At 35.9% G+C, this 61,911-nt stretch overlaps 1 protein-coding gene across 2 annotated transcripts; it reads left to right on the top strand.

Moving 5' to 3' along the window:
• The first annotated feature begins 43,728 nt into the window (after nt 1-43,728).
• LOC111985824 (protein RAE1) lies at nt 43,729-55,418 on the top strand. Of its 2 annotated transcripts, none has more exons than XM_024017482.2 (12): nt 43,729-43,837; nt 44,430-44,495; nt 45,038-45,124; nt 45,222-45,299; nt 45,389-45,579; nt 46,381-46,522; nt 48,392-48,472; nt 52,336-52,464; nt 52,659-52,736; nt 53,071-53,142; nt 54,879-54,959; nt 55,080-55,418. In XM_024017482.2, exons 2-12 carry the CDS (start codon nt 44,439-44,441, stop codon nt 55,125-55,127), a joined length of 1,044 nt encoding a protein of 347 aa, XP_023873250.1. In that variant the 5' UTR covers nt 43,729-43,837; nt 44,430-44,438; the 3' UTR covers nt 55,128-55,418. The 2 variants fall into 2 exon arrangements, with proteins under 2 accessions (XP_023873250.1, XP_023873249.1); XM_024017481.2 differs by lacking the exon at nt 43,729-43,837 and adding an exon at nt 44,219-44,341.
• The last annotated feature ends 6,493 nt before the right edge of the window (nt 55,419-61,911 follow it).

Consider the following 61,911-nt stretch of genomic DNA (forward strand, 5'->3'; position numbering starts at 1 on the left):
GTTACATTCCTGGCCAGCAGATTCTTTTTGGTGGGGAGTGAATCACGACAAGCTCTCCATAGGAAGTGCTTGATTTTATTTGGAACATTCAAGGCCCAAATTCTTCTCCAACCGCTTGTTTGAGCTGAAGTATCAGATGGACTAGGAGTGGACAAGACCGGCTTAGACATCAGCATTTTGTACGCACTCTTGGTCGTGTCATTGATACCCTTTCGGGTGAGTGGTTTAATAGCAACTTGAACCATACCAATATGCAAATAACTTTGTTTTTTAGCAATGAAATCATTAATATTTCTTTTAGAAAACAAGCAACATTTTTCATGAATTTTTGAAATAGAAAATATTTGTTCAACAGTTCTCACTTTGTAAATGGGATGAAAGGTGGTTTCAGCCCAACTAGTTTTGTAAATAGTTTTAGTATCAACTTTGGGAATGTTCCATTTTCGAAAATCTGGAAGCTCATTATCTTCAACAATGTGATCTTCTTCATTTACAATATCAGGAGGACAACCAGTCCTGGAGCTGATAGAGGAGTTGGATCTCCACAACTTATCCATACTATCCTAGTTTTAACACTCAGTTATCATGTTTTTCTCACAACCGTTGTATTTCGTAACACATACCCTAAGCAACCCTATACCACACACATGCCCTACACGCCCTTTCTTGGCTCAAATGGGCCTTACAGTCAGGTTCTGGGAATTCACTTTACACCTAGGGTGGTGCCAACGATGATAAGAAGGGAACACAACAACGGAGCACCAAAATTTCAGGTAAGCACAAACAAGAAGCAAAGACATAACAACACTATCACCGGCCAGAAAAGAATGGCTCTGATACCATAAAGGGGGAGCCATAATAATAAGGCGGTAGAACCAGCCAAGCAGTATATAACAAAATAATTCAAAGTAAATGAAAGCAATTTAGAACCATCTGGTATGGCGGTAATCTGTCCAAGGTGGCGGTAGCAACAAGTAGAATAATGAACATAAAACTAATTGAAAATACTTGTTTATTGAAAGTAGAGTTAAACACTTACAGTAGTAGTGAATACAAGATCTCAACAGTGGTGGTTAATAGTTACAAACAAGGTAGTAGTGAATAAGGTGAACAAGGAAGTAGTAGAAACAAGGAACTCTCTCAAAGAAGGCTTCTAAGGAGGAAAACTCTCACTAGAAGTGAAGTTCTAAGAAAAGTTCTTATTTTAACTTAAGGGACAACCCCCCTTAAATAGGCAAAATTTGGAGTGAACAGTGTCATGAATAGTAACAGGTGAACAGTGTCGGATGAACAGTAACAGGTGAATAGTGACAGGTGAATAGTGAAAAAGTAAGTCTTTCATTCTTTTTTACTCCAATTTTTAGGGAAGTATGAAGGAATGCGTAGAGGCTTTCCATTCAAGGGTCTAGGCCTAGGCCACATCATCATTGTCCTTAAAGGAAACCAAATATGCACCATAATGAGGATCTTCAGAAGCATGCATTTGAACAGTGGCGTAGAAGCTTTTGGCATGGGCCAAAACTCTGACATAGATTCTTTTGTAACATTTTTGGGCCGTTGTGCAGGCTAGACAAATAGAGAAATCATCATTTGAATATTGCAACATTTTTAGCCATTGTGCAAGCTAGACAAATAGAGAAATCAATCATCTTGTGAAGAATCTTCAACATATTCATGCTCATGGTAGATAGCATACTGGTTACAAAATCCATAGTATAGAAGTGGCTCGAAAACAGGAATTTTTCTTGGAGTAAGGAACCTTCTTGGATCAACATGACCAGCTCTTTCTAAATGACGGACAGCAGAGATATAAGGTTTAATACCAAAAACATGAATTCTATTTGTTTTCCCTATGAAATGGTAATCTTTCCATAATTCAAGAATTTGATTACTGAAATAATTTCTCCCTCATGTTGCAAGAGCAATAGGATTTTCGAATGAAAGGAAAGAATTTCCTTCATACCATTGCCCTTGATGAGTGAAACCATTAATGAGGACAAGATGTTTTGAGGGTTGGACTTCCATCCAATTATCTCGAACCCAGTTTGGTAAAGTACTCCAGTATCTGATGGAAACAAAAGGGCTAGCAAGTTTTTTAACAGCTTCTTGAATTATTTGCGGGAACTGGCTAATTTGATTATGACTTGTTAACTTGATGAACCTGATAAAACCAAATTCAAACATCTGGGATAGCCAATCATGGTCTCTATCATCATCATCATCTCCTGTTCCATCCCCATACTTAACAAGAAGTCCTAGAAATGGATGCATTTGCTCATGCACTCTGAGACTATTCCCAAAGTGTTCTTTCCATTCTAGTTGAATAAGGACATTATCATTTTCATCTTCAGGATCAGGAATAGTGGCAGTAACAAGTTTCTCGAAATATTTCAACCATAGGTCAAAAGACCCAAACATTGCCTTGCTTTCCAGAATACGAGATTGTATATCTGTTGGCAAGTTGGCAATAGTACTTCTTAACTAAGATTGGGTTTTAAGACTCAATCTAGCATAATCAGTGCCTATTAAAGTCATTTTATCCTTTGAATGGATATCCTCTTTGCCAAAGAGTTGACTAATGTAGGCTTCAAGGCGAATCCTATGAGCCTTATTTTTTGAAACAAGAGTATTTTCTGTAATAAGGTCATTTTCTGGAATAGGGTAGGCATGGTATCTCATACAAGCCTCATTTTGGACAGCAAGGTTAACAAGGTGAATTTCGAGGGCTTGGAGGGTTCTTTTAAACAGGTTACGGTGGTTTCCGATAAAAGATGCTTGAAGATTATCAAGAATGAATTTAATAGACTCAGGAAGTCCTGAATAGATTCCATTGTGGAATTGTAATCTTTTAGATAAAACTTCCTATAAAGCAATTATTATATCACCACTGGAATATGTCACCGTTGCCGGGACAAATCCCTGAAGGGATGTTGATCTGCTAGGTTTTATCCCGGAAGATGCGCCTTCATGCATTTTAAAGGTCGTCCCGCTGGGAGCCTTTTATTTTGAGAATAGATATATATATATATATAAGTCATTTATATAATATACCATGGCTATGTACGGTCCATTACTAACTAGGTAATCTATATCTATATATATATAACCGAAACCTTTGAAGCTTCCCATCTGACCGGATGCTTATCTTTAAAAAAAAAACAAAAACAAAAAAAAAAAACGTTAGACACAAACACAAACTCAACTTGGAAACACGATTGGAGTCTGCAAGAGAATATGCAGGAAACCCCAAAACTGGAAACCCTAGACGAAATCTTTCTCCTTGGTCGCCAATCCCATCTGAGTCAATATCTTTTCTGGCAATGGTAAGTGATCAAAACCCTACTCTATAAAAAACAAAAATTCTGATTTTATATACAAAAATTTTGATTTTCTATTTTGTTAGATAAAGAGGTTTTTGTGTGTTTTCGTTGTTGGAATTCTGGATTTTAAGTTTCAGTCTTGGAGTTCAATCTCAAAATAAGCAAAAATAGAAATACGTGTTTGATCTGATTCTCTCTCTTATATACCTACCCCTGTTTTTGTTGTCTATTTGGGTTTGAGTTATAATATACATACATATAAGTTTAGATCTTTCAATTGCATTTTTGTCTGTTAAATGGATCCTAATATGATTTTTATGTCGTTTTGGTTTTCAAAATTTGTAAAATTAGACTCAATTGAGTAAATTTTATATTGGGTTTTTGTTTTTAAATGGTTTATTACATTTTGTTTGCAACTAAACTGTGTATTGTAGTTTTAGCTGTGTTTCTCTTTGTATCTATAATTGAGTTTGTGCACACACTTAGATAAGTCTTTGGGTTTGGAACTCTGTAATTGAGTTTAGTATAATCAATTTGATTTTTTTTTTTTTTTTTTGTGTGGAAACTGAGCTATGGGTTTCAATTTGTTTAGTTGTGTTCTGTTTGTGTGTATATGTGTACATACTATGTATGTATTTAAGCTTCGCTGAAATTAATGCTATGTGTTTCATATTGTTCTGTCAGTTTTGTATTCCGTGACTAGGTTTCTGTGTTTGTGTGGTTGGCTTCAATGTTTAGCTTAATGAAATGATTTGGGACATGAAATTTTCTGAACTCTATTTTTAGTTTTTAACTACCTTGATTTAAAGCTTTAAGAACGTCTGATTTGTTCACTTGATTGTGGTTTACTTTTATGCCAAAACTGATATAACTACACTAAACTTGATTTAAAGCTTTTTTTGAGTTGTGCTTAGAAAATTTGTATTTTCTTTTATGCATGTTGTAGACATTCATTACGTTGAAGTTAGACATTCATTACATTGTTCAGATTGTTGCAACACAATCTAAATTTTATATGTTGAGGATGCTATGCTACCTTAGCGAAATTGGTGTGGGTAGATTTTTTGTAGGCCATGTGACCCAAGTGTAAAAAACTTTTTTCAACACAAACAGAAAATTGTAGAGTGTAGCTTAACATTGTTAAAATTTTAGAAGCAGAAAGTTGTAACTTAGACTTAATGTTGATTGAATTGTAGTTTTAGCTGTGTTTTTCTTTGTATCTATAATTGAGTTTGGAACTCTGTAACTGAGTTTAGTAGTGTGTTTTGACTATAATATTTTTTGAAGTGACTCACATCTTCAATATTTTAAATAGATATTAAAATGGTGATAATCAATTTGATTTTTTTTTTTTTGGTGGAAACTGAGCTATGGGTTTGAATATGTTTAGTGGAAACTGAGTGAAATTGGTGTGGAGTACGTTTTTGGCTCTGGTGGAGTTATCAACTTGCTTTCATCACATAACATTCCTGATAATCTTATCAAAATTGGTGTGGAGTACGTTGATATTAGACATTCATTACATTGTTCAGATTGTGTGTCGCAACACAATCTAAATTTTATATGTTAAGAATGCTATGCTACCTTAGCAAAATTGGTGTGGGTAGATTTTTATTAGCCCATGTGACCCAAGTGTTTAAAACTTTTTTCAACACAAACAGAAAATTGTAGAGTGTAGTTTAACATTGTTAAAATTTTAGAAATACCCGTGAGCACAGTGTTGTTTAGTTTTTTAGATTTGAATATTGTTCAGATTTTTTGTCTTCAAACACATGAACGTATGGACATGCAAGGTATGATGCAGTTGACACATTGATTAGATAAGATACATTCAAATACTTGCAAGGCTGCAAGACTATAATTGAAAGTAACTGCATAAAACAAAATGGAATTCTTAAATCAATTAGAGGATTTAGTTTAGGCTTTTGCTTTTAATTTTTGGGTTCCTTTGCCTCTATAAATTACTGGTCACTATGGAAAACATGAGTTGAAGTTAGCTGATAACAGCAACTATGGTGATGCAGGTGATTGTTTTTAATTGGATAGAAACATTGAAATTTTTATGCTAATCTCTTTAATTCTTGAAGAAAATAACATATATAGGAAGAGTTCTCATTTTTTTTATAAGGGTAAGCTGCCTGCTCTCACAATCAAATTGTTTGATTGATGCCTCAAAAAATTGTGTTTGAAGTGGTGTTGGCGGGAGCAGATTTCTCCTTGATCATCAACTGTTAACTCTACAATTTTATGCGCGTGGCTTTCCTTGCATCATTCCATTCTATTTGATGTAGTTTTGGTTTATTATTTTGTCTTTACAACTATTAATGTTGATTATAATTTCTCTGTAAGTGAACATAAGTGGAAACGCATTTAGAATATATCACTAAATCAGTTACCTATTTAAATAATCTTAATTTTTTGGCGAGTTTTTTAATTCTTGGTAATTCATGTTGACAATGACACTGATTTTGGGTTATTGCTCATTTAATTGGATGTCTAATACCATCCTATCTTAGCAACTCGATTCATGAGAAAGTAAGGAAAATTGTGGGAACTACCTTGCTTGAGATGGTTTGACTCTTTTTTTTTTTTTTTTGTTTGGAAGACTGCACAAATTTTGACAACACTACCAAGCCACAAAACCTTTGTGAACTACACACGGCATGCCTTTAATTTTGGTTTGGCATAAACTTGAAATAAATGCCATAAATATCTAGATTTTTTGGGTTTTGTATTCTTAATGTTTGAATAAAACCATATAGTACAATTTAAACATGTTTCACATAAGCTTTTGAGGTCTTAGGTCATGTTGTATTTATATATGGCAAAAGATAGTACCATTTTCCACCTTAGCACAATTCGTACTGGTATTTTTTTTATAACTTGGATATATTGAAGTTTTTTTGTGTGTGAATAATCTATTTTGTTATTTATTTCTAAATTCATGATGAAAACCAATGGAATACTTATTTTCATGAAGATTATAGAAATGTTGAACTTTTTTAATAATTCAATAGTTTGGGTGGGGTTATTATGAAATTTATTGACATTAAGAGTGTTTGGTTTTACATTGTAGATCTTTGATGAATTGGTATAATTTGGTGTTATACTTGATACTAATTTGGTGAAAAATTAAGTAGCTTGAAGAAGTCGAGAAAAGAGAAGAGCCTAAGAAAGGGAGGAAATACATTCTTGAAAAGCAGTGGATAAAGCTTGAAGATGTAAGCACAATTGTATATTACTTATTAAACCAAATGTAAGAGCACATTATTATTATTGTAATATATTACTTCATAATTTTTGTATTTATCTCATTTTCAATATTACTTCATAATATTATATGTTTCATCTTATATTAGAGCCAATTTAGCTTTCAATAATTGAAATTTGAGAAATGTTTAAACCTGAACATGTTAACATTTGATTTAAAACAATCCCGTGCATCGCATGGGTTAGCGACTAGTATAAATATATATATATATAGAGAGAGAGAGAGAGAGAGAGAGAGAGAGAGAGAGAGAGAGAGAGAGAGAAAAATATATATATATATAGAGAGAGAGAGAGAGAGAGAGAGAGAGAGAGAGAGAGAGAGAGAGAGAGATAATTCAATTAGAATCAAATTTGGATTTTGCTTTTGTTAACTTTCCATATAAATTAAATTATTTATATTTTTGCTGTTATTTTTTTTGAACTAATTAGCATATTTTTTTTATACTATTTTTATTCATATATTTTGTATGCGAAGATATTGAACCTAACAAATTATAATTGAGCTAAACATTCCCGTGCACCTATTCACAATCAATTTAGGAGATACTATTTGTCCAATTTATTATATTATTTTGTGTTATATTTAGTAGAATTTCACAGACAATAATTGTGAATTGACATTGTATATACAGCATCCAATAGTAATTTTCAAAATGATATATGCAATAGCAATGTAATGATAAACTTGGCTAAACCAATATTATGAAAATTGCAAATAAAAACTATTTTAGTACCTCCAAATGTCCTGGTTGAATTATGTCATATATATTTAATAGCCCAAACTAACATCAATAGCACTACTCAATTCATTATTCCCATGCGTAAGCAAGAGTTACATAACATAACTATCAAGCACATGGCTAATTACAAAGATAAGCAAGTCTACACTACACTGCTGCTCTATTTGTTTCAACATTAACATTTTCCAAAAATGGTTCATTTTCTAGAGAGCTTTTTCTGGAAAACTATCTCATTTTCTGGTGTTTGGTAACAACCTTGAAAATGAGCTTGAGAACGTTTTCTAGTGTTTGGTATCCACAATTTTTATAACATTTGTTGTACAATTTAAAACATGTATAATATGTGTATTGTGTAAACCCACCTAATATAATCAATATAAATAAATAATTAAAAAACCAAGAATGAATTTGGTTTTCAAACTAAAATTTTGACAACAAATATAATCAAAATTAGCTGTCCAATTTTCATGATCTCAAATACTCATTTTGTTCATGTATATGAACAGTATTTTTGATAAGTAACATAAGAAATTTTATTAGAAAAAAAAAAAAAACCAACCAAGTACACTGGAAGTGTACTATTGTGGTGCAAATCAGCAGCAATACATATATATATATATATTAACCACACTTCTCATAATTCAAAATAACCATTATACCCATAAGTTCCATTTTAAATAGTTCAAAATGCCACATACGCCAAATAGTTTGATAAATACAAAAAATTTTATAGAACTGTTGACAGGTTTGTGAGGAGGAAAAAAAACCTTATTAATAAACGGTGTTATAGAGGGGAGAATAAATAGGGAGAGAAGAGAGGCAAATAGAGAGAAATTTGTGGGAAGATAAGAAACCAGAAGGGGTGATAGTGAGGGTGTAAGAAGAGAGAAAAAACAAAGGGAAGAAAAGAAATAAGAGAGTTTATTGTGAGAAAGGCTAAATGAGCGAAAGAAAATATTGTTTCTTGAACCAGAAGAAAATAATATTTATAAGAATTATGCGCCACATGAAAGAAAGATTGTTTTCCAATTTTTTTTTTGGAAAACAATCTATAGAAAATAAGCATTGTATTTATGATCTTCTCTCCCTCTAATAATCTTCTTAAGCTCTTCAGCCCTTAGCTCATAAATGCCCTTCATAAGCTTTCATACATCCTCTAGCAAAAGATCCCAGCAGTAAATCCCAGCAACATTGCTAAACACACTATGACACTATTACCCCTCTTATACTCATTCTCTCACTCTCCATATTTAGAAAATACACCTATCTTACTGCTCCTATCTCCAAATACCTAAACACATCTCCATACCCTTCTCTTACAAAATCTTTCATCTTGGAAAGCAATCTCTACAACTTCTCCAGCGGTTATAATCTCATATTTTTACTATCTTTAACCCCCATATCTCTCATACTTCTATATATCATACATATTATGAATATTATATCCTATAAAACATTTATATCTTTTACTATCTCCTTGCCTCTCAAGAGATATCAAACACTCATACTAAAAGCCCTTCTCATGGAATGAATAAAACTTCTAATGCTAAAGCCATTCTCCTAGAAGGCACCAAGATCTCATATCAAAGCCCTTCTCATGGAAGGCACAAATCCATCTTACATAAAACCTTTCTCTTAGAAGGCACAAGTACTCCATAAAAAAACCCTTATCATGGAAGGCAACACTATTCATAACTTCATTATAACTAAAAGAGCATTGTCAAGGAGAAAACTCATTTAAGTGCATGATAAGAGGGGCAAGCTTAACCAGCCCCTACACACAGTTGGGCATACTCTCTCCCCTTCCAGTTGCACCCATTTTTCCCCTTCAATCTTGAATTCATCATGGCAAATTGCCACTTCACCACTAGAGTCATTCTACTAGAATCTTATCAGCTCACTGATGCTATATAGCTGAGGTTACAAATCATACAAAGATAAGTAACTTTGCTTCCATATCTTTAAATTTACATCATTGAGTACATGATTACTTCACATTTAAATACCCATTACTGTATTCCAACTATTATTACAACTATTAACCAAGGCTTAAACTCATTCAAATACATGATAAGAAAGGCAAGCTTAACTAGCCTCTACTGTTGAAGTCATTCGGCTGGAATCCTATCAGCTTACTAACGCTATACAGCTGGGGCTATAAACCATACAAAGATAAGTGACTTTACTTCCATATCTTTAAATTTACATCATTGAGTTCATGATTACTTCACATTTAAATACCCATTACTGTATTCCAACTATTATTACAACTATTAACCAAGGCTTAAACTCATTCAAATGCATGATAAGAAAGGCAAGCTTAACTAGCCTCTACCGCTGGAGTCATTCGGCTAGAATCCTATCAGCTCACTAACGCTATACAGCTGGGGCTATAAACCATACAAAGATAAGTGACTTTACTTCCATATCTTTAAATTTACATCATTGAGTACATGATTACTTCACATTTAAATACCCATTACTTTATTCCAATTGCTATTACAACTATTAACTAAGGCTTAAACTCATTTAAATGCATGATAAGAGGGGCAAGCTTAACTAGCCTCTACCGCTAACATTCTGTTGGAATTCTATCAGCTCACTGATACTACACAGCTGGAGCTATAAACCATACAAAGATAAGTGACTTTGCTTCCATATCTTTAAATTTACATCATTGAGTACACGATTACTTTACCTTTAAATAAATACTACTTTATTTCAACTGTTATTACAACTACTAATCAAAGCTATTATATCAAACGCATATTATATATATATATATATATATTCGACAATTATCATGATTCTTAGACTTCGGCTTTAATGGTTTTGTAAGCTTAAAAATACGCCGGTAGCCATTGGACCACATGACCCAATGTTGAGTTCCGGATGCAGCTCCCTAAACAAAATTCGGGCCGAGTAAGGTCATCCTTCCAACAGACTACACATGGTTGGGCAACCGAAAAAGGCCCTTGAACAAAACTCAAAAAATTTTTTGCTAATAAACAGTCATTCTCCAAACATTATGTGCTACTATTTATTAGCAAAAGAATAAAACAAAATAAAAAAAAATTAGCAAAGAAAGGAGTGGGGATGGGGTATGGTGATACTTGTGTTAAAATATGAATAAATAATGAATGAAAAAATAATATTTAAATGAGATTGAGAAAGGATAGAGAATCTGTTAGAAGATGTATTTGAAAAAGTAGGTAGGTAAAAGGTAAATGTCATTGTTCACTGTTCAAATAGTACAAAAATATAGAGAAGCTGCTAGAGATGCTTTAATATCCTACTTCATACGAATGGCCAACATTCACATCAAGGATGCTAAAAAATATAGCTTTTAGCAACTCAAAACACTACTTTATCTATTTTAACACCTTACTTTATAATACACTCAACATCAAATGATTTATATTAGCATTTCTCATATTAAAATAATATAAACAACACAATAAAATAATATTCTCAACACAATGTTTTAAGATAAAAAGGAGAGAGAATGAAATAAAAAGCATATATATATTATAGGTTTAGAGCTACAGTAGAGTGTCAAAGATGACACTTTACTGTAGTTTGGTTGCTAAATTTTTTAATTTAGCTACCTTGATGTAGCTTGCTTTTTTGTGTTTTGGTTGCTAAAATAAGTTTTAAGTCATTTTAGCATCTTTAACGTGAGTGCTTGGAAAAACATGAGAAGGGAGGCTCTTGGTTAAAATATATGCAAGCTGGTCATTGGAAGAGATAGACTTGACTGACCAATCTTAGCAAATAATGCATTCGCAAATGAAGTTGAAAGTCAACTTTAATGTGCTTGGTGTGAGCATGAATAAAAAAAGGGTTTAAACGAATGGCTAGAGAAAAACCAATATCACACCAAAGTGAGGGAACGTCAAGAAAGATACCAATGTCCTTTAAAATAATTTGAAGCCAATATATTTCTATAACAAAAGAATCCAAAGATCGATACCTAGCCTTTATGGACAAGCAAGATACCATCGGTTGTTTCTTAGCAGACCAAGTAATATGGTTGAGACAAAGAAAAATCACAAAACCAAATGTGGAGAGGCGATTCGATGGATCCCCATGTCAATTTAGGCAAAGAGAGAGGAATAACATTCCACAATCAAGAGTGCCTCACAAATAATGCAATTGTAAGGTGCAAAATTTTATATAACACAATATTATTAAGTCAACCAAAAGTCAAACTGATTCAATTTTATATACGTTGTACATTATAAATAAGATAAGATGTGAATGTGATAGGTTCTATTTGTGATTATTTCAAGATTTAATTATTTTAATTTAAAATATTAATTGTTTTTATGGTGAATTCATATATATAGAATTTTGAAATTTCTCTTTTTAAAATATAGTTACCTCTTAAAATCTTGGATGTTTTAATCTATTCCGTGTATCCTTGGATTAGTTTTTGGCTCAAACCTTATACATTGAAAGTTGTAGACATCTCTTCAAAAAAAAAAAACACTTGTAGACATACATTTATATTTAAACAAATTATACTCTAAATAACTAATATATAAATCAAAGTAACAAATTAGGGGAAAATGCATTTTAAACTAGGGCTGCCACAACTTTTTTTTTTTTTTTTTTTTGTTTGAAACCGGAACCAAATGACTTTCATTAATTCAAAAGACTAGAATCCAAATACAAAGCGTCCACTACAGGGGGAGGATCCTCCTCCATCCATACAATTTCATTATCAGATAACCTAGCAAATTTTGCCAAAGCATGAGCAACACCATTGGCAATACGCCTAACACAGCTAACTGAGATGGATCTAAAACCTGCAGCCAAGCACCAAATATCTTCATAGATTAATCCAAGCCGAGAGAAGTTTGGTTGAGCTTGTGAAACTGTCTTCATCACTAGAGCATTATCCCCTTCTAGTATCACCTCCATAAAACCAGCGTCTATAGCAAATTCCAGAGCTTTGTGACAAGTTATCACCTCCAACTCTTCACTATCCCTTACAGCACCACCCTTGGCAGATATAGTAGCCATAACTTCACCATTCCCATTACGAATAACAGCACCATAGCCCAAAGTCGCACCATTATCAAAACAGGCTCCATCAAAATTCAGTTTGAAGAACTCTCCTTGTGGTGGCTGCCATGCTTGACTTGCAAGGACGTGGACAAATACAGGTACACTTAGTTGGTCTTGAGCATCAACAAACTCTCTCAAATAATCCGATGCACGTTGGTGAGACCGTGATAGATGTTGGAAGACACTCCCATGCAACACCGTGTTCCTCTGCAGCCAAATTTGCCAACAAATCACCCAAAATAAGTCCCATTCCTCCAATGACAGCTTCAGCATGAGACCAGCTACCAACTGTCTAATATCTACTTGCTTAATCCCAAAATTTTGAAATCTGATAGCATTACCCGCCCAAACATCCTGTGCAGCCCCACACTCCCAAAGCACATGCAATACTGTTTCCGTAGCTCTATGACAGAAGCAACAACTCACATCCTCCACCACCCTTCTCCGAACCAAATTATCCCATGTAGGCAATATATTTTGACATGCTCTCCAAGAAAAGAGTTTTACCTTATTGGGGACCCTTGCTTTCCAAACCTGTGACCATAAGGAAGTGCTTGCTCTGTGCACCAAAGCCTCTCCTGAAGAACTCTCTACCATCTTCAATAGTTTAGCTACATGGTACCCGGACTTCACACTATAACTGCCATTCTTTGTAAACAACCATACCAAGGAATCCTACACGACCCTCCTGCTTAAAGGAACCTAAAGAATAGCTTTAGCATCAAACTGATGGATTAAAGCTTGAACTCGTTCTCTATCCCACTGGTGGATCTGCCAATCTATTAAGTCTGAAACCCTCCACTCCCAAATATCCTCCTCAGGTTGGAACAAAATTTTTCTGGTTGGCTGATTAGGTAACCAATAATCCTTCAGAACATGGATGGAAGCACCATTACCCACTCTCCAATAACACCCTCTCCTTAAAACTGGTTGGGCAGCCAGCAAGCTCTTCCAAATGTAGGAGCTATTTTGACAATCCTTCGCCTCAAGGAACTCACACCGCATAAAATATTTTGCCTTAAATCAACTATACAAAAGAGAGTTTTTATCCTGCAACAACCGCCATCCTTGCTTTGCTAGCATAGCTAAATTAAAAGATCTAATATCTCTGAAGCCCATCCCACCCTCTTTCTTTGACTGTGTTAAAAAGCTCCCGCTTTTTCAGTGAACTTTCCTCTCTTCACCAACTTGGCCCCACCAAAATCTGGCACACATAGCATCCAACTCATCACATAATTTCCCAGGCAATTGAAACACCCCCATCGTATAGGTGGGAATAAATTGAGCCACTGCTTTCATCAGAATCTCTTTTCCAGCCCTAGAAAGCAACTTCCCCTTCCAACCTTGCATCTTTTTCCAAACTCATTCCTTAAGGAAAGCAAAAGAATCATATTTCCTGTGTCCAATCAAAGTAGGCAGCCCCCAATAAGAATCAAACCTTTTTATGGCCTTCACCTTCAGTTTATCAATAATTCATACTTTCTGCTCCACAGATACATTGCTGCTAAAATAAGCAGAAGACTTCTCTAGGTTAATGCATTGGCTAGAAGCATCAACATATAGTTGTAAAGTATCTGATACAACCTGCACTTCATCTTTATTAGCCTAACAAAAAATCAAAGAGTCATCAGCAAAAAGCAGATTAGTTATACGAGGAGCATTTCTACAGACTGCCACTCCATGCAACTTCCCATCTAATTCTGCTTTAGTAAGGAGTGAAGTAAAACCTTCAGCACATATCAGAAATAGATAAGGGGACAACAGGTCTCCTTGGCAAAGACCTCAAGAAGGAATGACATTGCCATAGGTTTTTCCATTAATCCGAACAGAGAAGGAGGGTGTAGAAACACACCTCATAACCCTATCCACCCAAACCTCCGAAAAACCCAATTTTATCATCATACCCTTAAGAAAGCTCTATTCCACCCTGTCACAGGCCTTACTCACATCCAACTTAAGAGCTGAAGCCCCATTTTTACCCTTCCTTCGAATATACATGGCATGCAAAGTCTCATAGGCTACAAGCACATTATCAGTAATAAGGCGGCCTGGTACAAATGCACTATGAGTAGGAGAAATTATCTGTGGCAAGATTAGCTTTAGCCTGTTCACCAAAACTTTTGAAATAATTTTATATATCACATTACAAAGGCTAATCGGTTTAAAATCTGCCATTTTTTCCGGTTTCTTTACTTTATGAATCAAAACAATATGAGTATAATTAACATCAGGCTCCATATTACCAGAATGTAAAAAATCTAACATAGCATCAGTCACCTCATTACCCACAATATGCCAAAATTTTTGATAAAAAAGTGTATTCATATCATCAGGTCCAGAAGCCTTTGTTGGTCCCATTTGGAACAAAGTTGCTTTAACTTCTTCACTGCTATATAGCCTGGAAAGCACCTCCCGCATATCATCTGTGAGTTTATTAGGAACTGTAGCAAGGCAATCCTCCATTCTGTCACACGTGCCTGCTGTAAAAATATTCATGAAATAATCTGACGCCACCTCTGCCACTTCCTCAACTTCTTCCACCCAAACCCCATTAGCATTCTTGATTCCCTCAATACAATTTCGTCGCCTTCTTTGGGAGGCTTTGGAATGGAAAATTTTAGTATTCTTATCTCTATATTTTAACCAAGAAACTTGAGACATCTGATGCCAAAATATCTCCTGCTTCAGCAATAGATCATTAAGCTGTTTGCTCACCAGTAGGAACTCACTCCTGCTTTCTTCAGTCAACTCACTTTCGTTCATTAACTCCAATTTCTTTTGCAGCCTCTTAATCTCCTCAGTTTCTGGTTTGGTCTTTGAAGAACCCTATGCTTGCAATTCAGCCCCACAAGTTTGGATACGGTCCCTAACACCCTTCAAACCCGAGCTATCACCACCACCATTTGCCCATGCCTCAGTCACGGCTTCCTCACAATCAACCCACAACAACCAGTTCTCTTTAAACTTGAAGCCACTAGTCCCCCTTCCTCTAACTTGCCGATCCTTCGTAGTTTTCAACAGAATAGGTAAATGATCAGAAGCATGGTTGAACAAATGAGACACCGAACTTGTAGGAAATTTTTCCATCCACACCATATTAGTCGTAGCTCTATCTAGCCTTTGTTTTGTATAGGCTGAACCTAGTCGCCTATTACTCCATGTAAACTTATGCCCGGAAAACCCCAAATTAACCAGCCTACAATCCTCCAAAGCAGCCCGAAAATCCTTCATCTGATTATAATAAGGTGCATGGACACTCTGCTTCTTAGATGCATGAAGAATGGCATTGAAATCACCTATACAACACCAAAGACCCTCAATGAAAGACCGTAGATGAGATAAAAGAGCCCATGACTTCTACTTTTCATTTGCCTTTGGCCATTCATAGAACCCTGTGAGGTGCCATACAAAACCATCGTCTTCCACTACCTTCGCTAAAATATGGTTATCAGTAAAATTAATAACATCTAGGTTCATCTCCTCCTTCCACAGCAATGCCAACCCACCACTAGAATTTGGCTTTTTTAGAATCAATTTTTTTTTAAAAGGTAAGTCACCACAATGCTTCTCAAAACCACTTTTATCTAGCCTTGTTTCCATCAAAAAACATACATCGGGAACTTGTTCCCTCACTAACTTGTGAAGGCTTTGAACTATCCAAAGGTTCCCAAGCCCTTGGCAGTTCTAACTTAAAAGCCTCATTGCTCTCGGCAAGGGTGATCCAACACCCCTGCCGCTTCAATCATGTGTAAATCCTCACCAATCTTCCCCTTCTTGCCTGTACTCATTGTATCTTCTACCTCCCCATCAGCAAACATAGCCAGCATGTTCCTTTTACCCAATATGGACCTAGTTCCTTCTTTAATTATTTCCACAGGCCCAACATCCATACGGACCAGCCTAGCCCATGTGGGTTGCTTTTTAAGTTTTCTCAGCCTAGCCCCTTCAACAATGCTTTCCACGTGCTCTGGTTGACGTGATTGCGCCAAATCAGTCCCCTTATCAACACTTGAATTCTGAACACCTAAAACTAAGGAGCAAGTGTCTCTGTTTTCCTTATCCAAACCTTCAATCCCATGATTCTCGGCCCTAACTTTGTGACATGCCAAATCACCTCCACCCAATCTGGTTGCAACTACCCCAACTTCCGTCCCCGTTTTGCACTAGTTACTCTCCTCACCGCCGCTGCTCTCCTCCACCACTGCCATGCTATGTGAACCCCGGGTACCCTCCCTTGCTTCATGGAAAATATCACAGTTATTATCCTTCCCAAACCTGCTTCCTTGTGGTGATCGTGCCCTTCTTCCCATTGCCTTCAACTAGTCTCCATAGCCACACTCCACATCAGTTCCAGTTTTTCATTTACTAAAATACTTAGCACAATAACGGAGATCATGCCCTAGGAGACCACAGTAATGGCAAAAGACAGGCAACTATTTATACTTGAAAGTTACCCAATGTTTCCCCCCATCCGACCCTGCCAGAAAAGCCCCTTGCCTTATCTCTTTTTCTAACGAAATCACAACCTTAACCCACATAAAGAAATTTTGACTCTCATTGTTGCGCCGCTTCTCCACTTCCGAAACCCTACCCAAACGATTCCCCACCTCCTCTGCTACCCGAGTGTTGGTTAAATCTGGTTTTGTATCTCATACAAAACACATAGCGGAAGCAATAAACAAAGATCTATTTCATTCATGATAGATAACTTGCATTATGTAAATTTCAGAATTTAAGAACAAGATTGCGTACCTTGGTGCGGTGAAATTCAAAACAAAAGATTATAAGTACTTGAGAACACTTTTAAATCTTCACTCCAATTCCACTTTACGCCCAAGAAGTGTGATCTCTCAATCAATTTCCAAGGGAGAATAATTGAGTGGTTTCACTCACACATACACACCACTTTACAATGGTGTCTCACTTTTTCTATAATAAAAATTTTGTATGTCTCTCCCTTTATATATAACTAATTATCTAATTGGGCCGGCCTATTGGGCCTTTCTAATTGGGCTTTAATGTGTGGCTTGGAGTGGAACCAAAAGGAGCAATAAGACACTAGCTCCAATGGGCCTTAGGCTTTTCTGTCAGCTCTTGACAAGTCCAAAGTTACCATTAATTATATTTAATACCACTATATAAATATAATTGCACTCTAGGCCTTATTAATAAATTATATCCCAAAACTTTATTATACATGCAACCCCTTCATAAAATATTCGTAGTAATTCAAAGTCATAAATATAGATTGTCACTTTGAAGATTACTACATCTTAATCCTTGTGTACCCGGTTTAATCCTTTTAAGTTATTCATTATATATTTATGAAATCCAATTTCATAAATATATACTTTAGTAATTTCTTACCAAAGTGGTTAGGCCTAACTCTCTGAATAACTAAACCCATTAAACTTATCTCAAGGGAATATTTTATATCTCTGTTAAGAGACTATGAATTCCATCTTGAGAATATATGTTCCATCAACACGAAATGTTGCTGCCCAACATACTGAGGTTTTGACCGTTACTTTAGATCTCACTCCTGATATATCAAAGCAACCTACAGTTCATGATTAGATCCATTATTCTCTCAGGATTAAGAGTTCATGCAAATATAAGTTGTGAGATTTATTATTCAATTGACAGTCGTTAGGAGAATAATAAATCTCACAGCGGTCCAGTTCAATATGTCTTAACTCTTAAAACATATTAACACATCAACTAGAAGTCTCCACTTCCATGATCAAGACAAATCATCTTAGTTGATATGTTATAGTCTTCGCAGATGAAATGCCCAATTTCATCACCGACTATGAACTAAAATTCTGAGTTTACAAAGAACTTGTGACTTATATCTTCTGTGACTAAATCACATAAATCACATACTATGCATCTCATGGACTATATGATAATGTCCAAATATTCTTGTTACCATTATTTCAGATAATAATAAAACAACTTTATTAATCACAACATTAAGTCATACATAATGTCATACATAGCATCATACAATAGGATTTAAGGGCATTAATCCTAACAATCTCCCACTTGCCCTAAAGACTATTGTGCACTAATCTAACTCCCATTCGCTCCAAATGTGACTCGAAGGTCCTTTGAGGCAAGGCTTTGGTAAAGGGATCTGCTAGATTATTTGCACTTTCAATCTTTGCTACCACCACATCTCCACGAGCAATAATATCTCTAATGATGTGATACTTTCTCTCGATGTGCTTTCCTTTCTTGTGGTTCCTTGGATCTTTTGATTGTGCAACTGCACCACTATTGTCGCAAAACAATGTGATGGGAACTTGTTCCATTCTCATTACACCAAGGTCAGAAAGGAATTTCTTGAGCCATACAGCTTCTTTTGCTGCTTCACAAGCAGCAACATATTCTGCTTCCATGGTGGAGTCCGCAATACAAGATTGTTTGACACTCCTCCATGTTATGGCTCCACCTCCCAAGGTGAATACACATCCTGATGTGGACTTTCTGAAATCTAGATCCGACTGAAAATCTGAATCTGTATAGCCAATGGGTATCAAATCCTCACACCGATAAACAAGCATATAATCTCTCGTTCTCCGTAGATACTTGAGAATATGCTTTACAGCTTGCCAATGTTTTGGTCCTGGATTTGATTGATATCGGCTGACCATGCCTACTGAATAACAAATATCTGGTCTAGTACAAAGCATGGCATACATAAGACTTCCTACTGCAGAAGCATAAGGAACTTGTCTCATCATATCTTTTTCCTCTTGAGTTTTAGGCCTTTGGTCATCAGACAGAGGAACTCCATGTCTGAAAGGAAGTAATCCCTTCTTGGAGTTTTGCATGCTAAACCGTTCTAGAACCTTATCTATATATCCAGCCTGTGATAAGCCTAACATCCTATTCTTGCGATCTCGCCAAAGCTTGATCCCTAGAATAAAGTTAGCCTCACCCAAGTCCTTCATATCAAATTGGTTTGACAACCACACCTTTACCGATGACATTATCCCTACATCATTTCCAATGAGTAGAATGTCATCAACATAAAGCACTAGGAACATTACTACTTTATCTCGATGTCTTTTGTACACACATGGTTCATCAAGATTTTGTTCAAAACCAAATGACTTAATTGCTTGATCAAATCTGATGTTCCATGACCTAGATGCTTGTTTAAGTCCATAAATGGACCTTTTTAACTTGCATACCATATGCTCTTGGTTCTTTGCTATGAAACCTTCCGGTTGCATCATATAGATTTCTTCTTCAAGATTGCCATTAAGAAATGCAGTCTTGACATCCATTTGCCAAATCTCATAATCATAATGAGCAGCAATGGATAAGAGAATTCTGATAGATTTAAGCATGGCTACTGGCGAAAAAGTTTCATCATAGTCAATACCTTCTTTTTGTGTATACCCTTTCGCCACTAGTCTTGCTTTAAAGGTTTCAACCTTTCCATCTACCCCTCTCTTCCTCTTGTAAACCCATTTGCAACCAACAGGTTTAATGCCATTAGGCGCCTTTACAAGATCCCAAACTTGATTGGAATACATGGAATCTAATTCAGATTTCATAGCTTTGATCCAATGATGTGCATCTATATCATTCATTGCCTCTTCATAAGTGTAGGGATCCGATTCAGCCTCTTCTGAGATAGCTTCATAAGTTTCTCCCAAACCTATGAATCTTATGGGAGGCCGAACAATTCTCCCACTACGACGAGGCACCTGTGTACTAGACATCTCATGAGTAGTATCTTGTGGTGTATCCAATACAACCACATCATCCCTAGTTTCATCTATTGGTTGTTCAACTAAAGGTTCATTCATTTCAGCCAAAACAACTTTATTTCTAGGATCAAAATTATTCATATAATCATCTTCCAAAAATTTGGCATGTGTGCTAACAAACACTTTGTTATCTTTATGATTATAGAATAAATAACCCTTTGTTTCTTTTGAATACCCTAAAAACATGCATACTTCGGTTTTAGATTCCAACTTATCAGACTTCCTTTTCAACACATGTGCTGGACATCCCCAAATGTGGAGATATTTCATACTAGGCTTACGCCCACTCCACAATTCCTTAGGTGTGTTGGGAACAGATTTTGATGGAACTAAATTCAAAATATGCATTGCAGTTTTTAGTGCATATCCCCAAAAAGAAACTGGTAAAGTTGAGTAACTCATCATGGACCTAACCATTTCCAAAAGAGTCCTATTCCTTCTTTCTGCTACACCATTCTGTTGGGGAGTTCCAGGTGCAGTCAATTGGGATATAATCCCATTTTGAGTTAAGTAATCCTTGAAATCCCCAAGAAGGTATTCGCCACCACGATCAGATCGAATGGCTTTTATGCGTTTACCTAATTGATTCTCAACTTCAGCCCTAAACTCTTTGAACTTTTCAAAGGCTTCGGACTTTCGTCTCATTAGGTACACATAACCATATCTAGAGTAATCATCGGTAAAAGTGATGAAATACTCGTAACCTCCTTTTGCTTGGGTTGACATAGGACCACATACATCTGTATGAACTAATTCAAGCAACTCTTGGGCTCTTCTACCTTTTGCTTTAAAAGGTCGTTTGGTCATTTTGCCTTCCAAACAAGATTCACAAACTGGAAATTCATCAAAGTCCAATGGCTCTAAAAGTCCATCTTTGATCAGTCTTTGAATTCTATTTGGATTAATATGACCCAAACGCAAGTGCCAAAGATATGCTTCATTAGTAGAAGGAAACTTTCTCTTTAATGATTTTACATGAGAGTTATGATCTAATTCAGAATTATATAATTCATGCTTATCAGGAGTTAAAATATAAAGACCATCCACAATATTGCCAGAACAGATAAACACTTTATCCTTCTTTATTACAACATTGTCTTTTAGGATAACATAATATCCATGTTTACCTAAATAAGTTGCAGAAATTAAATTTCTACGAATATTAGGTACATACAAACAGTCTTCCAATACTAAAACTCTAGATTCAAAACATAAATTAAACACTCCAATAGCTACAACTGGAATCCTGCTCCCATCAGCCAAGGTAAGAAACATTTCCCCTTCATTCAGCTTTCTGATCTCCTGAAACCCCTGCAAGGATTTGCAGATATGATTAGTACAACCTGAATCCACACACCAAGAATCTGTGGGATTCTGTACCAAACATGTTTCAAGAAGGAATGTACTTTTCATACCTCTATTCTTGGCAGCCTTAAATATTGGACAATTCCTCTTCCAATGTCCTTTCTCACCACAATGGAAACACTTTCCTTTGGTTTTCTTTCCTTTGTTGGCAACTCCTAAGGCAACTTGTTTACCATCTTTCTTAGTGAAGTTCTTCTTCTTCTTCTTCTTACCCTTGCCTTTCGACTTAGGTTGAGAAGTAGAAGCTTCACCAACATTGGCTTCAACACTAGAAGTACCAAGGATGCCTTCCGTCGCTACCAACTCATTCATCAATTCAGACAATGTATAAATCTTTTTGTTCATATTATAGTTAAGTCTGAATTCCTTGAATGATTCTGGTAGTGACTGGAGTATCATATCCACTTGGAATTCTCCATCAATATCGGCACCTAAAACTTCCAATGTATTCAGATTAGAGATCATCCTAAGACAAGGCTCCCTCACTGAAGTACCTTCAGCCATTTTGGTATTATAAATCTGCCTCATAGTTTCTTGCCTTGCAGAACGGCCTTGCTCACTAAACATCTCCTTCAAACTGAGCATAATGTCCGAAGCTAGTTCTACATCCTACATTTGATGCTGTAGAACATTTGAAATAGATGCTAGGATATAGCACTTGGCCATCTCATTAGATTTCTGCCAATGATCATATCGCTGTTTTTCCTTAAGAGGAGCATCTAATGATGGAAAGCTAGGACATGGTTGAGTAAGCACATATTTGTGTTCTTCAGCAGTAAGAACAATGTCCAAGTTTCTTTTCTAGTCAACATAGTTGGATCCAATCAGTTTGTTTTGATGTATAGCAACAAGTGGGCTAAATGATGCCATGATTTTAAATCTGAAAATAACAAACATGAATATAATAAGTAAACTAGACATTATCAATTTAGCATATAATCATATAATATGGAACCTTATAAAACCATAAAATAATATATGCAACGACAAACCAATCCATGTCTATAATTCCTTGGTAGCAAGTTTATTATAAACACATTAATTGATTGAGAAGTATTCTCATTATTAGTGCTATCATGATAACTCTTATCGTACACTAATAATATGCCGTATTAGCTTTCGCCTTTAAGTAATAATGACATAGCTCCTTTGGGAGGTTAACATTACACTTAGTCTAATGTACACCATTATCTAGAATCATGTGTAGCCACATTTCATCTCCCTTATAATGTTTAAACTTGTAGTACGATGGAACAAAACACCCTCCTTTGGGATCGCGAGACATATATGCCAAGACGAGGTGCTTATCCATACTACTTTAAACAGGTTAGTTCAATCTTATAGTACTTGAAGTAAACACCCTCCTTTGGGATCACAAGGCATATACGCCAAGACGAGGTGCTTACCTACACTACTATGAATCGATAATGGAGGCCATGAGATCCAACCCTTGTATCTCTCTCCCACTAGATGTTTTAAATTAAAGGTTTTTATGTTCAAGAACCATAATAATGCTAGAAACCCTTAAAAACATAATCCTAATCTCATTAAGAATAAATTTCATTAAATGAATACTTTAATCCTAGCATTAATATATATATAAATATATATAACGTAATATAAACCCATATTACATTATATATAATATAATATATGGATTATTACATGTAATATATGATTATTACATTATACATAATATACGGATTGTTAGAATCTTTTATAAACAATTTGCATGCCATCAAGGATTTGCACTCCAAGCCAATCCAGGAAGTTAGGCTTTGAATCCTAATATCACTTTCCTGAAGATAACTAACACATGTAAAGCAATTGAATGCTTGAATAGCCAAGCGGTGCAAAAGAGAAATCCAAGCAGTGCAATTACTTGGTTCACGCACATGACAGTTATTGCCTTGGAAGTGACATAAGGCCATGAAAGTGTTATCCCGTAACAGTGCCTATGTCCAAACCATTAAGTGTTAAACTTCTATCTTGACGGTTATATAACAACATCATCTAGAAGTCTATAGAAACTTCAATCTATATAACCGAATGGTCTTCAATCATTGTTATATAGCAAGGATTCAAATGAATCCTTTAAGACAACAAAAAACAACCGTGGGCCAACATAAATGCTTTTGAAGATGGAATTCCATTTTAAAAGGAATTCACTTCACATCAACGCAAAGTCAATCTCCAAAAAATAAATTATGAAATCAAAAATCCTATAAACGTGATTATATAGAACAATCACGGCAGATTCAAGAATCCCATAACACAAAGAAAATGATATTCTTTGATTCTAAAATTCAATCACATGCTATACAATCATGATATGAAAACCTGGCTCTGATAGCAATTGTTGGTTAAATCTGGTTTTGTATCTCATACAAAACACATAGCGGAAGCAATAAACAAAGATCTATTTCATTCATGATAGATAACTTGCATTATGTAAATTTCAGAATTTAAGAACAAGATTGCGTACCTTGGTGCGGTGAAATTCAAAACAAAAGATTATAAGTACTTGAGAACACTTTTAATTTTCACTCCAATTCCACTTTACGCCCAAGAAGTGTGGTCTCTCAATCAATTTCCAAGGGAGAATAATTGAGTGGTTTCACTCGCACATACACACCACTTCACAATGGTGTCTCACTTTTTCTCTAATAAAAATTCTGTATGTCTCTCCCTTTATATATAACTGATTATCTAATTGGGCCGCCTATTGGGCCTTTCCAATTGGGCTTTAATGTATGGCTTGGAGTGGGACCAAAAGGAGCAATAAGACACTAGCTCCAATGGGCCTTGGACTTTTCTGTCAACTCTTGACAAGTCCAAAGTTACCATTAATTATATTTAATACCACTATATAAATATAATTGCACTCTAGGCCTTATTAATAAATTATATCCCAAAACTTTATTATACATACAACCCCTTCATAAAATATTCGTAGTAATTCAAAGTCATAAATATAGACTGTCACTTTGAAGATTACTACATCTTAATCCTTGAGTACCTGGTTTAATCCTTTTAAGTTATTCATTATATATTTATGAAATCCAATTTCATAAATATATACTTTAGTAATTTCTTACCAAAGTGGTTAGGCCTAATTCTCTGAATAACTAAACCCATTAAACTTATCTCAAGGGAATATTTTATATCTCTGTTAAGAGACTATAAATTCCATCTTGAGAATATATGTTCCATCAACACGAAATGTTGCTGCCCAACATACTGAGGTTTTGACCGTTACTTTAGATCTCACTCCTGATATATCAAAGTAACCTACACTTCATGATTAAGTCCATTATTCTCTCAGAATTAAGAGTTCATGCAAATATAATTTGTGAGATTTATTATTCAATTGACAGTCGTTAGGAGAATAATAAATCTCACAGCGGTCCAGTTCAATATGTCTTAACTCTTAAAACATATTAACACATCAACTAGAAGTCTCCACTTCCATGATCAAGACAAATCATCTTAGTTGATATGTTATAGTCTTCGCAGATGAAATGCCCAATTTCATCATCGACTATGAACTAAAATTCTGAGTTTACAAAGAACTTGTGACTTATATCTTCTGTGACTAGATCACATAAATCACATACTATGCATCTCATGGACTAAATGATAATGTCCGAATATTCATGTTACCATTATTTTAGGTAATAATAAAACAACTTTATTAATTACAATATTAAGTCATACATCATGTCATACATAATGTCATACTTAATATCATACATAGCATTATACAATAGGATTTAAGGGCACTAATCCCAACACCGAGAAGTTCTCATGTCAAAAGGAGCCCCCCAGATTTGAACCCACATAGATATTGATTCGAACTTGACATTCGTCGCCGTCATCCTCGGCTCCCATCTGGTTAGCAACAGTGCTTGATTATCAAAACACCAAAGACCACCTGTATATACTCTGTCCAACTCAAACTCCAATCTGAACTTGAATTGAAATAGGTTTGACCCCACCTCAGCAACCTACACTCCATCTTCCATCCCCCACGCTTTTTTGATTGTATTCAGTGCTGCTCTTTTATTAAAAGGTTTGCAAGTTAAGAATTTACCAATAAGACTCAAAGCACAACTCTCTAACTCTTCTTTTTGACCTTCATCTAATATGGTAATAGTCTCTTCTTCCTCCAAAGTTAAAGTCATCTTCTCTAAAATCTGTGAGATGTCGTCTGCCATGGCTATAGAATCCACAAAATAAAAAAGACTCAAAGCACAACTCTCCAACTCTTCTTTTTGACCTTCATCTAATATAGTAATAGTCTCTTCTTCCTCCAAAGTTAAGGTCATCTTCTCTAGAATCTATGAGACGTCGTTTGCCATGGCTGTAGAATCCACAAAATAAAAGGAAAAAGGAAGGCAGCCCCGTAGGAAACCCTAAGGGAGAGAACTCTCGTAACTGAGAGAGAGAACTCCTACAAAACAAGGAGAGATTGTATTAAAAACATTTCAAAGACATATTCAATTTTTTTAAAATAGTAAAGGCATATTCAATTTACTATGTTTAATATGACAAATGCTTAAATCATGCACTTTAATGTTTTAAAAATGGTAAATTAAACCTTATAATTTTAAAACTAACAAATTAAACCCTTAGTCTATATTAAACTTTGTGGCTTTGGAGCTGAGACTACTGGACATGTCTTATGGGATTGTAAGAAAGCACAGGAAGTCTGGATATTATCGAGTATTCCTTTTGACCAACCTAACCACCTTTGCTTTGGATTTCATGGACTTCTTATGGTATTTGAAAATTAGGTAGAAGATGGGGAACAAATTGTTGGAACTATAGTGGTGGTGGTGGCAAGGTGCATATGGTTTAATTGCAATGAACTGAGACAAGGTGAGGCTCGGTAATCCCGTTGTTCTATCCTAAGCAAAGTCTATTACCTATTGGTTGAGTTCCAAACTACTAATTTGAAGTTATCCCAAGCTGTGTGTTGAGGCCCATTTTGGCAAAAAAAAAAAAAGAAGAAGAAGAAGATAGAAAAAGGCCAATGGCAAGAAGAAGCCCAATAATATAACAAAGGGTGAAGAAAGAAGAATTAGCAAAGTAAGCAAAACTATTAGGCCCAAATGGCAAGAACAATGGTACACGAGCCCACAATTAGTAAAAAATTTCCCAAAGAAAGCAAATGGGCCCAAGGGAGCCCCAAAGAAGGAAGTAGTAAGCCCATGAGAATCATAAGAAGTAGAAAGCAAGCAAAGATGGGCCGGAGAAGCCCAAAGAAAGGAATTAGTAAAGGGGGTTGGTACAAAGGCCAACAAACCCCAAAAGTAAAGGATATGGTAATTGGGTTGAGGAAGCCCGAAAGATTTACCAAAAACCTACGGGAATGTAAGAGTGGAATGAGCTAAGGACGCCCAAAGGAATGAAGTGGGCTAAGGATACCCAAAGAAATAAAATGGGCCAAGGAAGCCTGAGATGATATGAGAACTAACCTAACAGAAATACTAGGCAACACCAACTAAGTAAAGAAAAATACATGGCAGGCTCAAAGAAGGCCCAGCAAGCATAGTTAAGCAATACATGGCAAAAACAATATAGCAACGTGGTAGAAGTATTAGTCGACCCACAAACCAGAAGTAAAGGGAGACAGGGGCTGAATTGAAGAAGACAATGCCCATACCCAAGCAAGACCTAGCTTAGAGAAGAAAATAAGCAGCAGGACACGCAACAAGACCAGACAAACCCGCAGGCAATGGCAAATACATGAACGGCAAACAAGCTATGGATTCACATGGGAATGGATCACGCACAAGGCTTAGGCACCACCTACTTGTACCCAGTCAATATAGACGTGGTGGATCATGAGTCAGAGGTAAGAGAGGGTATGGTCTGGCAGTGGGGAGAAGGGGGAAGTCTATTTTGGGATTCTCATTTAAGCTCTTTTGGGGGAAATGTCCTGTTGGGATGACATACCACCCAAAAGAGGGAAATATGAGCTGAAATCACTAGGTGCATACCATAAGAGTTAGTTAGAGAGAACACCCAACCCTTATCCAAATAGGGATGCTACAAAAAGCAAGAAAATAAAACAAAATTCCCTTTTTCTAGGAATGGAGTGTGGCACAGCCAGCATAGGGTAGTGATGATGGCTGGGCAGCCAGCAGACCAGTGGGTGGCCAAGGAAAGACACCTACAACAGGCCAAAAGCAGTTGAGGAATAAAATGGTAAATCTTATCACAACAGGTAGTATAAAAAGGCCTTAGCTGTGCGCAGTAAACAACAATGGAAAAACAAGGAAGAACAGAAACATAGAAAGAAATAGAAAGCAAAGAGAAAAACAGAGAGGATAGGCACCAATAGGCTGCTCCCTTCTTCCCCTCTCAAAAGCCTACTCTCTAGCTAGTCAAGAGATTTAAGAATAAGCCACTTAGGTCCATTCTTTCAAAGTGAGCAATTTCTATGACAAGATTACCCTGTGAGGTTACCTACATTGGAGATTGGTTCCCTTCTTGGACTTAAATCTGCCAAGGAGCTAAGTCCAGCAAACTAATCCCCTTTCCGTCTTTTATCATGATTATTTAAGCATTAACATTGTTCTTTTCATTGTTGCAAACTTATTTTTGCCATACTCATATTATCACGTTTTCTTCCTATTGCAAAGTTGTTTAAATATTATTTTTGGTTGATAGCAAGCACTTTAGTTAGAAAATCTTTCTTATCCTATTATATTATGTGTCTCCTGCCATAACGCTTTTTGTGACAACATCCCCTGCTGTGGACATGTGACCAAGATCTATGCCAAGGGATCCTAGCTTGTGCATAAGCTAGCTTGAGGTGAGTTTCAGTTAAGCTAGTCCTGACTCTCCTACCCCAAAACTATTGGGCCACAGTACGGCAGGAAACAGCCCAGTCTAGAATACAAAAAGGCCCACCACATTGTGTCAAAAGATGAAGTTCATTGGACACCTCCGGGTGATTTGCGGTACAAGGCTAATGTTGATGTTGCCATTTTTTCTAGCACGAAATCAATTGGAGTTGGAGCTCTCATCCATGACAAGGGGGAACGTGTTGAAGTTGCTATTAGCAAGTCCCTCCCCTTCCTGTTGGGGTCGTTGGAGGCTGAAGCAAAGGCTTTGGAGGAAAGCATGATCTTTGCATGGGATGTGGTCTTTGAGTGTAACTCCAAGATTGTTTCTGGTGTAGTAAATGGCCCCAGCAAGCCACTAATAGTTATAGGAAATATTATTGATGGAGTCAAGCAAAAGTTTCAGGACTTCTATTGGACCAAGGTTTCTCATATTTGTTGATAGGGTAATCGCTCTGCCCATATTTTAGCCAAATATGCTTCTCATATCGTTGATTATGTAAATTGGATAGAGGAAATACCTTATATGATTGAGTCTGCTGTAACTCAAGATGTATTGTTTTTATCTTCTTCTTAATAAAAGTTACAAATTTCTTATCCAAAAAAAAAAAAAAAGTTTCATCCAATCCCTTTTGAAATCATAAGACTTAAATTGCTAGTTTTAAAAATATAGGGTTTAATTTGTTACTTTTCTAAAATCTCAAGATTTAATATATTACTCCTAATATTATGGGGTTTAATTTATTATTAATCCTATGATCTTTCTCATCTTCAAATTATGTAGTATGCTTAAATTACATTTTAAACCTTATAATTTGCATCCATTATAAATTAGGATTACTACATTTTCCAATCACAAAATACCTAGGGGTATAATGAGTGTTATGCATTTGTACCAACCATTAAAATTAACCTTTCTCCACGCATAACACTCTTCACACCTCTAGGTATTTTTGTGGTTAGAAAATGTAGTAATCCTAATTTATAATAGATGAAAATTATTAACCTTTGCAAAAAAAAAAAAAAAAAAAAAAAAAAAAAAAAAAAGCCTTTGAGCACCAGCATGAGTGCATGCTCAGAGGCTAGTTAAATAATAAGAATTTGAATTTCAAAACATATACATGTGCTGCATTTTTTTAACTTCCTTCAGTTTTTTTAGTAGTAGTTATCTGAAACTCTTGTTAAGGATTTTTTTTTTTTTTCTTTTTAGAAGACTTGTTAAAGATCTATGTGGTTTTTTTTTTAATTGTATTTTACAAGAATATGAATGTGGGTTGGGCTTGGACGTGGTTTTTTTTTTTTTTTTTAAATAAAATTTTGGATGTGGTAGTGGTATTTAAAATTTTATGGATTTGTTTTTAACTTCAGTTTTTTTTAGCAGTAGTTATCCAAAAGTTTTGTTAAAGATTTGAAAGTAGGTTTTTTTTTTTTTTTGGATAAATTTGAAAGTGGTTTTTTTTTTTTTTTTTTTTTTTAGGGAAAAGTTGAACGTGGGTTTGAATGTGGTATTTGAAATTTTTTGGATTTCTTATGGATATGATCGATTTCTACTAAAATAAATATTCAAATTTCTTTATATGCCCTTAGATTTTTTTTTTTTTTTTTTAAGTGCAGTATGTAATATTTTGTAGTGTTGTTATAAGAGGGGTAATTTTAACAGTACAAAAGGCAATAACTAACTCTAAGAACCCTCTTAATATATAGAGATAATTGCTTGGTGGTGAAAAGTTTTTATTTATGTAGAAGTGAGTATTTTAATTTTTAAAATTTAAAGAGGTAAGCTACATTTTAGGATTTGTAGTGGGAAGTTGAGTGTGGAGAGTGGAGGCGCATCAAAGATCAAAGTTGTCTTTTATGAAAATTTTGGCATTATAAATAGTTGTGGGACCTATTTTTGAGGGTGAGGGAGGAGGACATGAATATAAAAAATTAACTTGGATCAGTTTTTTTTATTCATTGAATTACTAATTAAATAACCTGTGATTGTTGGAGAGTGGTAGTTTTACTTTTATCTGAACATTAGTATTTTACTTGAGTTTTTAAACGTGTAGTTATCCACAAATTTGAAAAAAAAAAAAAGAGGGTGGCCGAGGTAGGTTTTTTTTTGGATAGAATCATAGAACGTGGGATATATATATATATATATAGAGAGAGAGAGAGAGAGAGAGAGAGAGATAAAAGAAACTGTTTTTTTAAATTTAGCTAAAATTTAGGAGTTTTTAAATTAGTAATTTTACACGTATAACCATATTTCTTTAGCTTTACAAACTGATAAATTTGATGGTATTTTAGTCATCAAAATTGACTAATCCAAATAGGGGAAGCCTCTTAAATAGTTGTATAGATAACAAATTAAACCATATAGTTTTACAAACAACAAATTAAACCTTAGAGCTTCAAAAAGTAATGATTTTAAGCCCTAAAATTCAAGAAGTAATAAATTAAATTGTAAAATTTTAAAAAATAAAAAATTAAACACTAAATCTATATTTAATGAGTTAAAATTTAATTTTTATTTTTTAAAAACTTAATGGTGCAATTTATTAATTTGTATTTTTTAATCTCTCACTATTTAATTTATTGTTTTTGAGAAAGTATATAGAGACCAAAAAAAAAAATTGAAAAGAATTTAACACCAATTTTGAAAAAAAAGTGATATAAAATTATAAACAATGGGTTTAGATGATAACCATTAAAAACTTGTTGATTTAATAGTGTGGAAGCAAGAAATTAACCCGAACTTAATTACTTGCTCATAATCACAATTAATTTCTATTAAGGGTTCAATACAATCTGCAATGAGAAATTTGAATAAGAACTAGATAACTCTCTACTCTCAAAATAGTGTCAAGGACTTTATTCATATAACTTTATTGTTACATTCCTCAATATGTGTTTCACTCCTTTCTTTCTTTTCTTCTTACTCTAGGAAAGTCGTTCCAAAAACTCCCTTGTTTGTCTGTCTTTTATTTATTTATTTTTATACTTTCCCTCATTCTTTTTCTTTATCCTTATCTTTTGCTTGGCTGTTTTCATTTTCTTCTCTAGCATATGCCATAGCAGGTGATAAGGGTAAAATTGTAACCACAAATTTGAAAAAAAAAAAAAGAGGGTGGCCGAGGTAGGTTTTTTTTTGGATAGAATCATAGAACGTGGGATAGATATATATATATATATAGAGAGAGAGAGAGAGAGAGAGAGAGAGAGATAAAAGAAACTGTTTTTTTAAATTTAGCTAAAATTTAGGAGTTTTTAAATTAGTAATTTTACACGTATAACCATATTTCTTTAGCTTTACAAACTGATAAATTTGATGGTATTTTAGTCATCAAAATTGACTAATCCAAATAGGGGAAGCCTCTTAAATAGTTGTATAGATAACAAATTAAACCATATAGTTTTACAAACAACAAATTAAACCTTAGAGCTTCAAAAAGTAATGATTTTAAGCCCTAAAATTCAAGAAGTAATAAATTAAATTGTAAAATTTTAAAAAATAAAAAATTAAACACTAAATCTATATTTAATGAGTTAAAATTTAATTTTTATTTTTTAAAAACTTAATGGTGCAATTTATTAATTTGTATTTTTTAATCTCTCACTATTTAATTTATTGTTTTTGAGAAAGTATATAGAGACCAAAAAAAAAAATTGAAAAGAATTTAACACCAATTTTGAAAAAAAAGTGATATAAAATTATAAACAATGGGTTTAGATGATAACCATTAAAAACTTGTTGATTTAATAGTGTGGAAGCAAGAAATTAACCCGAACTTAATTACTTGCTCATAATCACAATTAATTTCTATTAAGGGTTCAATACAATCTGCAATGAGAAATTTGAATAAGAACTAGATAACTCTCTACTCTCAAAATAGTGTCAAGGACTTTATTCATATAACTTTATTGTTACATTCCTCAATATGTGTTTCACTCCTTTCTTTCTTTTCTTCTTACTCTAGGAAAGTCGTTCCAAAAACTCCCTTGTTTGTCTGTCTTTTATTTATTTATTTTTATACTTTCCCTCATTCTTTTTCTTTATCCTTATCTTTTGCTTGGCTGTTTTCATTTTCTTCTCTAGCATATGCCATAGCAGGTGATAAGGGTAAAATTGTAGTAGTAATAATTACCCTTACATAAGTATAAAACAACGCTCCAAATAAACTCATCAGGATCCATTGGCAAGTGATGATGTTAGGGAGTCCACAAAGCTCACCTCATTCCCGACAGGAAGACCTTAGGCAACGAAGATGGGTAGCTGACACTAATGAAGCTGAAGGGAGTAGGCGAAGCTGACGACCCTGATGTGGCTTGCCTTGGTCCTCATGTTTGTGTATATAAGGAAATGTTTTGCGCCTCATGTTTTGTGCTAATCAAAAGGACTCCTACAAGGAAAGGATTTGGCTAAATACGCTCATAAAGACTCCTATAAGGAAAAGACTTCTAACTCAAGGAAAGGATGTCGATCCTCTACTACTACAAAAGCCTCAATACCCTCACTAACCAAGGTTCGCATAATTTCCCCCAGCTCTAGCATTCTAGAGTTGCGAGAAATTCTAATTTGACCGTTGGAGGGTATTTGGTCGGCACCATACCGGTGCTCTTTGTAAGGTCTTCTCTTTTTGTTGTGCAGGTGTTGTTATGAGCACGTGAGAACCGTGTGACTCACTAGTGATTTTTCGGCATCATTAGTTGGCATCGTTTTGTGGGAAATCTTTGCAATTCGTAAGCCATATTATCACTTCCTCGATAAAGAGTTGCATGGTACTTACTCGCTCAATGACGACCACCAATAACGTTCAGGGAGATGAACCACAACCCACTGCTCGAGAGAGGCAAGTCCAAACCTTCACAGCAGTAATGAAACGTCTCACTAAACAAAATTATGACCTAGAGGAGCAGTAGCGGCAAAAGAACACAGCGATAGGTACTCAAAAGGAGGACCAAGAAGGTACCAGAGCTGAGAGAAGAGACTAAGAGGGGCCAGAGGGCAGCAACACCCCAAGTAGACCAAAGCGATAGGACATGAGCTGCCCTTCCATCACAGACACGGCTCCCCTTCACGTTGTCGCAGAGATGTAGATGATGAAGAAATGGATGGACTTTATGATGAACGCCCTCAGAGGACAAGTGTCTAGCAACCTCGATGACTTGGTCCATTGAACAGATTCACCGTTCACCGCATCCATCAATTCCTTCCCCCTTCCACCGAAGTTTCACATGCCGCAGATAGAAAGCTATGACGGAGCCAAAGACCCCTAGATCACTTGGAATCCTTCAAGACCCTAATGCACCTTTAAGGAGTAGCAGATGAGATCATGTGCAAGGCATTCCCTACCACGCTGAAGGGTCTCGCAAGAATTTGGTTTAGCAGGTTGACACCTAACTCCATCAGTACTTTTAAGGAGCTAAGCGCCCAGTTTGTTTCACACTTCATCGGGGGACACAGGTATAAAATGTCTACTACATGCTTAATGAGCATCAAGCAACGGGAAGATGAGACGCTGAAGTCTTATATAGCACATTTTAACAAAGAGGTGTTTTCCATCGATGAAGCCGACGACAAGATACTCGTAGCCACTTTCACAAATGAGCTATGAAGGGGTAAGTTCCTATTTTCACTATATAAGAACAACCTAAAGACTATGTCGGATGTGCTTTATAGGGCAATGAAATACATGAATGCCAAAGACGCGTTTTTGGCCCGAGAGGAGAAACCCAAGAAGAGAGAAAGACAGGAAGGTACATAATAGGACGAAGGGCAGAAGATGGCAAGAACTGAAGAACGAAGGGATGACAAGCGCTCTAAGCCCCCTACGGGGAGATTTACGAGCTTCACTCCACTAATTGCCCCAATCGACCAAGTCCTAATGCAAATCAAGGACAAGGGAGCCTTAACCTTCCCTGGAAAGCTGAAGGGAGATCCCAACAAATGGTCTAGAGACAAATATTGCCGTTTTTACTGTGATCATGGTTATGACACAGTCAACTACTATGACTCGAAATAGTAGATCGAAGCCCTCATCAGGTAAGGGAAGTTACAGAAGTTCGTCAGCAGAGATAGAGCAGATCTGCCTCTTCAAGAGCAAGCTCCCCGACAGGATAACGAGCGTCCCAGACCACCCTTAGGAGACATAAGGATGATCGTGGGAGGCACAACGACCACTGGCTCATCCAAAAAGGCTCGAAAGACTTACCTCAGAATGGTTCAAAACATTTAGCTAATAGGCATCGTCTCGAAGATGTCACGGGTCGACAACCCCATTATTGGTTTCTCGGAAGAAGATGCCCGACATCTTCACCACCCACATGATGATGCGTTCGTCATTAGAATCCAGGTAGGAAATATAACACATACCGGGTCTTGGTTGACAACAGGAGCTCCGTAGACATTCTTTACTACCTAGCGTTCCAACAGATGTGGATCAATAGAGAACGTTTAGCTCTAACCAACACTCCACTCGTTGGGTTTGGAGGAACAAAATTATACCCCCTTGCCTGTCACAATTAGAGATTATCCTCGACAAATCACTAAGGATGTTACATTCCTTGTTGTAGATTGCTCCTCCACTTACAATGCCATCATAGGATGACCTACCCTTAACTTATGGAAGGCCATAACTTCAACCTATCACTTGATGATCAAATTCTCCACTAAGCACGGAGTAAGGGAATTGCGAGGGGATCAAATAGCTATGCGTGAATGCTATATTGCGATGCTGGAGATGGACAGCCATCTACAGACCATGAGCATAGAAGAATAGTGGACAGGGGTGGAACTTGTAGAGAGGCTCGAGCCAACGGGAAATGAATGATGTGTGTAGACTTTATAGACTTGAACAAAGCATGCCCCAAGGATAGCTACCCTCTCCCTCGAGTCGATGTACCAGTAGACTCTACTGCTCAGCACTAGCTACTGAGCTTCATGGATGCCTTTTTAGGTTATAATCAGATCCGGATGGACGAAACGAACCAGGAGAAGATTTCATTTGTTACCAGCCAAGGTCTTTTTTGTTACAAAGTGATGCTGTTTGGCCTTAAGAATGTGGGGGCGATGTATCAAAGGTTCATGAACAAGATGTTCACAAACCAAATCAGAAGGAATGTTTAGGTCTACGTTAATGACATGTTGGTAAAAAGCCAAAGAGAGGAGGACCATTTGAAGGATCTCGAGAAAACATTCGGCACCCTTCATTCTTACAACATGAAGCTCAATCCAAGTAAGTGTGCATTTAGAGTGACAGTGGGAAAATTCCTTGGTTTTATGGTGTCTTAAAGAGGTATTGAGGCCAACTTGGACAAGATCAGAGCCATAGTAGAGATGCCCCCCCCCCCAAAACATGAAGGAAGTGTAGAGTTTAAATGGAAAAGTAGCTGCCTTGAACAGGTTCATATCAAGGGCGACGGATAAGTGTTTACCCTTCTTTCGCTCATTAAAGTGGTTTTTCGAGTGGACTGCCGAGTGTCAGCAAGCATTCAAGGATCTAAAGGCTTACCTCTCTTCCCTACCACTGTTAAGTCCTTCGTAACCGAGGGAAGAGCTCTTCCTCTATTTAGTAGTCTCCCCGGTAGCCATTAGGGTAGCCTTGGTCAGAGAAGAGGACAAGGTTCAAAAGCCCGTATACTACACCAGTAGGCATTTGTGGTGTAGAGGAAAGGTATCCACCCATGGAAAAGCTCGCCTTCGCTTTAGTTACGGTAACCCGCAAACTCAAACCATACTTTCAAGCCCACACGGTGATCGTCCTAACCGACAAGCCTTTACGACAAGCGATGAGCAACCCTGAAGCTGTTGGTTGATAAGTGCTATGGGCAATAGAATTGAGTGAGTTTAACATTTAGTACCTCCCGCGTACTGTTATCAAGGGATAGGTCATTGCTGACTTTATAGCAAAATTCACTAATAGGGAAGACAAGGGGGCAGATGAATGCCCTTAATGGAGTATACATACAAACGGGTCGTCCAACAGGCAGGCCGGGGGAGTAGGTGTCGTGCTCCTTTCTCCTGAGGAGACAAGATTGAATGTATGGTCTGCCTCGACTTCCCTACCACCAACAATGAAGCAGAGTACAAAACTTTAGTGGTAGGACTTGATCTCACCAAAGTGGCAGGAGCAGCAAGCGTAGTTCTTTACTACGACTATCAGGTCATCACCAACCAAGTGAACGGAGATTATGAGTGCAAGGGTGAAAGAATGAAGAAATATCTAGAGTAAGTAAGGAGAAGGGTAGACGAGCTGAAGGCCAAGATCATCCAAATCCCCAAAAGAGAGAACAAGCAAGCCGACTGCCTTGCCAAAGCCGTTTCAACAAAACATATGACCGCCCTTGAAAATGTACTCTCTTTTGTTTAGCTTTCTCCACTAATAGATTCTGTTGATGTGCAGGAGATAGGCTCTGAAAGCGACTAGACCACACCGTTAGTCTCTTACTTAAAAAATAGCGTCTTACCAGATAGAAGGGAGGCCATAAGAAAGCTAAAGGTCCGAGCAGCGCGATTCGTCTTGATAAAGGACGTCTTGTACAAAAGAGGTTTCTTTCGCCCATACCTAAGGTGTTTGGGTCTTGAAGAAGCAGACTACATCATAAGAGAAGTGCATGAAGGGATTTATGGAAACCATTTAGGGTCACAGTCGTTGGTACACAAACTAATTCGAGTAGGGTACTACTGGCCCACCATGTAGAAGGATGCCCAGACTTATGTCAAAGCCTACGATAAATGCCAAAGGTTCAGCAATATCATCAGACAGCCATCTGAAAAGTTGACCCTAACGACAGCCCCATGGTCGTTTGCTCAGTAGGGATTAGACATCATAGGGCCATTCCCAATAGCGATGCAACAGCTGAAGTTCCTGATAATGGGTATAGACTACTTCATAAAATGGGTGGAAGTTGAAGCCTTAGCCATCATTACGAAAAAGAACGTGCGAAGCTTCATTTGGAGGTTCATCATATGCAGGTTTGGGATCCCTAGAGTCTTAGTCTCAGACAACAGGAAATAATTCGACAACGACTCCTTCCAGGACTTTTGCTCATAATTAGGGATCATAAATCACTACTCGTTCCCTGCCCACCCTTAAGCTAACGGACAAGTTGAAGTCATGAACTGATTTTTGCTTAAAATTATCAAGACTTGACTCAAGGGGGCAAAGAGTATATAGCCTGAAGAGCTGCTAAGCATACTATGGGCGTACAGGACAACAGCAAGGACTTTTATAGGAGAGACACCATTTTGGCTAACATATGGAAGCGAAGCAGTCATCCCAGCCGAGGTTGGAGTCATAAGCTACAAGAAGGACAATTATGATGAACACAAGAATGATGAGGCCATGCGTCTACAGCTCGATTTAGTTGACGAAGTCAGGGCAACGGCCGAACAAAGACTTGCATGGTACCAGGACCGCATGGCCAAGCACTACAATTCCCAGGTCCAACATAGAGATTTTCAGATTGGAGATCTTATTCTAAGGAAGGTCATGGGCACCGCTAGAAACCCTGCCTAGGGAAAGCTCGGCCCCAACTAGGAAGGACCCTACCGAATCACGTCATGGCAGAGGAAAGGCACCTACGAAAGTACTACCAGTAGAGAGGATGGCATGAAAAGTAGCACCCCTTTATTTCTACTTTACCTTAGTTAATTCTACTTATACTCAGTTTTTCTATTTACTTTAGTTTTGCTACAATAACTCTTTTAGAGCCCAAAGGGCAGGTCTCCTTCTTTTAAAGAATTACTTTTTTCTATAAATGCATGGTTTATCATAATAAGGGGAGTTTATTCTGACATGACTATGGTGTTCGTCTACAAAAAATTGTCCATAAAGTGGACGAGTTTATTGACGAGTTTATTAAAGTCCACAAAGTGGACAACTTCATCCCTAAAGGATGAAATATTATCAAGTCCATGAAATGGACGAGCTTATTATTATTTTCCATAAAGTGGACAAGTTTACGACTTCATCCCAAAAGGATGAAATATTATCAAGTCCACGAAATGGACGAGCTTATTATTATTGTCCATAAAGTGGACAAGTTTATGACTTCATCCCAAAAGGATGAAATATTATTAAGTCCACAAGAAGGACGAGCTTATTATTATTGTCCATAAAGTGGACAAGTTTATTAAAGTCCAAAAAGTGGACGACTTCATCCCAGAAGGATGAAATATTATCAAGTCCAGAAAGTGGACGAGCTTATTAGTATGGTCTATAAAGAGGACAAATTTATTAAAGTCCATAAAGTGGACGACTTCATCCCAAAAGGATGAAATATTATCAAGTCCACCAAGTGGACGAGTTCAATAATAAGTCCACTAAAGGGACAAACTTAAGTCCATAAAGTGGATGGGTTCATTGGTCCACAAAGTGAATGAGTCCATTACTTAATAAAGTGGACAAGGTCATTGAAGTCGACGGCTTCATAAAATTGCCATTACTTAACAAAGTGGACAAGTTTAATAATAAGTCCACAAAAGTGGACAAGTTTGTTAGCCAATCCATAAATTAGACAAGTCCATGAAAGTGGACGAGGCTATAAGGCAAACGGATTTATCGGTCCATAAAATGAGCAAGTTCTTTCAGGAGAACAAATTATGATTACAAAGACCACTAGACGAGGGACGGACCTATAACGAGTAAAGGGACCTACCTTAGCTGATGGGTTTAGTAAAAAGCCAAGAAAAGAAATCAAGTCTACAAAGTAGACGTCCTTAGGTGGACGAGCCTATCGTGTAAGGCAGGCGGGTTCGTCTCTAACTTACAAAAACATATCATACAAGCACAAGAAATGGGCATATAGATAAAGAGCAACGCATACATGCTGAAAGTGAAGGATACCAAATACCATAAATAAAATGGAGTTTTTACAAGCAAAGCCCAAAAAACAAAAAGGGCATTTTCCAGAAATTAGATTACAATTATAATAAAAAGGAAAGAAAAATCCTAAGTTCATGAGGTTGGGAGGTCTTGCGGGGTCCCGTCACCCTTGGTTTGATCTGGGGCATCCTGAGTTGAAGGGTCGTCAGCAACGGGAGGATTGGTTGACGGAGTCAGAGGAATGACGAGAGGATTCATGGCAGGCTAAGTAAGGATGACACTGTCATCTTGAGTTCCTTACTCTGACTCGATAGTGTCGTTAGCCTCTTTAGAAGTAGCATTGCCTACAGGTGTTGTTGGCAAAGGGTCATCCATTGAGACCTTCACCAAATCCAGGTGAGGATAATTGAATTTAACCTATTTAAGGAAATCCTTAAAACCCACACCATAATATTCGGCGCAAGAATCAATGAATGCCTGCGACTCCATAAACTCCTTTACAGAGTCAGCCTTGGTCGTCTCCACCTAGCCCAACAGAGCTGATAACTCATTCTCTACCGTCTCCTTGGCTTCTTGATCTTTTTTCCTCTAACAACCTTCCTCCTCCAATTTCTCTTTTAACTCTTTCACCTCCTTGTTAAGAGTACGAAGGGCGTCCTTATACTAATGTTGCCCGTTGGTCAGGTTCTTGATGCGCTTCTCCTGACGGGTAATCACCATTTTATTGGCAACGCCCTTAACCTGTAGAGCCTTCATACAAACCAGTGCCTACAAGACAGAACAACCATCAACTGGCTAGCATGAAGATGAGTAAATAAAAGAAAGAATGAAAAGTACTTACCCGAGCGAGGTCAAATAAGCCTGAATCCCCCCAGCTCTTCCGTCACCTGGCCAACACAAGGGTCTGTGTCTTTATCTTTAATAATGGACTCAAGCATCTCGACAACATAATCCTTGTGGGTAAGGAGACAATGCTCAGAATCTTGAGTGACAAGGCTGGGTGTCGTCATCAACTCCTTGCCAGCCCTGTGCTTTGGAGGTGACGACTTCTTAGGAAGCTTCTCTCTAGGAGTGACAGATGCCTTTTTCGATGGACAGTCGTTTTTCCCATCAACTTTTCGCTTGGCTGCCCCTTTGCCAACGACCTTAGGGGTTGACGAGGATTCCCCCACCTTAGTTTTCTTTTCTTCCTCCTTTTTATGAGCAGCAGCTGCCCTCACCCTTTATCTGGCTACCTCTATTTCTACAAAAACGAATGACAAATATTCACACAAGTGACGATCAAAAGGAAAACTGGTGTAAAAAACGACGGGAGAAGTTAAGGAATACTTACGTCGACGAGAATAGGCGTTCAGCACGGGCTACCAGCATCGGCTCCGGACCTTCACAGTAAAGGTGCAAAGTTTCAAGTATAATAAGATCTCAACACTTTCGCTCCTCCAATGGGATCTCTGTTACCCGATGGATGAAGTCTTCCTACTCCTTTGTAATGCAAGGACAAATGCTACTTGGAAATAAGGGAAGTAGACAGTGTTAGAAGTTTAAAGTAAATAAACAAAGGAAAAAGAGCAGACGGGATTAACCCAAGTCCTTGACAAAAGCCCAAGTGTTGTCAAAATAACCATGGGGCATTGTTTCCCATTCCTTTTGACGAAATACCCAGTTTGTCCCTTTTACAAAGAAGTACCTGCCCTTCCAATTCCTATTGGAGTCGGGCGTATCATATACCAGCTTTAGCCCCTTCTTTCTCATTGCAAAATGGTATATCCCTTGATACGAGACTATATGTTGAGGTCGATAGTACCAAAAGAACTCGTCAATGGTTAACTGACGGTTCCTGCCACTTAGATGGCCCCACAAAATCTCAGCCCCAATGAATATCCTCCAAGTGTTGGGGGCAATTTGGCTAACGAACAAACCCAAAAAGTTGGCCAGCTGATGGTAAAGCACAGTTAGTGGCAACCTTAATCCTACTGCAAACATGGCATCATACATGCCAACGTCTGCGGTCTTCCCCGAGTAGCATTTCTTGAACTTTCTAGGGAGACGGATTGGGATGTCATCCAGAATCTAGTAACGGTCTTGTAAGGTTTTGAAGACTTTGTCTGACATCGTCGGCAAAAAGTCATTGACAGTCCATATCTTGGGGAGGATGAAAGGACGGTCATCTCTAAGGGCTCCCAAGGTGCTATCTAAAGCCTCCTCATCACCATCATTATTATCCATCACTCCCTCTTCCTTCCCTTTCATCTTCCTCATTTCCGATGTTATTATCCCCATCACTCTCTCTTCCTTCCACTTCATCTTCCTCATCAGTTAACACCCCCTCATCTTCTCCTCTATAACTTTCCACTTTGTTAGAAGATTGGGCTGTCGTTTCCCTATCTAACAACTAGGAGAAGCCTTCCTCGGGCTCGTGACCTAATGGGAAGACCTCGTTGTAGCCCGCTTCATCGCGAATTGACGACTGCTCACTTGTCACCTCTCTAGACATCTGACTACCTACAAGCGACAGAGGCATTTTAAGAACCTAAGTTGATAGCCTTTTCTAAAAATATAAGTTTTCACAGCCAAAAGAAAAGGATAAAAGCAAAAATAGGAGATAATAAGAGCAGGGTAACTTACCAAGTAAAACTGACGGACTCTTGGAAGTGGACGGTCTTGGATAAAGCAAGATGACGTTGGCAAGGTTCACGAAGTGACGAGTTCGCTCTAGCAATCAACAATAGTAAAATAGAAGAAAATGAGGGGAGAAACAAAGTATATATAAGAGAAAATATGCACGGAAGACGAAGCGACACCCTCGTCCAGAAGCGGAGCCAATTAGAACGCGCCATGTGTTCGAGCATTTAATAAAGGCTACTCGAGGATTTGCCCATAAATGATTTTCCCTCTCTCTTGGCCAAAAAAGGAAATTAGCAATGAAAGTTCAACTCCATAACCCGTCAATTTAAGCTGACAAGGATATGGAGTAGGGGGCAACTGATAAGGGTAAAATTGTAGTAGTAATACTTACCCTTACATAAGTATAAAATGACGCTCCAAGTAAACTTGTTGGGATCCATTGGCAAGTGACGATGTTAAGGAGTCCACGAAGCTCACCTCATACCCAACAGGAAGACCATAGGCAATGAAGATGGGTAGCTGACACCAATGAAGCTGAAGGGAGTAGGTGAAGTTAACAACCCTGACGTGGCTTGCCTTGGTCCCCATGTTTGTGTATATAAGGAAATGTTTTGCGCCTCACGTTTAGCGCTAATCAAAAGGACTCCTACAAGGAAAGGGTTCGGCTAAATACGCTCATAAAGACTTCTATAAGGAAAAGACTTCTAACTTAAGGAAAGGATGTCGATTCTTTACTACTATAAAAGCTCCAATACCTTCACTAACCAAGGTACGCATAATTTCCCCCAACTCTGGCACTTTAGAGTTGCGAGAAGTTCTAACTTGACCTTCAGGGGATATTTGGCCGGCACCACACCAGTGCTATTTGTAAGGTCTTCTCTTTCTGTTGTGCAGGTGTTGTTGCGAGTACGTGAGAATCGTGTGACTCACTGGTGATTTTTCGACATCATTAGCAGGTGTTGTCTTGATGTGGTTGGGCAACCTTTCGTCCCATCATGCTCTTCTTTTCTCAAGATTATAATGAACAAAGATTTTTGGGCCTTTTGTCTTATTCTAATAAGTTATCTATTGCATTAAATGCAACTATATCAAGTGGGTTGTTGTGGATTTACCAAGAAGATCCAAAGGGCATACTCGGATATTTCGTGCATACCTCGAAAAGATGCTTTGATAGCTCGAAACATGGACTAGTGTGGGCAATATAGTCAATAGATTTTTACCTCAGACGACTTTTGTGGTTTATTCATACTTGAATTAAGGGTGATGGGTCTTGTTAGATCAGATTCTCGTGGTTTGGGACATTTGGAAAGATCTCCAATGATTTTCTTTTCGCCTTTGGTCCTTACTTCGGGATATGTTCCCCTGTTAGGGGGATTCATATTTTGGTAGGACACGTTCTGGGCTTGTTCTAATTTGAGGCCTAATGCTTGTTTGGGTTCTATGTGTTATCTCCCTACAAATTGATATAAAAAAATATGGCAATTTTTTTTTTTTTTTTCATGTTTACGTAAAGCATTAGCCGTTACTCTTGGAAGATTTAGGAAGAATTTTACTTTTTTATTTTATGAATAATGTTATATGTATAAACTATTTTATAATATTTTTACAAAATGCAGATGTTGCCAATATTTTATTCGTTTATTTAGACTTACCGCTAATATCACTTTTTCATTTACCAATAATCATTCACTATAACAATAGTTTGAAATTTTTTTTTATAAAATAGTTTGTATCTCTAACATTATTTTCCTTTTATATAAAAAAAATAAAAAGGAGAATTCTGACTCACCTTAAACCCTATATCAAATTAGGGTTTAGTTTTTCTAAGGATAATCTCCCTAGAGTTTAGCTTTTTCTGGTTGAATAAAATTGAAGTTTATATATATATATATATATATATACCTATGTCAAATTAAACCCCCGAACAAATTTGTCCACGGTCACTACTGGAAAGAGACAGAAAAGGAGAGAGATCAAGGCCGCCGCCCACCGGTAAGACTTGGGGTTGATTTTTTGCTCAGTTTTAAAAGTAACAACTGTTGGTTTTGGTTTTGCGAAGTCATAGACATATAATATAGTGTTAGTGTTGTGTAAATATTTTTGAAAGAAAGAGACTATTAATCCCGAACTCGATCCCGCAAGAAGTGACTTATCATCGCGCTGAGACTGAGACTGAGACTGATAGGCCCCAACTCCAAGCCCCCAACTCTATTGTTATTGAACTGATTAATTAATAAATATGTCACTTCAGTCCTTTGTTGCACAATTTGAAATTTTAGTGTTTGATTTAAAAAAAAAAAATTTTGAGGGTTTAATTTGTTACCACCCCTAAAGTATAGGGATTAAACTGAAATTTTGCCTAAATATAAATACTCTCTCTCTCTCTCTCTCTCTTTCTCGAAGCCACCAGTCGTTTCAATTTTGTTTCCCTCTAATTTTGAAAGAGTTCTCTCTCTCTCTCTCTCTCTCTCTCTCTCTCTCGCGTAGTCTCTTGAGGTATCTCGCTCTGATACATTTTGATTTTTATCCATATTTTTCAATTTAACTAATAATTCGATTCTAAATTTTGACTTTGATTTTGTAGTAATTTTAAATGGCTGCGTTTGGAGCCGCTGTGACCACGAATACAAATCCGAATAAATCCTTTGAGGTATGTATTTTTGATTATTCCAAGTTTTAGTTTTTTATTTTTGCCTTTTTATTTTTTTTTAATGATTAAAATTTGGAATCTTGTGCTTAATTGCTAGTTTGTTTAATGTTTTTTTTAACTTTAATTGTGTATGAATTTATTTTCATAGACAAATTTGGAAGTTAACATCTTTTTTTCTTTTTTTTTTTTAATGATTCTTGTAGTGAAAAAATCTCTATATATGTATATAATATTAATCTGTGAATTAATTAATGCACTGCTTACTATTACAGCGTTTTATTAAGCGTTCTGAGCCTTAGGTTTTGGATCTTCTTTTGTGAATTTAAAGCCTTTATGTTTATTATGAAGTGAAAAATTTGTAGTGAGATTAGTTTGTTTGTGTTGGCTGAACATATAAAATATATCTGACTGCTTGAATTATACAAATATTTCTCTTGTTGTGCTTTGTAAATTCTTAATTTAAACATATTTGTTTCCAATTCTGTTAGGTTGGTAATATTCTTAACCATTGGGCTTAACTGCTTCTGTATTTTCAAATTTAGGTGGCTCAACCTCCTAGTGATTCAGTTTCAAGCCTTTGTTTTAGTCCCAAGGCCAATTACCTGGTTGCTACGTCCTGGGATAACCAGGTTTGTTCAGTTGGTTAATTTTTTAACATCATTGTCATGTTGCTAATGTTTCGTCTCTTTAATCCTTTATTCGATTCTGATGGTTGTGATTTTTTAGGTAAGATGTTGGGAGATAATGCAAAATGGGGCTGCTTTAGGCAGTACACCCAAGGCCTCAATAGCTCACGACCAACCGGTAAGACTAACATATACTATTAGCTTCTTGTTCTGTTTCGGAATCCTAAATGGCAATAATTATTTGCTTTGAATTTTTTTCTCCTTAAGGTGTTGTGCTCGGCTTGGAAGGATGATGGAACAACCGTCTTTTCTGGGGGCTGTGATAAGCAAGCAAAAATGTGGCCTTTGTCTGGTAATCAACCAGTGACGGTGGCCATGCATGATGAACCCATTAAGGAAATTGCATGGATTCCAGAGATGAACCTCTTAGTCACAGGAAGCTGGGACAAGACCCTGAAGTAAAATATCAAATCCTCTTTGCATTTAAGAGATATCTTTATTAGGCAATTTTGTTTAATTTTGGGTTTAATGCTTACGTTTTGCTTCAATGAGTCTACTTTATTTTATAAGCCATCATACTTTTACACTAAGTGCCCCTTATTTATGTTGCTTTAGATAAAACTGTGCAATAAAAAATCATGGCCATTTACTAGAAGAATGATCATATGGTGGTTATTTAACTAATTTCCATGGTAGGCTCATATTTAAACCTAATGGTCGCTTCTAAGTAGGAACCTTGGAATTGTGCTCCTTTTTTATATACTTTAGTATGAATAATCAATGGCTACTCAAAGGAAAGAGAATTTTTGTGGTTACCTATTTAATTTATGAGAAGATCTTTTGAGAAGTAACAACTAACAACTAAGAATGATTCGATTCAGTATAGCAGGAAGATGGATGTCAGTTTCCTTTTCCCCTTGCTTTATTACATATCGCTGTAGGGTAACATGTAAAAGATCATCTTTTCCTCATCAGTTTTCTGTTACATTGTGGATGAACACATTCCAAAGTACAATGTTTTCTTTTGTTTTGGGTGATATAGGTGTGATTTTTACTGATTTTGTTTGCTAATTGTGCAATATTTTATTCTATATATTTGAACATATTTTGGAACCCACTAGTTATGACATAATTATCCAACATATGGTTTCTTTTTCACTATATATAGTTTTGCATGCTCTTGATCTATTATCTTTGCAACTTGATGCTTTTGTGCCCTTGACTGCTAATTGTTCTGTTGGTTTCCTTCGAATTATTAGGTACTGGGATACAAGGCAGTCAAATCCGGTGCATACTCAACAACTCCCTGACCGCTGTTATTCTTTTACAGTGCGGCATCCCTTGATGGTTGTTGGCACTGCAGATCGCAATCTGATAGTTTTCAACTTGCAGAACCCTCAGGTAACATTCTCATCTAATGAAATGAGCCAATAATGATTTTCTTGCATCTTTCTTTGACAATCAGATGCTTCATTATTACAAAACTACATTTTGTAAGTCTGGCAGTAATGTTTTGCACTTATAGTTTGATCAAGTTTGAGAACCTTTTTTTGTCTACTTTTGATATGTAGATTTAGGCTTCTACAATGTGATCATGTAAGGGTATCTGCACAGTATGAGGGGATATCATTATATCAACTTCTAGCTTTAGCTGATTGGATATCTTATTTTTGGTCTTTTTTGACCCTTAAAATTCAATTTTCTATTGCTTTTAAGTGTTCCAATGAATCATTGATTCTTCTCCACACCCCATTCTCCCAATGAATAATTGATTTCGTGTGCATGTGTTTGGACTTGATAGAAAACATGATAGGGTGGAGGGTCCTGGCTTCAAATTTGTATTTCCAACTTGTTTTTATTAAAAAATTATCAGCTGCTAATTGATTCACTGTATGTGACATTACTTTTTGCTGTAGTTAGCAAAACCTTTTTTGCGATTGACTACTTCATTTATTTATTTTTCTAAATAAATTTAAGGCAATGTTGATAGTCATTATTCAGTACTTTCTTTAGCTTTTACTGCATTCCTTAGACTGCTGTGAAAAAAGAAAATTTTGGGTTGAAAACACAGGAAAAACCCAAGTGGTCTGTAGCTACTAAGAGAGATGCTCACAAGTGCTAGAGCAAGAGAAATGGTTTCTATGTAGTATAGAGACCTTTTTGTATCAACACCCTAAAAGGCTAGAGCATTGTTTTTTTTCATAACCTCCAGAAGTTGGATGTGGAATTTTAATCTTATGACCATGACTCCTTGCATATTATTTGCGGATGCTAGCAGCACGACTCACAAGTGCTTCCTTACTTCTTGTTGCTAAGGATTCTTGTGAGTCCCACAGACAAAATACGATACATTATTTTGGTTGGCATGTTTCTTTGTTTGCTTTTATGGTTCAACAAATGGGTGGATTTATCATCTAATCATTGCACAAGTGTGATTTTGGAAATATGTATATTTTGTTGACATAAACTTATATACCTGGTATTGGTTTACATCTTTGATAAATATTTGGAAGCTTTGTGAACTGGGCATGACCAGTTTTTTTTCTTCTTCTTCTTCTTCCCTTATGCGTGTCCCTTTTAGGAATGAAATAGGTTTCTTTGCCGTTTCTTGTTTCTATTGGTTTACTGCCTCTTTATACCAGAACTAAACTACAAAGTATTTTGTAGTTTGCATCATGGTTATACAAGTTGAGCAACTTCTTTGTTGTTTCAATAAGCTCAAGTAGAACTCTGAGCTTTAGTATAAAAGGAGTTGAATTTTACAATGGCCTTGTAATGCCTCTTCATGGGATTTATAGATATTCTCGTTTTGTACTTGTATTGTTATTAGAAAGTATATATGTACATTGTTAAATTACTGATTATTCTAAGAGTTTAAGTTATTGAGATATGGTAAATTTAATCATTTAACCACACAATTCTAACACTCTTCTTCACGTATGGGCTGAAACTAACTTTTAATAGGTGAGGCCCAACACGTGGGATTTTAAATGGGAGGTAAAGTGGAGGAGATAGGGATCGATCTCAGGACCTCTTGCTCTGATATCATGTTAAATTACTGATTGTCTCAAAATCTTAAGCTATTGGAATATGGTAAATTTAATCATTTAATCACACAATTCTAACATACATAATAATGAGCAAATGGTTGAGATTCTGTGAAATTTCAAATGTAAATTGTGTTTGAGTCATTGAGAGTGCTCATTGTCTTATGTTCCCTTTATTTTGCTTTCAATTTTCAAGTCTAATCACGGGTCCAAATGCCAACAGATTGAGTTCAAGAGAATCACTTCACCTCTAAAGTACCAGACAAGATGTGTTGCTGCCTTTCCAGATCAGCAAGGTTTCTTGGTATGCAACTGCTTGTAATTACATTAAGTTTAAATTTTCTATTTATGATTATTATTATTATTATTATTATTACCTTTTCTTAATGGTTGACTTTTGACATTTCAGTCTTCTACTCCCTTATTTTGATAATTCTGTATTGTTGGATGTTCTCTACTTTTCCAATATGGACAGTGTAATGTATTTGTTGAAAATGAAAACTTTGTTCTTAGTATGCTCTGTAAAGATGCACAAATAGTTGATAGAGCATATTTTTTGAGCGGAGCTTGAATTTAGACATTGATAGGTTAGGGAACTGAGGCTGATTGTTTGTGGTTCAATTAGGGTCTTATCTAGGGTAGGAGCTTGAGAATTTTCTGGGATTGCCTATGTTGTCTTGTAATCTATTGAATCCACAATCTTTTCTTCCTCATATGCAGTCTGTGATCTGGTACCTTTCTGTGCCAGGGGTATGTTTTTCCCCTCAAGGTAGTGGATTTTATTCTAATTGTTCACTTGCATGAAAAGTGTGTTGGTGCTGTCTTCACTGTGTGCTTGATCATGGCTTGTTTAACTGTTCCTTGGTAACCATGGAGACTTAAATATGCTACATGTTGTGATCATGCTTTAGTTGCTTGACTGTCCCTTGGTAACCTTGGGGACCTAAATATGTTACATGTTGTGAAAGAGATTTTGCTACAAACTATACGAGAGTTATAAATAGATATGTGTCAGGTCTTGTCTTTTTTTAGTGCAAAATTAATACCTGAGCATTTAGAGCATTTTTCATCTGGTTTATCTTATATTTAGTGTCTCTATGAAGTGCTGCAAACATCGAAAAGGTTATCTTCCTGAAACTTGTCAGATCAGCTGACAGAATATCTTGGAATGAGGATCCAAAGATGTAGCGTCACAAGACCTGAAAATTAGAAGTGAAAATGGAAATCCATTATTTATAAAATTGTATATAAAATCAAGCAACAAAAAATCTTATGCAATATCAACGAGTTTTAAAACTTTCAGCTGAAGAGGTGTCAGAACCACATACAAAGTCCTTACCAAAATTAACCACCACAAACTGAGGCCATACCACTGAGTTTCAGTCTATTTTAGTTAAAGATGTCTCACAACCATGAACAAGGTCCTAGCTAAAAGGTAACCACAAATTGAGAGCATTTAGATGGAAATTTTGAGTTGGAGGACTTTTCAATTGGAATTCTTCAGATGTGTTTAACATCATGGAAATTCTAGCAAATTTAATAATGGAAGGATGAAAATAAAAATTGCCAAGAGTTGTAGCTCTACTAGTTGGCATCTCCTGGTGTTACCAATGGAGACATTCAGGTTCAAATCCCCCTCCCCCAATTATCAAATTATCAGAAAGGGTAAAAATGAAAATTGAGGCCATGACCTTGTCAAATGGATTAGGGTGCTTTTCAAGGAAATTTTTTTAACAAACATCATCCGGTGGGATGAAAAACATAGAACCTTAAACTAGGATCAAAACCTATATCCCAATCCTTGTGCACCCTCCATACCACAAAGCTCAGGACATGCAACTTGACCACGTACTTAATTCATCCTTTTGTTTATCTTTTGTGGTTTCTTCCAATTAAAGTTATGTGCTCTTTTTTATTTCAATTACTCTAAAGCAAAGAAAATTTCTCTTTTTAATTTTTTAAAATTGAAAATGCTTCCCTCTCTCTCTCTCTCTCTCTCTCTCTCTCTCTCCCATTCCCTTTTGCCACCAAATCCAACTGCTCCAGTGGTTTAGAAGCTACACTGGAACCACAATTTAATATCCAGTGTTGGTAAAAGTGCACTTTTAAGTGTGAAACGTCCGTAGTTCGTTCCTAGGCATCAATATTCTAATTTCCACTTTGCGTATATTAAAAAAAAAAAAAAAAATGAAACGCCAAAGTCCCAATGCTTTTTGCCTCTAAAGTTGGGCACATTTGAAGAAGTGCGTCTAAAGCTTGCCTTTTGGAGCTTTATCAATAAGCTCAAAGCATGCTTTTTTGAACTTTTAAAATGTTTATTTATTTATTTATCATTATTTATTACTATTTATTTATTTATTATTATTATAAAAAATGAACCAAATATGAATTGCAGCCAGCTGATCACAATACTCTTAAAATAAACCAGTGATTTATGGTAAACTACCATACACTTAAGCCCACTCCCCTCCACCTCTACATATATTCTGTTGAATAATCTACTTGGTACCAAAACTGCTATGTCTGGAAACTATTATTTATTTATTCAGTATGTCTGGAAACTTCATGTTCATTCATTAAAAAAATGATCTAATTTATTTGTGATACTAATTGTTTAGTTATTTTAGTAGTTGATGTTAAACATATAATGAACTATGCACTTAGACTTATATTGACTAATACTCATTGAGTGAATAAGTGATTAAGAGAATGATGTAAAATGTTGTATGAATTATATAAAATGTTATATTTCAATTTATATGTTTATTTGATCACATTATTTTTGTATGCCCATTAATAATTATTTTCAAATTTATTACATTATATTTTAAAAAATGTATGCTTCACTTCAAAAAGGCGCATGCTTGCCCCTTGTGCCTTGAGCCTAGGCTCTAGGAGGCCTTTTCCCTTATGTGCGCCTTGTGCTTTTTACCAACACTGCTAATATCATGTCCCTTCAAGCCTCACCACTACCCTATTCAGCTCCTCCTCTCTCTATGACCCCAATGCGCTCAAATCCCCCATGACTACCGTTGTGAGCCTTAACTCTCCACTGACTCCAATGTCCAACTCCCCAATTTTGGTTCCAATTTTTTCTAGAAAGACTGTCTTGGTGTGGTTTGCTTGTCCAATCCAGATATCTCCAAGAGGTGTTTCACGCTTCTAGGCTTTTTATTGGTTGAGTGCACTAATACTGAGGGTGTGGTGGAAAGACTGAGGTGTCTGGAAATGAGTGTTTTGGTTTTGGGATTCTTTTATCAGAGTTTTGGGCAACTAGAGCTGAAATTGAGGCGTGGACTGATTATCTGAGTGCATAACTGAATTGTGTTCAGAGTGCGGTTTCACGGACAAGGGGGATCATTGAAGTAAGTGTGTGGTCTGATGTTGTGATTGGTGTGGACAGGTCACCAAAAACTGGGACACACAGGATTTTGATCTCTATAACTATCAGAATAAAAGAAAAGTGGATTTGGGAGAAGGCAGTACTGCAGAATTTTTTAAGACTATTGGATCAATAATTAATACAGTGACTGATTTTGAGAGTTGTTAACAATAGACAATATGATGATTTAGGTTTGAAACTTGACATTGATGGTCCTTCAAGCTACCCAGTAATAACAATAGAATGGTGTTAATTTAGAGTTTACATAGTAGAAAATGCGTGCTCGATATAAACCTATTAGCTATTTTCCTGAGAAGTTAATGTTAAATTAAAGATCTACTTTCGGTCAAAAGTAGTTCATTCTGAGCATTCGAAGTATTTTATGCACCTATAGTAACCTTTGAAAATTGTTATGACATCTAAATTACTCATTAAATGATCCAATTTTCTGGTTGATATGATCTTTTTGCTAGTACCATATCCCAGATTTCAAAAATGTCCTTTTATTTGGCCAAGTTTGGCTTTGTCATCTTTCCACATTCACAAAAATGTCTTATTTATCTCTTGCTTTCTGTTGTCAAAAATTTTCTTTTCTGTGTTCTGAATATATGCAAATGTGCTTACTGGTATCATATTTCTTAATTTAATGTCCTGTTGCACCTCACATTTTTTTACCACATTTATTAGTATTGGTCAACTGCTTTGATTAGATTTTCCCAGTATTATTCTGGTTTGGACTATAGTGGATTCTCAGGATAATTGAATCTGTGTTGTTTTTTGTCTAGGTTGGCTCGATAGAGGGAAGGGTTGGTGTACACCACCTTGATGAGTCCCAGCAAGCTAAAAACTTTACTTTCAAATGCCACAGAGACGGAAATGAGATATACTCTGTTAACTCTCTAAACTTTCATCCTGTAAGATTCTGTATTTCCATTTGATCTCCTTGCAAATTATTTATTTGATAGCTTGTACTTTTACTGAGAACTTGAATCTTCACTAGATGTAGCTCTATTTCCTCAAGTTTAGTGGAAATATATGTCTGTTTGGTGCTATCTCTATGTTGATCTGCTGCCTGCTTAAATTCTTATATGCCAACCCTCTGTTTCAGGTGCATCACACTTTTGCAACTGCAGGGTCTGATGGTGCTTTTAATTTCTGGGATAAAGACAGTAAACAGAGACTCAAGGTATCTTCAGATAAGCTCAATTCAAATTTGAACCTTTTTTCATGGTTTTACTGCATTTCAATGAAGTTAAGGTTTTATCTTCTTAATTCTAAACTGAATACAGGTGCTTTTGTCAATGATTGCTTCACAAGAAAAATGTCTGTTTGTTGTGCACACAAAATCACACAAGCATTTTTTGCTGACCTATATAATATTATCCTGAATCTAATGTACAATATCAGGCCAAAGAAAAAGGAATCCAATACAACTTTTTAACACAACTTTTTTTTTCCAGGCCATGGCTGTGGACTTAAATAGCTAAAGTATATCTTTGCAACACAATTTTTTTTTTCAGGCCATGGCAAGGTGCGGTCAACCCATACCCTGCAGTACTTTCAACAATGATGGTTCAATATTTGCGTATGCGGTATGCCTTGTTTCATTTTTCTTATAATCAATAATGATTCAGTTTCTAGACATTTGCTCACTCCCTCTCTCATTAAGTGTCACCTGTTATCAACATAATGTGTGAATTTCATGACGTTCTCTCTCTCTCTCTCTTTCTCGCGTGCGCATGCTGCACATGTGCACAGTTTACGCATGTGCGCACACACACACAGACCTTTTCTTAGAAATGTGTAAAAGGGGTTATCCAATATTTTAAGGATGTATAATTAGCACTGATTATCATGTTGTAGATATCTTTGAAGCATTCTGTTTTGGAAACATTCACATACAAATGGAAAAAGTTTGGCTCAAACATGTTTGGATCTATATTTTTCCAACCTACTATGTGGCAATTGAAGAGACTGGAATCATGTGAAATTTTAGTCACGTGACGTTAATGAGTCATGTGACTTGTTTAAATAATACACATCAATATTATTATAAATCGCCATGCAATGAGTTGGAAAAGAAAGCTCAAAACAGTTTGGAGCCAAACTTTGTTCCATACAAATATGATAAAAGGGTATATCCAATATTTACAAGATGTATAAGTTGGGCTTCCATTATCATGTTGTAGGTATTTTTGAAATTAATGAAAGATTGAAATAATAATAATAATAGTTAGAATTGTGTGGGTAAATGATTAAATTTATTATATTCTAATAATTTAAGTTTTTGAGACAGTTGGTAATTTAACATAGTATCAAAGCGGGGAGTCTGGAGTTCGATCCCTGTCTTCACTCTACCTCTCATTTAAATTTTCACGTGTTGGGCCTCATCTATTAAAATGTAGTTTCGCCCCACACTTGAAGGGGGGGGGGTGTTAGAAGTATATAGTTAAATGATCAAATAATTTAAATTTACTATATCTCAATAGCTTAAGTTTTTAGAACAATCGGTAATTTAACATGGTATTAGAGCAGAGTATGAGATCTTGAGTTTGATTCCTGTCTTCTCCACTTTACCTCTCATTTAAATTCTCATATGTTGAGCCTCACCTATTAAAAGGTAATTTTGGCTCACACGTGAGGGGGAGTGCTAGAATTATGTGGATAAATGATTAAATTTACCATATTCCAATAGTTTAAACTTTTGGGACAATCAGCAATTTAACAATAACTATATATATTTTTTTTTTATAATAATAATAATTATATTCATTGAATCATGCAGCTCATCTTGATGAATATATTTGGTGCATTGTAATCACATTGCACGTAATATGCACATTTTGCCAATCCATACCAACCGATGTCAACTCTTTCTTTTTTAGTTAATTCCTGACTAAAATTTCGAGAATACCATGTTTTGGCTATACTGCCCTCTCTCTCTCAAACTGGATATGTTTTCTGAGAGGATGGTAAATAAAATAATGGCTTTTAGAATATGAGTTGCTTGGAGTGGTCTATTCAGCTAGCATTTAGATTAATATGTTTGAGAACCCTTTCAAGTCCTGGGATAACGTTTGTGGTATGGAAGAGATCTGGTTGAATCAGATCTAGCTGATAGGGTCAATATCTGGGCTCCAAACTTTCACGGAGATTATTATAGTTATTTCAACTGAATAATGGACACTTTTGGCCTGAAACCTGTTTGCCAAAAGCACATATTATTGTAAATTGGCTAAGGGAATACAATAGTTTTTGTTCCTTTTATTGTTTTATTTAAGTTGGAAGTTGGAACTGAATTTCTTTATCATTATTATTTTATCTGAAGGTGTGCTATGACTGGAGTAAGGGTGCAGAAAATCACAATCCAGCAACAGCAAAGACCAACATTTTCCTGCATCTGCCACAGGTATATTCATCTGTAATTCTGTATGTTTTAAAGTGTATATAATTTGTTTTATAAACTGCTTGTCTATCCTTCGGAACACCCTGGTGAAAAGTGCTACTTTTTTTTTTTTTGGGGATCCAGGAGTCTGAGGTTAAAAGCAAGCCACGAGGAGTTCAAACTAGAAAGTGAAGGTTGTGCTCATTACAAGACTTACAACAGCTCATCAAAAAATGGGATATTAGCTTTTTATTTATTTTATTTATAAATTATTAATTTTTTTTGGCTTGGTAAATTGATGTGACTTTTTTTTTTTCCCTCCTTTCCTTTCCCAATTACTGTTGAGTTAATTTTCTGTGTGGATACATAGGTTAGAAACTTAGAAATGAGGTTCCTCTGGGGGGGTTATTTGTTTTGTTGTTTTTTTTCCCCCTGTATCATGACATGAAGGGATATGAAGATTTTACATTTGGTTTTTTGTTCCATGCCGTACAAGCTTCTGAGCTTTCTCACAGCTGGTTGTGTGCAAATTTCTATGTTTCTAGATGGCATTTAAATGTTAATCCGGTTATGCAGAATCTTCTTCCCGTTCAAGATATCTGTGTGAGTTGATTGTTTGATTATCGGAGTCTAACTTGATTACCTTTATCTTCAGCTTTTTGTTCCTTTAGAGTTCGTAAGGATTGAATACTTTGGATGATATTTGCCAATAAATTCTAGATCCCTTCGCATACAGCCTTTTAAGGAAGAAGGCTTGTTTGGTTTTAAGGAAATTGATTTTCGGAAAAAATTATCCGTATTTATGGGTGTTTGGGCAATGAAAAATGTTGGTCAACTAGAAATTATTTTCCTGTTGACTATAAAATAAAGGCACTTATGTCAAAAATTGGTTTACAGTTGAAAAGTATTTTACGTCGAACTCAACACAACCTAAAACACATAACAAAATAGCTAAATAATAAGGCTATGTTTGGTTTAGACTAGATCACTTAGGCCTTGTTTGTTTGTTTTTTTTTTTTTTTTTTTTTTTTTTTTTTTTTTTCATCACTCTTTACTCAATTTTCGTCACTCGTCAGTTATCATTCATCACTCATCACTTAAAATACTCCAATTTTCTATACCCACTTGTTTGGCACACTGTTTTTACTTTATATCACTCAAATATTTCAACTTTTTGTGAAACCCATACTTGAGCACAAAATCAGACCCTTCTATTAACCTACCTGCCTCACTCTCATTCCCCACCATTTTCTTCATTGCTCATTTCATTTTGCCACCACCACAGTCACAGTGCCAAAGTGCAACCAAAGAAGTATAAACAACAAAAACTCTCAACAATTTAACGCTACCTAAAGCAGCTCATCACCCCAAATTCAAAACTCTGAAAGCCTTCACCACTAGATCGGCTCATCTCCCATCACCCCAAATTCAAAACTCTGAAAGCCTTCACCACTAGATCGGCTCATCTCCTCGACACGCAAACAAGGATTTGTGAAAAAACCAAAGCCTTCACCACCAAATCAGAACCATAAATTATGTAAGACCCAAGTACAACAATAATCAAATGTGGCACATTCTCAAGGAGTCCTTATTTTAGACAGCTGTGATTTACCTAAATCTAAATCCAATAATTTTCAATTCTAATTTATTTATATATTTATATATTAAATTTTAATTAAAAAAAAGAATAAGAAAATCACAGACTGAGACTGGTTGGTAGATGTAGTTGTATGCTAATACGCACCGTTTCGATCTTCTTCTTCATCTTTTAGGTATGATCTTCTCTTATGTCTCAATCTCTCTTCAAAATTTAGCAATGTTTCACCTTATCCAATCTCACCTTTTATTTTAAGCAATCTCTCTCACATTGAAATTATTTCATTCTATTCTCTCTACGGACAAAACTCCATTCATACTTTATTCATAAATCAACAAGCATTCACACCCAAGTGAGCCAAGGTCTCAGTAAACACAATACAAAAAATGGAGGAACATGAAAAAAAAAAAAAAAAATCAAAATAAAACCCAGCAGCTTCGGGCATGTAAATAGATGGAAGGGTTGAATTTGGGTCTCATCGGAAACAAAAATCGGTGAACGGAGCTGTGTGGGTCTCGGGCTGAAGGTGCTGATTAACGGAACTTAGAGCTCTGCTTCAATTGTTGTGGGTTTGGGAGAAGGAAAAGGGTAAGGGAGATGAAGAAGTGATGAGCTTGGGTAGTTGAGAAAGTTAAGCCAAAATATCCGTTGGGAGCTTTTGTGGGTCAATGGGTCTGCAGTGATGTAACTACACACTACTATGGGTCCCATCTAGAAAGAAAAATTATAGAAAACGCCACTGAGTTAATAAACTCATAACTTGAAAACAAGCTTCTGGTGTTTCCAAAATTGGTAACTCAAAACCCAAAAAACTCCGTTTTGTTAACTGAGTGAACAAACAAAAAAATCATCCAAACAATGTTTCCTTATGTGGGCCCCACGAATTTTGGGTTATGAGTTAACAAAACTCAGTTTTATTAACTAAGTTTTGCAAAAATCCAAACAAGGCCTTAGTTTCTATCACTCATATCTTGTTTTTCGTGGGCTTGCCATGAGATATTTGGCTTAATTTTTTTTTTTTAGCCTCATAATTAATCATTCAAAAAAGTGAGAATGAGTTATGAGAAGAAATAAGTTTAGTGGCAAAACATTAATAAAACATACGAAAATGGGATCTACTAGGGCGACTTGTCTTACTCAAGTTAGAAAGCACTAGTTGCTCCGAATGATTAATAAAACATACAAAAATGGGACCTACTAGGGTGACTTGTCTTACTCAAGTTGGAAAGCACTAGTTGCCCTCAATGACTCTTTGGCCCTTTGTTTGAACTCAACTGACCCAAAGCCCAAAAAATAAAATCCTACCAAACCTTTAAGGAGAGAGAGAGAGAGAGAGAGAGAGAGAGAGAGAGAGAGAGAGAGAGAGAGAACCGAAAGGAGAAAATACACACTATAGGGGAGAGAGAAACAACCGTCGATTTGTGGGTTAGGGGAAAAAGAGTCAAGCGAGTGTGTGTGGGTTCTTATGGGTTTGGCTTCTTCGGTTCCTGTGAGTTTGGTTTCTGTGGGGAGAGAAAAATGATAGTTTGACTCCTACAGGTGTTGAAGAGAAGGGGAAAGGAGATGTTTTGACCAGCAGATACCACAAAGTGAGCTGAAGTGTCTATATATATATATGTATATATTTTTTCTAGAAAGAAAACCAAGGGGATTTGGGGTGACGAACACGGTGAGAATGAGTTAGAAGGAAATAGGTAATTAGATATGAGTTATGAGTTATGAGTTGTGAGAAATGAGATATGAGTTATTAGATATGATTTATGAGGGAACCATACAGGATTATTACTGTTTCATTATTCTTTACCGTTAGATTTTTAATATAACTAGTCGTAGACCCTCTAGGGTGATCTTATTAAATATATTTGGGGTAACGAGTAATAATACTCTCCCATTTTGTTTATATTAATAACAAAATATTTTAAATTTATTTAAGAATCTGTTTATAAATGTTTAACCATGGTTAGTAAAGACATTACTCATAACTTCAGAATTAAAATACAAATTTATAAAATACCAAAACATTTGAAATGACAAATCTCTCCATAACTCATTGGGAAAAGAAAAGGGGGAAAAAAAGCAAAAGGCATTACTTAATATTTTGAAATACACTTTAATTTAAAATTTTAAAATATGAGAATTTAATTTTAAAATTAAGGATAATTTTGAAACCTACCTTAAGCATAGGCAGGTTAGTTCACAATATTTTAATATTAATTTGGTCAAACAAATGTAAAGGGTGAAAATATTTTTTCCTTTCAAGTTTGGGGTAGAGTGTTATTTCTTCAAACCTCAAAGAAGCGGAATGTAATTACCCCTATATTATTGTTGTTTTTGTTGTTGTTGTTGTTGTTGTTGTTAATAATTGATTTTTCATTTTATTTTAAGTTAATAAAAATCTTACATATACCTTTTTATTTATTTATAGAATATACATTTTTTTTAACCTTTACATATCTTTTTTTTTTTTTTTTTTTTTTAACATGAATCTTTACATGTACCTTAAGTAAACTCTATATATTCCACTTCTTTAGATGTGTAAAATCATAGACTACTGCTTCATAATGATGGTAGCTAATTAGTTTTATCACTTTTTTTTTTTTTTCCATAATTTCATTTATAACATTTTTTACTATTATCATTTATTTATTGGCTAATAATTTTCATAACAGAGGTGTTAAATGAGATGTAGCATCATTTATTAGATTTTTAAATATATATATACATATATATAAAGTTAAATTAAATTTCAAAAAATGGATTTTAAAATTTTCTAACTTTATTTCTTATGTAATTTCTATTATTACATGAGAACATCTCCTTTAAGTTATGAATTAGAGTTTGATTAGTTTTAAGTTTAAATATATTGCTATGATTGTGTTTAATTATTGATTATTGATTCAATTTTTTAAGTGAATGTAATAGTTGATTTTGTTGCACTGTAAAATTTTTAATGTTCTCCATATTGATCATATTTATTTTTTATTTTTACTTCTCCTTACAACCTCTTTGTTTTCCAATTAATAGTTACTAATTGTAGTTTTTTTTTTCTTCATTTAATTTTGCTACCCTTAAGTCAATATATCCATAACTATTAGTTTCTTTATATTATATTTGGTTTGATATCCTCATTATTTTTTTTTTTANATTTTTATTCCTATTAGAGCATCCGCATCAGTCTGTGTAAATTTTCTGTCTATTTTACACGAAAAAAACCTATTTTTTCTATTTTACACATTCACTTTTATAAAACACCCACATCAGTTTATCTATTCTACACATTTATTCAATATAATATACATTATTTTACATTTTTTTTATTACTCACTCCTTCACTACCCCTCTCTCTCACAGACCCACAGCCACCACCCAGCCACCATCATCACCACCCGACCAACATCATCAAAAGGAAAACCCACTCAAGCCAAGCCGATCAAGATCAAAACCCACCGACCCACACCCACAATCAACCAAAAAACTAGAAAAAATGGATCAAAACCCACCTCCTCGCGACGGCCGCCGGCCTCAACCAAAGTGCCTCGCAGCACTGCCACCTCCTCGCAATGGCCACCGGCCTCAAGCTCAACCAAAAATGGATCAAAACCCCACGAGATTCTAGGTGATGGTCCCATTGGAGAACTCCGTTTGTGTTGTAGGCGAGGGACTCGTCCGGTGACTCGGCTTGCTCAACCTCGTTCTCATCGGTGGTGATGGCAATCAGCGGAAGCTAGAGGAAGAAAAATGGATAAGATGAGAGAAAGGGAGAGTTGTGCGCCTGAGAGAGAGAGAGGCAGTTACACAGATGAGAGAGAAAAAATGGTTAAAAAATGATATACACATGCTACAGTGCCCGTGCAAATATGCACGGGTACTGTAGTAACTTGCAAATATACATAAGTTTACACCCACTGATGTGGGTGTTTTTTTTGGCTCAAATGGTGTAAAATTAGTGACTTTTTCTATTTTGCACATTTATACACAATTATACAAAGGCTGATGGGGATGCTCTTAATACACACAATTATGGTAGTTGATTTAACCAAAGGTGCAGATCATAAAAGTTACTTCGATTGTAGATGGAAAGAAGCATGAATCTTCTCAATGATACATATTCTGCACCGTAGAGTTCTTTCTTCTTTATATTTAACATGCTCTATTTTGTGTTTTTGTGTATTTTGATGATAACATGTCGGTCACATGCTTGTTTGTTTGATTTTCTTTGAATTATGTAAGTTTAGGCTTTCTTCCTAAAGCATATGGTGGGCGTATGCCACTTTAACACCAGTGTAAGCTGGTATGACCCGAACCACTTCCTAGTTTTCTTCTTGGTTGTTCTTGTATTAATTATTTTTTTAGGGTTTTGCTCAAAGCTCAGTGGAGTACACCAACCATACGTAGCTTACGCCACCTTATAGAAAAACCCTACTTTGCCTTTAAATTCGTGCTATATTTGCAAATTTGTATATATATTTTTAAATTTTGTATCATTCTTTTGATTTTTTTTTTTTTATAAAAATTTAATGTGATAATACTTAAAATACAAAAAATAAATACAATTTTCCTTTTAGATTAGAGTAGAATTTCCTTGATTTTAGGTTAAATTAACTAGGAGCTTAATTTTATGGTAGGTTAATTAGAAATGAAAATCCGAAACTCTATAATTAAAAAAAAAAGTATTAAATTTATTGAAGGTCAAAGACTTTTCCATACAAGGTGATAGTCAATTAGGTTTAAATTTCAAAACTTGATTAGTTAGCTATTATTTTTGGAAGATTTTACTTTGTGTTTTTCTTATTCTTTGTTTTAATTTTTGATTTACTTTCCTAGTTTAGATTTTACGGTTAGGGTGCAAGTGTATGATTAGTGATACCTGCTTAGTAATGTTCATTTAAGGATAATCCAGTAATACGAGTGAAGGCCAACTATAGTTCGGTAATAATAGGCGCCTAACACCTTTTCAAGAAGGTACCATCAACACTTAGCTTGGGCCAGTTTGACCTTTGTATATAGGGTTTGGATCGAAAACCAGGTAGCGATTCCTTTCTTAGTCCTTTTGCTTATTGCTTGTGGCATACTCTCGAAGCCATGTTTAGGGTAGAGCCCAAACCAAAGAGCCCCTCAAAGCCGTGCACTAATCATCGAGTTGTAATTGTGTCCTAGTTGCTCACACTACCCATCACACTACCATCGAGTTTAGCTAGTTGGAATATGGTTATCTAGAGATGATTATATTTTTAGACTAGTAATTATATCACCTCGATTTTATTCGTAAAATAATCCATCAAGTCAACAATGTTTTTATTATCATTTTAAATATCAAATAACCAGTGAATTTTTTTCTAGGGGGCCAGCAGTGGTAAAGTTAGAAATTTGTCATGGGGA

This window comes from Quercus suber, unplaced genomic scaffold, assembly GCF_002906115.3.
Source record: "Quercus suber isolate HL8 unplaced genomic scaffold, Cork oak 2.0 scaffold_256, whole genome shotgun sequence".
Taxonomy (NCBI): domain Eukaryota; kingdom Viridiplantae; phylum Streptophyta; class Magnoliopsida; order Fagales; family Fagaceae; genus Quercus; species Quercus suber.

Coding starts and splice junctions, on each gene's coding strand:
- LOC111985824 (XM_024017482.2), top strand. CDS start 44,439: ATGGCTGCGTTTGGAGCCGCTGTGACCACGAATACAAATCCGAATAAA. Junction 48,473..52,335: donor CAGATCAGCAAGGTTTCTTG/GTATGCAACTGC, acceptor TTTTTTGTCTAG/GTTGGCTCGATAGAGGGAAG. Junction 52,737..53,070: donor ACAGTAAACAGAGACTCAAG/GTATCTTCAGAT, acceptor TTTTTTTTTCAG/GCCATGGCAAGGTGCGGTCA.